Below are 72,089 nucleotides of genomic sequence, written 5' to 3' on the forward strand. Positions count from 1 at the left end.
GTTCAATAAAATTGATTACATTTTGTAGTACATCTCATAAATTGTGCAACACCTTCATTTTAAGTAGTAATTGTGGAGAATTAAATTTTATCCTAAATCTAAAAGTTTTAATTTATTACAGCTATATATTGGAATCAAATTTAAGGAAATTTTTACACCAAAAAATAAAGGACAGAATATCCAATTTACAAATTATTCGAATTTCACCGATTTCTATGGATAGACAAATTAACCACACACTGAATTATACAAGAAATTTTCGTACAGTACTAAAATGCAAACGGATGGCACATGAAATGAATTGGCGACTTTGTCGAATAAAAACGGCTTTCAAGACCCAATTAAAAAACTCATTTTCATTTCTTTTCTTCATACAACATAGCTAGATTGCGAATTAATATAAATATTTAAAACGGGTATAACAAACTGTTGCCAGATGTTTGAATGGAAACGATTCTATTCAAGCGAAAGATTCTTTTCAAATAAAAGGCGACAAATAAGCATAATTTATAAAGAAACATTCTACAAACCTAATACTAAAAAAACACAGAAATTTGAACCATATTTTTTTTAATGATTCAATTCACAATTAAACTAATACGATATTTTAACGAATTGAGAAAAGTAACAAATTTGAGCAAGAGTAAAAAAGATTAAAATGTTGGAATCGCGTAATTCAAAATATTAGATGTGCAAGTAGAAACTGCTTTATTTTGGTCAAATTCAACTTGAAAAATACTCATTACAAAAATTGATAATCGAAATGTTTGCCATTACTATGCATGTTCTTTGTTTCTATTACTTCAAAGAATTTTATAGCCATTCATTAGTTCAAGTTCTTGCGGATATTTAGTTCTTATATCACTTACAGTTATACTATTTAAACCGACATTGAGCATCTGCAATAGTTTTTTCTTCCAAGATTTTTCAACAGAAAGTGAAATATTTTAGGTATAAATAAAACAATAGGAAAGCAGAATAGGAATCGAATTTCGGGGCAAATTTTTAAGATAAGCCTTTGTTTTAAAACAATCTTAAATTTTTGCCTGTCGGAGTTGTGTGCTGATACCCCTGCAGTAAAATTGATCGATTTTAACTTTTTAAAACACGTTTTAAGAAATTTATTGTACTGAGAATAACTGGCGCATGTTATCAGAAATGCTTCAATGCCAATGTTTTAACAGTCTTTACGTATCTTATTTTTATCGAAATACATCTTTGGAAATTTAGTAATCGAGAATTGTATTCGCAAACTTTTTGGATAAGCATGGAATACCGATTAAAGAATTTGCTCTAAATTGAATCCGAATCTAAAACCTTTTATTTTCAACGTATTAAATGCTTCCATTATACTTAATAAAACAATGCTTAAAATGCCACATTTAAACATTCATATTTCCACTACATTTATGTACGGGTTTTTTTGGTCGGACATTTGAAAACCTTGTTGTCAGAGGAAATATCAAGTAACCTCAAAATGATGCCTTAAGCTAAACTTGAAATTTCAAAAACTGCGCATTTGCCGAAGAGATTTGTTTCTTCGATCCAGAAACCAGAATGGGTCGCCTCGAAATACCCTCCATTTGAGCTCTTCTCTACACACCCACGGATAAGATAACGCACCTCGGATTTGGCCGTATGTCTTGCATAGAATTTCGTGGATATTGCATAGAAATATCCACAAAATAGTTATGGCATATCAATATCTATGAAATATAATTTATATGTATTTTGGATGATTTTTTCTCGGCCGCCTAAAAATTTAACAAGAAAGAACTATATTCACAAGATCAGAAACCGAATTTTATTGATAAAAGTCATTGCGTTTACACATATGTGAAAATACAGACTGTCAGGCGGATTTCGCCCAAATTTTATGCATATCTAAACTTTAGATGCTTAACTTACGTACCAAATTTCGTTTACTTAATGAATTAAGTTTTATAGTTATAGAATTCATTTGTACTCGGTCACTCTTCCAAGGAAGGAATTTCCATCAAAACTGGATAGAAATCAACAAAATTGGTCATGTGTCCATATACCAAATTTCATCCATCTAGATCTAAACATTTGAGTGACCGTCTTCAAAGGCGAAAAGATGCGCGTAATGCCGATGTGTTTTCCGAACTCTGGAATTTCTGAAGTTTAGAAAATTGTCAGAGAATCGATTTCGAATTTGACGTTCACAGTAACCGGCATCCGAACTATTGAAATAGAATTAGAATTAATATGGAATTTGTTGAAAATAATTACAGAAAGCAAAAATGCTTATCTACTACCCGAATAACTAAACATTTGTTGGGCTTTTTTTATTTTTTATTACTCTTACAGTGATTCAATTCCTCTTGATGTCTCTTGGTTTGTCTAAGTAAGCGATAAATTTCCCAAAGTAACAACGGAAAGCATTTAAATATCCTTCAATTGCATGGAATACATCTTTGACTTCTAATCAAAGCGATATGAACAACGCTAAGGAGTTTTCTTAAACATACAGTAATGAGCTTTTGAATTTGGAAGCGTTGACGAAAATTACAAAGCCTGGAAGAAATTCATAATGCGATTATCAAAAACTGGGAAGTAAATGAAAGCTATTCTTCAGAAATAGAATAATTTTAAGGAGCTGAACTACTCTATTTTAACAGCATTCGGCAAAAAAATTCGATTAGATAAAAAAATTTATAAACCAGAATAATTGATGAAATGGGAGTTTCATGTGAACATCTAGTTTTCGATGAATGGATCTTATTCTTTGATCCTAGAATTAAACGCTTACGTTTTTTTTTTTTTTTTTTTTTTTTTTGAATTCAACAGGAATCGAATAAGCGTCTCCATCTGCTTAACTGAAAATTAATTCGACTGGTTTCAAGAAATGTACTTATCTGTATTTTCAATAAAGAAAACTTTGCGATCCCTTTGCAACTCTAGACTTTAATCCACAAATGAATTAGTTATTCCACGAAATATTTTGTAAGATTATAATTTTACACGATTGGCGAAATGTCAAGCACCCTAATTGAACTACACAATATATATTTGAGCATTAAATAAAATATATCAACGAAGTCGCCCATTTTTGAGTGATGCGATGCCTAATATTACCAGGTAGAAAGGAATAATATGTTACTACACACTTTAGATCGTTTAGTTATAGTTCATATATTTCAAGCATTAACAAAAACGGGGATAACTTTTTAACTCGCTTATTGACTTCTGAAATAACTTCAGATATGCAGATAAGAGACAAACCCCACTTACAAAGAGTCGGAGGTTTACGTAATAAATCTAAAATATTTTGACTAATTCGTATGACACTCACCAGTTACATTAAGAGATTGAAATTTCAAAACAGAAAGCGATTATTTTTATAATCACAGAACAATTCTTTCTTTACCAAGCCCAAAAAGTCTCTGCTCCAGTTAAATTTGAAAGTAAAATGAAATTTGTCCATAAAATACTAATAAATGGGACAGGAAAGGACTTTCTACTTCACTGCAACATTTTCATAATAAACTTGCGGCATAGAAAAGTTTATAGAATAATTTCGAAAAGTGCTTTATGGGGCTCTTATATGGGAAATGTTGGCAGTCGAAATTGCATTGTAACAGAAAAGCAGATAAATAAAAGCAAAAAACCAGTCAATCCCTAAAATATCATTCAGAAGCAGAATTCTATTTACAAACACGAAGGAAAACACACGCCCTCCTATTTGAAACACTCGCATTTCATTAGAAGAAATGAAGATTTGAATTAAAAATGATTGCAGATATATTAATTTCTTATAAACATGATTCCAGATAATACTTGCAATTAAAATAGAAAAACCATGCAATACTAAACAGATAGCAAAGACAAAAAATTCCAAATTACTTATTGTACAATAAAATGTGGAATGTGAAATTCATTATAAATTTTAAAGTTATAAACTTATGAAGTCATAAATGTTGATTTCATAATACTAACAAGATTTAAAATTTAATAGAGATTAGATTTTATTTTAAATACTTAATTAGCAATAGACTTTCAAGTGATTGCAAGAAATGATCATTGACTAATTGCGCATTATATGGTGCAACTATAATTAATTATAAATTAATAGATTTATAAAATTAAGACAGCCTGTAATAAAGAATTTATAGGAAAATTAGTAAAAAATTTATTAGAATCAGTTAGTTTTAGACACATCGCATCGAAATATTTGCATTTTTGAAAAAGAAACCAATTACAAAGTTTAATAAGATAAACTTAAAAAAACTCAGCATTTGCAATTCTTATTTTTACTTCACTAATTCGACTCTCAAGCACACTTATTAATTATAACAATGAAAATCGCATTGAAATTAAAACTTTGTTTACATATTATTACATTATTATATAGAATATAGAAATCAATTTACTTACATTCAATTTTTTCTTCTTATCAGAACGTTAGACTTATACAACAGATATGTATTTTTTTTTCAATAATATAAGCGCACTCAAAATTATTATTATAATTATGATTATGATTTTACTTAATAGCAAACGCAAACGTAAGGTATTAAGTGGGAAACGAGAATGTGACGAAACTTCATTTATATACTAGAATGTCACATGACTCAAAAAAATTCTGACGAAGAATTGAACAGTTAGAAACGAAAGTTACAGTTATTAGATGGTAGCTTAATAATAATTTTCCTGTAACTAAATGAGAAAATTTTTATTTCAGCTTGAGATGAATTGGAAAAACTTTCAAAAATTACTTCAAATCTTTTTTTAAGGCAGATTTATTTTCTCCTATGGATTTTTGACCATCCTAGACTGAATGCTAAGGTCTATACTTAGCGAAGTTGACAAATAAAGATGTTTCTCCTTCCATTTCAACAAGGTTCAAAATTATTGATGTTCAAAATTCCATTTTGACGAGTAAAAATTAACATTGAGAGAGCTGAAAAAAAATAAAAACAATGGAAGTTAATCGTAAAGTGTCATTATAATATTTTTAAAAGCTCTTCGTTATTCTGTACTTTTAAGATAGCCCCTTTAAATCTTAATATTCGCTCGATATTCTGTAATTGAAAGCAACGGATATAGAAACCCTACTCTTACTTTCAATAGAAAATGAGAATTATTGAGGAATTATGAATGTATAGTATATAACTTTTTAGATGATAAAGCTTCATCTTAAAATTCGTAGGATCATCGATCGGATTCACAATGCCATCGTGACAAATCTTGTTCACGTAGGTTCAGCGTCTTCAATTTGTGCTGGATTCAGTTTCGTTTAGTAAGATGCAAGGATTCTGTTCCTGCCTGTTGAACAATTTTTATGATTAAGAGGTCCGAACAAATCGGGTTTCTTAACTGGAGCGTAAATTCATATTTATTACATATATATTTTGCTAAGATTAAATAATTTCTTTTGTCTGACGAAACATTGAAATAACTATAATAAATGTAAAAGTATGAGAATAAAAAATTTGGGGAGATAACCCTTTTAACTCAGTTTTCCCTTATAATGACCCCTGGGAATTTATGCTCCATAGTATTATATTAATGCACACCAATATTCATTAGTAATAATTTAGGATTCCTTTATTCAAAATAATTCTATAAGCCAAAGGAAATTCTGAAAAGAATTTACTTTGGTGTATATAATTATTTATTTTTTTACTTAAATAAATGACTGAAAAATTTTAAATTCTTTACAAAAAAAGTCACATTATAAAAAAATAAAATAATTTCTTTTACACCCCATATTTTTTTAAAAAATTAAAAAAAAAAATGTGAACAAAAGATGAATAGCAAGAGCAATTTATGAAAGGATAAATTGCATTTTTTCAAGCTTTTTAAATAAATGATTGAAAAATTTAAAATTCTTTACAAAAATATCACATCATTTAAGAGTATAAAATACTTTTCTCTACACGTCAAAATTTTTTTTAAATGATGAAAAAAGTGCACGGAAGTAGAAATGCAAGAGCGAGGAGGTAATCTGCATAAACAACTTTGCATCTTGACATTATAAGTCTGTGCATGTTAAGAATATCGGACCGAATTCAGACTTTTAATTTATTATATTTCTTCAAGGTCATTAAATAAATTATTAAAATTTTTAAATTCTTTTAAAAATATCACATCATTTAATAAATAAGATACTTTGCTTAAGATTTTTAAAATAAATTAATTCATATGAAAAATGAGAACGAAAGCTTGACATAATAAGATAGCGCATGCCTAGAATGCCTGATAGAATTTAGACATTTAATAGAATTCTAACAATAGATAGAATTAGAATTTATACATTTGATTTCTATTGTATCTTATGGATAAATTAATAAATGATTGAAATCATTATGCGTCTTCTAAAAATATCAAAACATTAAAAGAAAATAAGACTTTGCTCAAAATGTAATAATTTTAAAATATTAAGATGAATTAAAAATATACTGAAAAACAAAGGAATTGCAAGAGCGAGGATCGAACTTTCGTAAAAAAATCAGCATCTTGATGTTTTAAGTCTGCACATACGCAGAATGTCAGAATTCAGAGTTTTATTTCCTTAATTTATTTTTTTCTTCAGGATATAAATAAATAAATGCTTGAATGCTTTAAAATTCATAATCAAATATTATGAAAAGAAAAAATATATATATTTTGTTCTACACTTTATTAATTTTTGAAAAAAATTCTTATAAATTGAAAAAAAAGTGAACAAAAGAAGAATTGGGAAAAGCAAAGATCACGCCTGCATAAACAACTGCATATCTTGACATAATAAGTTTGCGCATGCCCAGATTGTCTAATAGAATTCACACATATATTTCATTATGTTATTTTATTTTGTCAAGATATTTAAATAAATTATTGAAAACTTTAAAATACTTTACAAAAAGATCACAAAATGTAAAGGAAACAGACTGTGCACTGAAAAATTTAAAAATAAATAAATAAATAAAGTGAAAAAATAGTGAACGAAAAATGTACTCCATCGGCAAGGATCGAACTTGCTAGAAAAATTGGACATCTTTACCCTCTGACCATAAGATTGAATAAGAATCGTTCTTCAACTCAGTTTAAAAACTGATATATATTCTATAATAGTATGAATAACTGCATAAACTCAATGCGTATATTGGAACGAATATTTCTGCGCATGCCCAAATCATCTGAGTGAAAATATTTTTTTATTCGATTAATTCACTTTATTTCGTCAGGAATTTTATAAAATAATTACAAACATTGAAAGTTTTACAAAATATATCACTACATGGAATGAAAAAAAAAAATTCAATTTCTCTAAACATTACATAATGAAATGTGAAAATAAAATGAAAAAATTATGAACAAAAATGAACGGTAAAATCGGGGAATTTATCTGCACATATTAGAAGGAAGAAGGATTTTCTGACCCCAAAACCCGGTCTCAGTCCTTCAACGATGCAAATCAAGGCCACATATTTAGTCTTTCATGCTTATACTATATAATAGACTGAATCCCTACATAAAAGGAATGTGTATATTAGATCGAATAAGTCTGCGCAATTCACAAAATATCTGACAGAATTTAGTCCCGTATACGACAAATTTAGTATATTATTGCTGCATTTTTAAATAAATGATTGGGAACAATAAAAATTGCAAATAATATCATTACATGGAAGGATAAGAATTTCTCTCGAAACGTTACAATTAAGTATAAATGACAATTTGCGGACGAAAAACGAAAGGCAAGAGCGGGGATCGAACTTGCGTACACAAAGAGGCAGTGGGATTCCAACCACAAAACTGGACCCGAGTACCTCAACTACACAATTTAAAACTATCCATCTAGTCTTTTGTGTAAATTCTATAAGAGTTTGAATATATGTATAAAGCCAATGTATATATAGTAGCGAATTAACCTACGCATGCCCAAAATGCCTGAGAAAATTTAGTATTTTATTCTATTAATTTAATAAAATTAGTCGGGGTATATAAATAAATAATTGCAAACAATAAAAGTCTTGGAAAAAAATTTCAATTAAGAAAAAGCATTAAAAAAACCTTTGCTTTAAATGTTATATTAAATGAAAATAAAATTGAAATGAAAAAAGAAGGAAACGAAAAGACAGTTTCAAAATACGGGGACCGAGACTGCGTAAGTGGGATGCAAACGGACACTCTGAGTATTATGCTATACTGGATTTATGCAAAGAAGTGTTTCAAGCTCTCATATGTAGTCTTTTGTGTATATTCTATAACAGTATTTATAATTGCATAAACATAATGTATATATTAGAGCGAAAAAATCTGCGCATGTCCAGAATGTCTGGCAGAATTTAGACTTTTATTTCTTTAATTTGGGAGGATTTTTAAATAAATGATTGATTTTTTTTAATTCTTAAAAAATATTACAGCTTGAAAAGGAAAAAAAAATAATTACTTCTAATTTTAATAATTTAAAAAAAAATTAAATAAAATTTAAAAAAAGAAAAGGTCAGAGGCGCGGAGATCCAAGGTGCTATTCTTGTGGCCAACTCGATACTAAGACCATAAGGCAACATACGAGTCGCCCAATGCCGCAATTTAAATCCACATGTCTCATCTTTTCTGTATACTTTATAAGAGTGCGAATCCCTGCATGGAATCCACGTGTATCCAAATACGAATCCGTCTGCACATGCCCCGAATAACCGGACAAATGTGGACTTTCATTTTATTATTTTTTTTTTATTTTGATGGGATTTTTAACTAAAAGATTGAATCTTTTAATTTCTTGAAAAATGCCACAACTTGAAGGGAGAGAAAAATAATTTTCTCTAAATTGAATAATTAAAAAAATTACGATAAAACGAAAAAGAGGAAAGGAAAATGAATTCCAAGCAAAGATCGAACCTCCGCAAGCAGGTTGGCAGCTCGACACTCGATCTACAATTAACATACGTATCGTCCAAAGCTGCAGTTTAAAGCCATATGTCTTGTCTACATGTATTTCTTGTATACTCTATAACAATGCGAATCATTGCATGGAAGCTGTGTGCATATCAAAACGAATCAGTCTGCGCATGTCCAGAATCTCCTGCGGAATGACTCTGATTTCATTACTTACTTTTAATTTGGGTGGATTTAAATAAAAGACGTAAATTTTTTTTAAAAAAATATATACTTGACAGAATGTCTCAACTTGAAAAGAAAAGAAATATTTTACTCTAAACTGAATAATGTAAAATATTTCGATAAAATGAAAAGAAAGAAGAGAAAGGAAACCAAATTTTAAGGCGAGATCGAGCCTGTATAAAAGTACAATGTTTCTGCCACACAGACTTAACACACCGGACCTATCTAAGATTTAACATATTTAACCATTTCTAGTTTGAAAAATAATGGGAATCTGGTCAAATTGCACAATGCTAAGAACAGGGATGATTTTTGCGCATGTGCAAGATATTTAAATTTCTTTCACATTTATAGATTTTTAAAGTAAAATTTTATTTTTTATGTATTAAAATTTGAAAACTTCACATTAAATGTTAAACAGGCATTGCAATATATATAAATATATAATAAATATTATAAACAAAGAAATACATATAAAACTATTTTTCGGTAATGAGATACGATCTGAGGACCTGCAAAAAGCAGCTCCACACTCGATCGTTCATACCACCTGCTCACACAGACGAAACTCTCCGGAACAGTCTAAGATTCTTAACATATTTAACCATTTCTAGTTTGAAAAATAATTTAATCTGGTCAAAAAGCACAATGCTAAGAATAGGGATGATTTTTGCGCATGTGCAAGATCTTGGGACTAATATTTCTTTTAAATTTATAGATTTTTAAAGTAAAATTTTATTTTTGATGTATTAGAATTTGAAAACTTGACTTGAAACGTTAAACTCGCATGGCCAAAAATATTAAAAATAAATATTATAAAAAAAGAAATATATATATAAAACTATTATTCGGTAATGAGACTCGATCTGAGGACCTGCAAAAAGCGTCGCCACACCTCATACCACTCGGTCACACAGACTACACCCTATGATTCTTAACATATTTAACCATTTCTATTTCGAAAAATGATGGAATCTGATCAAAAAGCACAATGCTAAGAATAGGGATGGTTTCTGCGCATGTGCAAGATCTTGGAACTTAAAATTTCTTTTAAATTTATAGATTTTTAAAGTAAAATTTTATTTTTGATGTATTAGAATTTGAAAACTTGACTTGAAACGTTAAACTCGCATGGCCAAAAATATTAAAAATAAATATTATAAAAAAAGAAATATATATATAAAACTATTATTCGGTAATGAGACTCGATCTGAGGACCTGCAAAAAGCGTCGCCACACCTCATACCACTCGGTCACACAGACTACACCCTATGATTCTTAACATATTTAACCATTTCTATTTCGAAAAATGATGGAATCTGATCAAAAAGCACAATGCTAAGAATAGGGATGGTTTCTGCGCATGTGCAAGATCTTGGAACTTAAAATTTCTTTTAAATTTATAGATTTTTAAAGTAAAATTTTATTTTTGATGTATTAGAATTTGAAAACTTGACTTGAAACGTTAAACTCGCTTGGCCAAAAATATTAAAAATAAATATTATAAAAAAGAAATATATATATAAAACTATTATTCGGTAATGAGACTCGATCTGAGGACCTGCAAAAAGCGTCGCCACACCTCATACCACTCGGTCACACAGAATACACCCTATGATTCTTAACATATTTAACCATTTCTATTTCGAAAAATGATGGAATCTGATCAAAAAGCACAATGCTAAGAATAGGGATGGTTTCTGCGCATGTGCAAGATCTTGGAACTTAAAATTTCTTTTAAATTTATAGATTTTTAAAGTAAAATTTTATTTTTGATGTATTAGAATTTGAAAACTTGACTTGAAACGTTAAACTCGCATGGCCAAAAATATTAAAAATAAATATTATAAAAAAAGAAATATATATATAAAACTATTATTCGGTAATGAGACTCGATCTGAGGACCTGCAAAAAGCGTCGCCACACCTCATACCACTCGGTCACACAGACTACACTCTATGATTCTTAACATATTTAACCATTTCTATTTCGAAAAATGATGGAATCTGATCAAAAAGCACAATGCTAAGAATAGGGATGGTTTCTGCGCATGTGCAAGATCTTGGAACTTAAAATTTCTTTTAAATTTATAGATTTTTAAAGTAAAATTTTATTTTTGATGTATTAGAATTTGAAAACTTGACTTGAAACGTTAAACTCGCATGGCCAAAAATATTAAAAATAAATATTATAAAAAAAGAAATATATATATAAAACTATTATTCGGTAATGAGACTCGATCTGAGGACCTGCAAAAAGCGTCGCCACACCTCATACCACTCGGTCACACAGACTACACCCTATGATTCTTAACATATTTAACCATTTCTATTTCGAAAAATGATGGAATCTGATCAAAAAGCACAATGCTAAGAATAGGGATGGTTTCTGCGCATGTGCAAGATCTTGGAACTTAAAATTTCTTTTAAATTTATAGATTTTTAAAGTAAAATTTTATTTTTGATGTATTAGAATTTGATTACTTGACTTGAAACGTTAAACTCGCATGGCCAAAAATATTAAAAATAAATATTATAAAAAAAGAAATATATATATAAAACTATTATTCGGTAATGAGACTCGATCTGAGGACCTGCAAAAAGCGTCGCCACACCTCATACCACTCGGTCACACAGACTACACCCTATGATTCTTAACATATTTAACCATTTCTATTTCGAAAAATGATGGAATCTGATCAAAAAGCACAATGCTAAGAATAGGGATGGTTTCTGCGCATGTGCAAGATCTTGGAACTTAAAATTTCTTTTAAATTTATAGATTTTTAAAGTAAAATTTTATTTTTGATGTATTAGAATTTGAAAACTTCACACTAGATGTTAAACAGGCAAGGTCAAAAATATTAAAAATAAATATTATGAATAATATTTATATAAAACTATTATTCGGTAACGAGACTCGATCTGAGGACCTGCAAAAAGCGTCGCCAAAATCCATTTTTCATTCCCCCAGGCCACACAGTCTACACTGTGCGGGAAAGTCTAAGATTCTTAAAATATTTAACCATTTTTAGTTTGAAAAATAATGGGAATCTGGTCAAAAATCACAATGCTAAGAATGGGGATGATTTTTGAGCATATGCAAGATCTTTGAACTAAAAATTTCTTTTAACTGTATATATTTTCAAAGTAAAATTCTATTTTGATATATTAGAATTTGAAAAATTCCCATTAAATGTTAAACAGGCATGGCCAAAAACATTAAAAGTTAATATTATGAAAAAAATATATATATAAAACTATTATTCGGTAACGAGACTCGATGTGAGGACATGCAAAAACCGTCGTCACAACACATCGTTCATTCCACCAGGCCACACATAATACACGGCCAAGAACAGTCTAACATTCTTAACATATTTAACCATTTCGAGTTTGGAAAAATAATGGGAATCTGGTCAAAAATCACAATGCTAACAAGAGGGATGAATTTGCTCATATGCAAGAACTTGGATCTTAAAATTTCTTTTAAATTTATAGATTTCTAAAGTAAAATTTTATTTTTGATGTATTAGAATTTGAAAGCTTCACATTAAATGTTAAACAGTCATGGCGAAATATATAAAATAAATATTATAAAAAAAGAAATATATATAATATTATTAGTCGGTAACGAGACTTGATCTGAGGACCTGCAAAAAGCGTCGCCACACCCCATCGTTCATTCCACCAGTCCAGACAGACTGCACTGTCCGGAACAGTCTTAACATGTTTAAACATTTCTAGTTTGAAAAAAATGGAAATCTTGTCAAAAATCACAATGCTAAGAATAGGCATGATTTCTGCGCATTTGCAAGATTGGATCTTAAAATTTGTTTTATATTTATACATTTCTAACTAAAACTTTATTTTTGATGTATTAGAATTTGAAAATTTCAAATTGAATGTTAAACAGGCATGGCCAAAAATATTAAAAATAAATATTATAAAAAAAGAAATATATATAAAACTATTATTCGGTAACGAGACTCGATCTGAAGACCTGCAAAAAGTTTCGCCACACCCCTCATATCACCTGGTCAGTCAGACTACACTGTCCGGAACAGTATAAGATTCTTAACATATTTAACCATTTCTAGTTTGAAAACTAATGAAATCTGGTCTTAAAGCACAATGCTAAGAATATGAATGATTTTTGCGCATGTACAAGAAATTGATATTTAAATCTTCTATTTAATTTTTAGGTATTTTGAAGTAAAATTTTATTTTTGTTATATAAGAATTGGAAAAATTCATTGTAAATGTTGAGCTAGGATTGGGAATAATATTCAAAGTTAATAAAAAAAAGAGAAATAGAAAATTCTATATAACCATTCCTCTCTAACTTAACATCTGCAAAAATCATGAAAACAACCTTACACTGTATCCACCAGGAAATTATTTTTCTGCACCTAAAAGCTTTGCGTTATAACAATAAGAAATTCTTTTTCTGTGTAGGTCGTTAATAGAGCTTTCGTTATGGCAGATTCCTCTAATTGTAAAAATTGAATGCATATAAACGAAATGTGAGAAATGGTTGGTTGTTGTTGTGGTTGTTTATTGGCGCAAGTGAGAAATGGTTGGAACATATTTCGAATGAATAATGGAATTAAAATCCCTTATGCTCATATAATTAGCAGTTATCTGGTACGCACAAATTTCACATTATAACTGTTCTGTCATGATTTTAGCATAACTTCAGTCTTTATAAATGCTCTAAAAGTAAAGTTGTTAATAGTGACTTAAATTTGCCTAAATAGTTCGCGATAATTTCAATAATCTAAATATTTAAAGTATTTTAATATGTTCTTTTATTATTAACTGATCGCAATGATGATTTCTATTTTAACCTTGCTAATAAATAGTACATCCTAATGAAACAATCAATTCTTTTTTATTTACGATATAAAGATAAAATTATATTCTGTGATTTGCATCTTTTATAACTTAATACCATAATACACACTAATCATATTTATATAAACATACATCCAAAATTCTATTCAATTTGTGGGTGCTAGTAACCGAATGCCAGGGTTTTATAGCCAATTACGTTTTCATGGATAACAAGATGGATTCAGTAAAAAGATTATTCACTCCAAAGTTTAATATTTCTTAACTGTTATACGCCAATGTCTAGCAGCGCTTTCCGTGGGGTAACACATTCATTAGAGAATCCACGAGAAAGTTTCAGGGAGACTACTCTAGCTGGTTTTCAAAGCTTTTTTGAATGATTTGCCTCTATTCAAACAAATAAAAAGAAGCATATGTAAGGCTTTTCGCATTTGCAATACTTTGAATGCAACTGTGAAAAACATGTTTCCTTTCTTAGATCGGAATTTCAATGGTTTGAACATGGTATTAATACATATCTCTAGGTAGTTACTTTATGTCCAAAAATATTGGCTAGATTCAAAATTCACTCGTGTCTTTTTTATTTTTCTAAAAATGTCGTGGGTATTCAATCATACACAGAATATGCTTGATCATAATTTTAGTGAAAATTCCGGTAACCACTGTATTTTAAAGATTAGAAAGCACTGAAAAATAATGATATTTTCAACAACAACAAAAAACTAATCATGATTGAAATGATTTAAAAAAACCCCATGTATTTTTCTTCTTATACATGCAGAGTTTCACCAATTATACGAAATTTGCGAAATACGTGATAATATGCTAGCATAGCAACATTAAAATTTACTATACATTTTCTGAATATTAAAAGAAATATTAGTAGTGACAATGAATAATTTGCAAATGCACTTGTGCTGTGCGTGGTATATTTTTTTCCCATAATTTTCAAGATAAATACTGCGCTTATTACAAAATTCAAGTTAATTACCATCATGATTCACAACGGCATCACCACCGAAATAAATTGATTACTTTTCAGTTGCTCTTTAAGAGTCATAAAATATTGAAACTTCGAATTAAACTGAATTATACTTAGCTCCGAAATATACTAAACACCCTAACTGTGCTTATAACCATAAAAATAAATTCTATTAATTTAATTACAATTTTAAACACTAATAAAAGTCATGCAAACGAATGAGAATGATTCCATGGTAAGCAAAAAATGGATCAAAATCGATTTTGGCGATATTTAAGAATTGATAAAAACTGAGCAAATTAAATTTTCTAATAAGCAAAGTACATTACTGAAGAAAATATGAAGAAAAGCTAACACATTTTTCTATCAAAGACTTTTAATATCACAAAAAACTATTCTAGAGGGAGTAATAAAATATTTCAATTCATACAGCCATTTTAAATGCAGGTTCTATAATGAAATAAAGTTTAGATCTTATTTATAATTAACTGCATACTTTTTTTTTTTTCGCAGAGGAGCTATGGAAAAAAATAGTGTAATAGTGCGTCTCGTTCCACACCTCTGAATTCGAAAGACATTTTTGGAAATTGTTAGTCTGTGACAAAGATGGCTCAAAATCGCTTTGAACGAGGATGCAATGTAGCATATGATTTTTGAATCAAATTTGTAGATACTTATCAAATTTTCAGTAAATCTATTCAGAGGAAGTCTGCATTTTCTGGTTCTCGAATATAAGATATCGTGTTAAATGCAAAGGCAAGAAAGCTAAATGAATAAAATTCTGTCGACAGATTTAACATCTACAGTGCCGACACCTGTCAAATTTTGAGACAATGAGGGGTTGAACATCCATACGCAGGCCGGGATAGCCTGGTTGGTAGAGCGTCGGATTCGCGTCCCTTAGGTTGCCAGTTCGAGTCCCGCCGGCCGAAGATTCCCCGCGTTCTTGGTGGCTGACGCGCGTTAAATCTGTCGTGGTCACAAAGTCCTCCATGTCGAGAGTAATACCACTGGGGGTACTGGATCAGGGGTGATCATTCTCTGATTCAGGTCTAAATTACGATCTGTGAATGAAATGCGTGAATGAAGTTCGCCCCGTAAAAAGGGCTGTTACGCGTGGGTAGCCAAGTCGTTCTCTTGGCCCTAGATGGCGGTACTATAGAAACAAGAGGCGCTCCCCATCCCAGGCGTAAATCCGCTGTCTTCGAACAGCGGGCTTGCCTATGGCAAGTGCCATAAGAAACAACAACAACATCCATACGTACCTTCAGAGTTTCGACAACTCAAAAATGCAATAACTAAAATGTCAAATTTAACATGCGATTCCATAGCTATAGTTCTGTGGCAAATGTTTTCAGTTGGTTGGTAATAACTTGACTAGAACACAAATTCAATTTTGAGATACTCTCAACGATGCATGCTCGGGATTAATCACCGAAAATAAAAGAATCAGTCGATAGATTCAGTAAAATCACTATAGATTAATATTTCGTAATTATTGTGCGTCAATGCCAAGCAAAGCGTTATCTGGAATAACACCTCTATTAAATTGTCGTAGACTAAGTTTTAGGGAGTCTGCTCGCGTTGGTTTTCTAAACATTTTTGAATGAGTTACCTCGATCAAAAGAAATCAAGCATATTTAAGACTCTTTACATATTCACAGCTGCATTAAAAATATTGCATAACACGTTTATTTTTTTATAATCTGTCGGGGAAAACGCGTCTAAAATAGCAGCTCGATTTTATTAGAAAGTATGCTAGAAAGATTGAGAGACCATTCCTGTTGGTTTTGATAGTTACGTAAATGACAAGGAAAAGCAGAATTTTTATTGTAGAATAGACATTTATTCATTTAATGATCATTTTTAACTTAATGAAGTGCAGCCTATAAGTAACATCTCGCAGGGACTTTTGGGATTTATAATATTAGTGAAGTTTTAGAAATCAGTAAAAAATGCTGATGTTCACAAAACTAAAAAAGGTTAAAATATAAAAACTGAATACTAACAAATTATCAAACAAGATTTTATTTACAAAATTAAGTAATACAAAATACTGAAATAAGATTATAATATTTGAAATCGTTAAGTTAATATAACATTGAAAGTAAATACATATATGAATATGAAAATACTCAGATATTATGTACAAATATACAAGATAACAAGAATTAATAGCATTCATATTTAATGCATTTATTTGAAACAAAGATTATATACAAATATAAAAATATTAACAGAAAATACATGGAAAATACCAGGAGTTTGTTCAAATATAGAAAAAAAATAAGGTAAAGTAACCTTAATGATAAAGACAATGCAGTTTCTATGAATTATTATAACAATATTATGAATTTCAAAGAAAATACTCCAGCGATATTTTTAGCAATTCAAAGGAAACTATCTTGGAAGTTTTGAAATTTATTTGATTTTATAAGACTTTCTACAAATTTTAAATATTTGAAAATAATTAAGATCTCTATTTTTACATTCATGGTATATTTCAGGTTTGCAACACTGGAATCTTTATTTCTTGACGCTCAGAGACATCCTGGAATTTCCTAGATTGATAAAAATCCACTGATTTTTAAAAACTTAACTATCATTTGATTGTTTCGTTTAGAGGAATTTCAATATATTTTTTTTACGAGAGATGAAGTCTATCAGTAAGAGAAATCGACATCTACATCCATAATGATAAATGAATTATTAGTTAAAGACTAAAAATTGAAGTTAATCAAATACTAATTTAAGACATTAATAAAAATGTAGGTAACATTACTAAATTTAATAGTATTATTAGACAGAAAAGTTCTATTAAAGAAAATTTAAGCTTTTGTCATTTATTGCATCCATTCTAATCGGTCTAGCATATTATGACATTCTTCATTAACATTATTAAAAGTTAAGCAGCGGTATCCAGATTTCCGAAATATTTCATATACAAAAATGTTATCCACATTTCCAAACTGTAGTTTTTGGAAATTTTAAAGATTCTTTTAAAACATATTCATCACCATGTTGATCAGGCATGACGATCAAATGCTTTTTCTTAATCCGATGGATTCCTGATTGACTGGCTAGCACAGCCATCAGTCATCCTTTGTTGGAAAACCACCGAAAAAGAGCTTTCAAATTCCTTACATATTTTTTAATGCATTTCGAAGTTATCAAAATTTTACGGATAATTATAAAAAATGAGGCTTAGATTTCGCTTTTAAAAATATTATTCTCATCAATTTTTTATGGTAAACTAAACATTAAAGGATGTTATAATAATTGCTAAAGGATGCAACAAATGGAGGAGGCTTAATATATTTTGCTTAAATAATTATGAATATAGGTACTTAAGAAATAGCTGAAATTTAAATGTTAATGCCAGAAATGGAAATAATATTGCAGGTTATTGTTTGATGGTTATAATTTAATTTCTTTAGCTATGTGATTTTAGATTTAAATGTTCCAGAGCATCGAGGTAAGGAATAGCCATTTTATCGCAAAACTCAGTCACATGTACAATACTAATCACAGAATTAAAAATATTTGGTAATTCTAAAATATACAATTTAATTCAGACACAACATCAATGTAGGTTTTTTTTTTTTTTTTTTTTTTTTTTTGTCAGATATTGTGAAGCTTCCAAATGTCACCAATTTTTGTAACATGCCATTTTGTAATATGACTTATCATAGGAAATTTATTTCCAACGATAAATTCTATCTTATTCTTTCTTTAAATTCAACTTTTTCCCGAGATTCATTTAACACTGATTTATTAAACTTTTTTTCACAGCTATTAATATATCATAGTACAGCCGATATAATGACACAAAGCAATAAAAAGTAATGATTCATTTTTGGGGTCGTTCCCTTTTTTCTAACTCTTCTTTATATCTTTCAAACTTAATTAAAATTAAAACATTTCTTTATCCAACTTTCTCATATCCATTTATAAAATGTGCGCAGGAGAATCAATAATTTTCACCGTCATTTCAGCCAAAGATTATTTCAATTATTGTCAACATATTTTATTTTAGAGCCTTAATCATGAAGAATTCAGACTTAATGTTTGTGATACCAAGAAGAATTCATTATTAAAAACAAATAAATTTCTTGAAGTTTAAGAAACTTTGATTCTTAAAATATGGATGTCAATTTCTTTGAACTGAAATTCTTAACAATAAATAGGTAGACAAAACTGAAATTACTTATCTGACAATTATGCAAATCTAAGGAATGCTTTCTTATATAATTTATACATTCTTTACAAAGCGATACTATAGAAATTCATTTTTATGATACTCTACTATTTCATATTTAGTTTTACAAATCAGATCGTTTAGTTGAATGAAATTTAAAAAGTTTCCCCAATTCTATGAGAATGTTGAATGAATTATTTAATTCATAGAATATTAATATAACAGCAAAAATATACATTATACATTCACAAAATTTCAAAATTAAAGACTATTCTTTTATAGCAATTTTAAGTGATTAGAGTATGTTGGCAACAATATATGACTATGGATGAAGTAAATGTAAATATTAAAATTTCATTGAAAAGTATGACAGTTACTCCAGCACTAGATATTTCAAAAGGATAAATCTAAATTTTATAAATGCAAGCACAAAACTTACATAGAATACAATAATTTTTTTTTAGAAATTAAAATATTCTCATGGAATAAAACTAGAAATAATTCGAGTTTCAGTACTTTTGACATTTCGGTTAATTCTTAGCGATCACATATAAACTGAAAATATTAGAAATACCCAAAAGTAGATTATTTGGAGAATTTTAATAATTTAGAAGCAACGACGAAGGAAACATTTAATTACTGTTTTTCATGACTTTTTTTTTTTTGAAGAATTTTAGCAATATCGATTCTTTTCAATATGATCATTCAATTTTTAACAACTTCTGAATCTGATTAGCTAAACTCAGTCTCAGAGAGCGAGTCATGAGAAAGCTTGAAAATATGAGATTAAAGCTAAAAACCGAATAAAATATGTGCTCTTAAAATGCTGAAAAACCATATCGAAACAGACTTATTGAATTTGATTATACAAAATCCGTGAAATAGTCACCAACAGATTTCGTTTTCTTAACTTAATACAAAATTTTTGATCAACTGATTTTACAAGTAGATATTAATTTAACCGCTAAACATTAGTTGAAATTTGAGTCATAATTTTCTCCTCACCTGCAAAATTTCAGAAAGCAATGTAAAATAAGATTTTTTTTAAGATCAGTGCACACAGTTTTAAAGATATCTGAATTGCATTTCCCTCGGCTGCCAAGTCAAGTTTATAATTAGTAGTAAATCATCTTAATAGATTTTGCAAGAGATAATTTATAAGTTCCCAAGCTGTCAGCAAAAAATACCGTTCGATGTTGCTCCATTGATATCTTTTATACGTAAGAGCGATGAACTCCAGTCTTGATGTCGATATAAAATCATTTCTTAGCCATGTTGAGAAAGATCCATCTTACACTAAATTTCTTTGAGCAATATCTGAAAAGAAAGCATGAATTAATGCAATTTAAAAATGAATATAGTATTTATAATGAATGAAAAAACAATATAGCAAAAACAGTAATTTGTGGAAGTAAATTATACAAAAATTTATCAAAAAACAAATCAAAGGTTTCAGTACCAATACCCATGACTACATTAGATAATTTCTTTAGAATCCGTTTCCTAGTGCATCAAAATATGGAATTGAAACTCTTTTCTTAAAGATTTTAAATTATAGTAAAATTTATTTAATCACTAAATATTTCTATTAAGATTAATCTATTTCCGTGGCCTCAGCATGTATCAGATCAAAGCAAAAGTAAAATGCAGTGCAAGTGATAAGCGCGTTATGAATACACATTTTTTTTTTTGAGTGACAAATATTTTCATTTCCGGTTGATTTTTTTAGCACTATTTAATTTCAACTTACCATGTCGTTGTACTTCAGAATTTTTTTTTCCCATTACAAAGAATACATTTTCTACGTATCTTGGAAATCTGGCCTCGATCCTAGATGAGTCTGGAACTGAAAATAGTGTCTGAATTTAAGAAATCAGAAGTAAAGAGTGAATCGTTTTTCTCTCTGCAGCATAATAATCGGCAAATGTTGAAGAATCCATATAGCTATGGGTTCATTGACGTTATAGTTGACTTGAGTATAAATATAGAGACGTGCAATACACTTTTCATTGTTTGCAATATTTGAAGGAATGTTCAGGGCAAAAGCTTGAAACTGTCCAGTAGATAGCATTTATTACATAATTGTGTAAATATACGGAATATTTATTAGCTTCAATCCCACATAATTGAAACATGCTTATTTTTATATACCAGTAAGATTTACGGTACTGCATATTTCCAGTTATGTTCTCTCGATTCCAGTGATTGAATAAAATGCATCTATAAGCACGATTGTAAACCAGTCAAATTTCTCAGAACAAATCAATTTCAATTTTCATAAAATGTCACACGTTGCAAGAAGTTAAGAAGAAAGGTAATATCAAACACTGAAAGTGATAATATATTTGAAAATTGATATTGCTGCTTCTTCAACAATAAAAGTTCATTTTAAGTCTTAGTCGTAGGGAAATATCTGAAGAAAAATTTCTTCCAAAGTAAGAGTGTTTAAAATTTTTTGAACTGTTTATATTTCAATTCCTGTAATAGAAAGTTTGAAATGAAAGACTCAAGACTTTAACGTTTATTATAACTCGATTTGTTCCGTTTCCCTGAGTGTTACTTATAAATTGAATACTCTTGATACCTTATTTCCAAACAATTTTTTTCTCCTCCTGTTATTTCATCCAAATTCTATTCGATTTTCATTAACAGAACAGATCAAAACAATATAAATGAGTTGGAATTATGTAAGAGATTCAGAAGCTCAACATGATTTTTTTTTTTAATTTGTTCATGCAATTCATTTTCAGGAAGATTTTCAGTTATGAGAACACGATTTCTTTTCTATCTCTGATTTCATTCGCGAACATGTCTATGACAACTGCCACACGCAACAGATTTTTCTTTAGCATAGTTTGTTTAGATAGTTCAAAAGATCGACTATCACTTGAATATCTAGTAAATTCACGATTTACTAGCCACTTTTGAAGAGTCTTATAAATCAAAATAAATGGTATTTTATGATGAAATCCATTCCTTTTAGTTGCTGCTTTAGACTGCTTTTGAGTTTCATTTGCTTTGAAGTTTGTGAAGAATTCATAGCATGTTGATATTTTCTTTACTCATTTATCCACAATGGCTTGAGAATTTCACAATTGTACAGAATGCATCCATCAGTCATGGAGTGCACACATCAAAATATTCAATTCTGGAATCCTTGAAAAAAAAACCGGCTGTGACATTAGGAAATAAATTTTAAATTATTCATTCAGACAGTTTCGGGATATGATTTTTTTTTTGTTCTCTACGTTTAAACTCCTTGTGTGCCAACAAGTATACCACAAGGCTTACAGATGTAAGTCAGTACGCAATCAACAGTAAAGTAAATTTCAAATATAAGGTCGCAGGTACAAATGCAAAAATAGAAGAAAGAAAAATAGGGGAAAACAAGTAGATACACAAACAAAGCAAAATGAAACAAAATTGCTCACGTAGTAACAGAAACATACAGTAAATGATATAAAACAATTGAATAAGCATGATCAAATAAAATATACAAATACAAAAGTATATATGCAAATATATGTAGGCAAACACAATAAAGTAAAGTTTAAATCATACGTGGAAAAATACTATTGATATATGTACAAAAGGAAATGAAAGATGATTTACACTGTACAAAGGCAGATAAATGAGGAGGCCAAGCTATATTGTTCTTTCGAAGGCAGTTCTTGAGTTTTCGTCTTTCCGGAATAAACTTGGGGCATTCAAATATCAAATGCTTGACATCCTGGACTGCACCACTGTGGCACGAACACCTATCAGTCGGCGACAAATTGAATCGTTTTAAATATGCTTTAAAGTTTCCATTCCCAGTCAGAAACTGGATAAGCTTAAAATTCGACTCAAAGTAGTTGTTAGCCTTTAGGCGTCTATGTATGGATGGAATAAATTCCTTAGTGAGCTGCGCATTAGTCGATGCTTGATATAAAGTATTCCATTCAGATATAACTTTATCTTTAAAGACATTCTTTAAATAAGATTTCGGAATGCTCATAGGAATGGAATTAACTAGTTTCGTCGCTTCTTTGGCAAGCCAGTCGGCGCGTTCATTGCCATAGATTCCTGTATGACCTCTAACAAAAGAAAAGGAAACTTGCACACCTCTGCCTTGAAGATGACTCAGGTTGGATTGTGTTTTAACAATTATTTGGTTTAGGGAATCAATGTTATTTAAGGCGTGTTCGGGATATGATTCTAATGCATTTTTAAAATTTTCGATTTGATAAAATCCGAATAAAGTGCAATTTTGAAAAACTAAAAGGAAAAAAAAATTATCAAATAAAAGGATTTCGTTCTCGAAATATTTCCTTACTGTTGAAAATTAACCATTTTATGTAGATTAGTAGCTAAATAAATCCATCCGATTATATAATATAGGTTTTATTTGATTCAAAAATTTTATTACTAGCAATCGTTTAATATTTTCATTTCTAGTTCACATTTTCGTTACTTCTATAGGGATTGGTCATTTCCTTAAAGAAAACGAAATCATTTCCTTCTAGTTACAATCTTGATATTCGTTTTGCCATCGAACAGGAAAAACCTCAGTATGATTTTATTTCGGAATTATTTTAAATAATCTCAAACGCTAAGTCCTATACATCTACATATAAAAGAGATTCATCCTGGCTTTACCTTTATCCAATTACCATAGCTTTAAAAGTAATCTTTAAAAGTAATCAACATAGATCAGTCCATTAAAACGAATGAAATATTTGTTCATTTACTCGGAACGTGTCGCCATTCCAGTTCCGATGCACCATTTGGATACATATGACAAATTTACCCTTATATAAAAGTAATTCAATCTTACTGTGCAGAATTGCTCTCGATAAAATTCATATTTTTATTTATGGTACGTTAATAAATGGACGTTTCTTTTATGACTTATCGATATTCGACAGTGTGTCCAATGGCAAATTGGAATGTGACAATGCTTCCATATTGATAACTACTAGAAATTAAGAAATGTAGAAAGAACGAGATTAATATTTCGAGACTATAAAGAGATCGAGTCAAAAATTTACATTGCTTCCGATCATTTCGAGAAGTTTAATAAAATTTTAATAAAAACAATATTGAAATTTCAGATTCCAAAAAATTTAACTCGAGATAGATAACAGTTAATAGAACAAATTGATAACCGTTAGGTTAGAATCGTTTCTGGATTTAAAACAGCTGAAGAACAAAGGAAAGATAAGATTTGTTCCCAACAAAAAATCAATTTTCCAATATTATATTTCTAAAATAAGTGAATCTAATAAAAAAATGAGTATCGAAAAATAAGGATTCTACTCTCCTATTATAGAATTTTGAAATGAATGAAAATCAAGATGGTGATTTTAAATCTGACGTCGAGCAAAGCAATATTGGAAAGCTAAGATTCGGGTTCTGAAAACTATCCCTTGATTTGAATTTCTGGTTATTGAGCATACATGGTTATTAAAAAGAACAGATAAAAGCGTTCATCATTCAAAAAATAACCGATCACTGCTATTTCATATCCAATATGGATATTAAAAAGCATGGTTATTAAAACATACATGGATATTAAAAAGCATTCATCAATAGAAAATAACAGATCCCCGCCATCTGACATCCAATAATCATTAACAATTCCTGCCAATATATTTTATTGATTTTTAGAGCCCAAAATCATTAATTATTCTCTAATATCGAATCTAAATTCATTGTTTAAAACATTTTCATGAAAGTTTTTGATTTCATCAGATTTAATGTGAGCTCCCATTTAATTTCAAGTTTGTATTATCAAAATTGGAGAAAATCCAAACATGGTTTATTTTACGTTTGTGACATCCAATCCAAGATCAAAACTCATAATTAGAGAAGTTTATCCTCTTATCGACAGCAAGGTTTCCTTAACTGCTGTAAACTATCATTCTAGTCACTTATATGTTTACTCTTACTGAAGGATTTTTGGATTTCGTACTTAGCCATTCAACCGAAAGCTAATTCTCTTAGGGGGGGGGGGGGAGTGCGTGCTGCGCTTTGTCTTATTTCCGTTCAATGTACAATTCTTTGCCGATTCATTCGGTTTCCCATCTAGAATCTTGGTGACAGTTCGAGATTTACAGCAATCAAGCATTTCATTGTTAGATATCAGCACAATTTCTACAAAACTGCAATCATATTGTAAGAAAGAAAGTACTCGAAAAGGAGAAGACAGCATTTTGAGGTGGGAAACAACTATTATACAGAGCGACTTTATACTTTCATTCTATAGAGCAGAAATTTACCCAAAATATACGACTATTTTTACCCATTACTAAGATTTAACTTCAACTGCGGAAAGGATAAAGCAATGATTTATTAGACCCTAATGTGCTAAATGGCCTCGACATATGAAAGATATTGTCGATTTATATAAATACAAAAAAATTGATTTTTCATTGACATTTCAGTACCCGGAAATATTTTATAACCATGTTTTATATGCTGAACAAAAACGATCAATATTAAATTGAGGAAACGTTTTAAAATATAGAGAAAGATCATTCAAGGGTTTATTCTTTTAATGATTCAAAAAATTTGAAAAGGCTGCATTTCTTTAAGTTGCCGGGCTTTATATATCTATAAACGAGCATTCAAACACTGGAGATTTCCAAAAAAAAACATTTCTTCAATATTCTACAATTAGACAGAAAATTTACTAAAGTTCTATATAAATCCATGAAATTGTGAGATTTTAATCTATGATTGGTACAAAATGCTTGGGCCAAGCTACCTAAAGTATTAAAATAAGGACATTAAACGGATATTATCAAACTTTGTACTTACTGAATACAACTCTAAAATCCATGTAAAATCCTAACTAAGCTCGAGATTCTCCGAACTTCTCTAATATGAATAATTCTATTTTGTAAAATTGACAATTATATAACCGTTTCTGTTTATGCTTTATAATCTGATTTTTTTTATACAAACGTATTATTCCGAAAATATTGCGGGCATCTTTCATTTTCGGGATCATGGAATCATTGTTAAATGATTAACTTTTAATGAATTTATTTTTATTTTTACCCATACAGAAGAGATATCCGTTTGGAATATCTAGTTAAATCATAAATGAAGGAATGAAATAATCACCGAATTTCGAATTTGAACATCGAAGTATAAAATTAGAAAAAGTTCTGCGAGCTTATTTTTTATACGATCCAGATTTTCAGATCCTGTAAAAAAAAAAAAAAAGTAAATTCTTAGGGGATGTGCAGGGGTGAAAATTTATTTTTTTGGGCAAAGCAAAAAAAAATTATTTTAATGAAGTACAGCAAACATGCTTTGAGCTTATCGAAATTAGCCATAAAAACGCATTTCACGTAATTCTTCAGACGAAATTATTAAATTATGACATGTTATTTCTTGACATATTACCACACAAAAAGCTTCTGTACACTGACCCTAAACGCAACAAACGCCTCTACTCTCACAGCACAACTCACAATAATAACCCCTTTCTTACACTGCCCATATATTTTATACTACGAACTACCAGCTAATACAGTCCCATTCATTACCCACTCCGCCCACTACCTCCACAATTCCAACACCACACGCATTACCCACTCCGCCCACTACCTCCACAATTCCAACACCACACATTATCCACACCGCCCACTACCTCCACAATTCCAACGCCACACACTATCCACACCGCCCACTACCTCCACAATTCCAACGCCACACACTATCCACACCGCCCACTACCTCCACAATTCATACACCACACACTATCCACACCGCCCACTACCTCCACAATTCATACACCACACACTATCCACACCGCCCACTACCTCCACAATTCATACACCACACACTATCCACACCGCCCACTACCTCCACAATTCATACACCACACACATTACCCACACCGCCCACTACCTCCACAATTCCAACACCACACGCATTACCCACACCGCCGACTACCTCCCCAATTCCAACACCACACACATTACCCACACCGCCACTACCTCCACAATTCCAAACCACACACATTACACACACCGCCACGACACTTGCAATTCCAACAACCACATACATTCATTACCCACACCGCCACGACACTCGCAATTACAACACCACATACATTTATTATGCATCCACCACGAACCCCATAATTCCAATACTACACATCACCCATTCAACAACGAATACCACTGTTCTAACATCACATGTATTACACAATCAACTATGATACCCGGTTTCATTATCATACGTATTATCTATCAACTCCACTAAGACATCCATAGATCCACTACCATCAGCATTATCCATTCCACCACTACACACAGTTCCAACACAATACCTATATCCAAGTGACCCACACAGTTAAAACAGCATACATTACTTCTACTATAATGGACCATAATTTTAACAACGAACAAACCCATAGTCATTTCCAATCCAGTACAGTTTCCACTCTTTACTTACTATGAATACTAGAGACATTCGTTACAAAATCCTCTGCCATTATTCCTAGTCAATGAATTGTATAATTTTTAATTTACGCATTGAAATCCAGGACAGAAATTTTGCATACTGCAGCAACAATACAACTCAAGTGCAATGTACAACTCAAAAAATAAGGTAGCGTGAGTTTAGGGTGGGGGATAACCTACAGCCATGCTTTGATGTCTCTAACGGAATAAAATTGTATTTATAGAAAAATAGAATTGAGAGAACATTTGTACCCAATGCCATCACTACTAAACTGGTTTCTACGATACAATTCTATTTTTTCTAAAAAATTGTTCGTTTTGAGGACAGACTGATTCAACTGTATGTGAAACCGACAAAATGAAATTTTCAACTAATTATATGCATGTCCCAGAAATCCCAAATCATTCACTTCTAATGTAGTATACCTCAGAATTGATGTAAAGAACAATTTCAATATCTTAAATGACCGGTAATCAACCGACTTATCACAAATTTTCGAGCTTTTCATAAAAAATAGTTCTCAAATATTCCTTTGCATTCTTTTCCAATATCTTCCTCCCTTCATCTACCTGACAATTCTTTAAAGGCATGTATTGCCTAGCTAAAAACTCAAACCACAGAAAGTGAATTATTCTATCACTATGTTTTATCCTTAATGATATGCATCTTTCCTTATTTAAAGATGCAAATAAGATTTAGAAGAGATCAGAATCAACTCTTGGTTTTTTAGAAAAGGATAAATATTAAGTTTGATGAAACTTCTATCTGTTGCTATCTATTTAGACTTACTGTAAGATATTTTAATGAGATGTCTTACGCTAACGTCAAAGCCACATAACGGAATAAAAAAAATTAAGATTTTCCTATATTTATGTAAATTTTTGTCAACGATATCAGTAAATAGTTTGACATTCTAAAATCCAAAAAATTTCAGTATTAACGCTTCATTTATAACGAGCAAAGTACACCTAAGATCAGGATTCGCACAATAGATTTTTTTTTTTTTACATCAAAGGTCATCCAATAGTAAGACTTATTTTCCTGTCCTGCTTTAAATCATGAAGGTAATTTATCAGTTTCTTTTTTGTCCGTAGAGATGCTATCGAATCTAGGCAATTGAAACCTTTTCTTCCAAAATTATTGAAGTACGTTATTTGCTAAAAATTGCTCTAGCTAATTTCTACCAATGAAACGTTTAATCACAACATATATGGAATTATGCAAACGTGTATCTTAGTGGGAAACTGAATAAATCGACTAGGCTTCGACAAGTATAATTTAAATCAGAAAATACGGCAGAGTGCCGAACGAAGCGTTTCCAGAAGAATAAGCTTTAGAAATTTTATCCTCCCCAATACGAAATCCAAAAATCTGTCAGTCTTGACAGAAATTTATTTCCAAAATTCAGCAGAATTGAATAAAGTGATGGTTCACAGCACTAAATGAAATCTAAGAAAAGATTTGTCGATAAGACGATTTAGTTATTAGTGCTTAAAAATGCTCAGTGATGCCGAAAGATGAAAAATTCAGATTGAGAGAACTTATAGGACTTGACGCACTAAAATATTAATTTTTCGTCACTCTTGTAAGAAAGGTGAAGGCAATATTGTCTATATAAAATTTAATGTTAAAGAAAATCGCTAGGAAAATTAAATTTTCGTAGTCTTGTTTTATATTGCATTCAGGAACATCGAATGTTTTATATTGGAAAATTTTAACCCCAAATTACATTTAGTTCTTAGTTGATTTGTAGTTTAATTTCGATTATTCCAACATATGTAATTTTGATATTTTTCATACGACACCTTTTTTGACGAATTTGATTTAAACCATATCGTATTTATAGTCTATTCTTATCTTAAAACATAGGCTAATATTTTGAATTTCATTTCTTTTTTAAAAGCCTCGTTCTCTAAAATTTACTAAATTCTAGCAATCGCGTTTTTATGAGGATGCAGTATATTACATCTCATAGAAAACTGCGTTTAAACGATCTCCACATACCTGTGATATAAAAATAGGAAAAATAGTTATCTTACGTATTAATTAAAAACTATCACTTGATTAACCTTTTTTTATTATCTTAATTTAACATACTAATTAGATTTAACATACTAATTTTAAATTAATGCAATATAAACTAATTTAAGATAACAAAATAGGAAATTACAATATAAAAAGAGATCATTACATATTATATAAATTAAGCCATTAAATGGAAAAGAGTAAGGTTGAATATATGTAGAAGAATGGGATTTAAGAATTCCAAGGAAAAAACTTGCTTATTTGAGCCTAATATCTAAAAAAAATTCAAGCCCTTTTTACAAGTATCAAAATATGTCTACTGTTCGACAACGGTTTGGAAAACCCTCCTCGCTTTTGCGCATGCGTTAGGATTTGTTTAATTTGTCAAAATAGGGGTAAAAGGAAAGATGAAAGGAGGAGATGTTTACATTTAACAATGAAGACTCGCGGTTTTATGAGCCGTAAAAATTAGATAATTAGTAATACAGAAAGGAAAATTAATTAATGCACAGTAAAATATTTCAGAACTATTTTTTTTATTTAATGTAAGAGGCATAAACATTAAATTATGGAAAATAAATGAAAAATTTCTGTTCTTAAAATTTGATAATTCATCTTTACAAAATAATCTTTTATATTAAAATGCTGTTTTTTATGCGCTATTGAATTTTTTGACAATATTTTAAGACTAAAAACAATGGATAATAAAGATTTTTTTCTATTCAAAAAATTTGTTTTAATTTTAGGAATTGCTGTAAATATGGAGCCTCTTAAAAATATTATCTATAAAATGCTTGATATTTTATGTATTTTGATATTAAAAGAGTTATTAAAGATTTTTCTACTTAAGAATATTTTTAAATACATAACATGAAATTATTACTAAATTTTTCTTTGTACCCATCTTTAAAACTTTTTTGCCATTTGAACTAGCTATATCAATACGAAAATTTGAGTTAAAATAAAATGCGGTCAGAAACGACACAACATCCACACGTGAAAAAAATTGAAGTAAGTATCTAATGGGGTAAATCCAAGGTCAAAGGTGAATGCCGGAAATATGCTCATCGTTCTGCGCCTCACCCCTTCTAATGATATGGAAGCGTCGAAATGTAATCGTTTCAGAATCCGTTGACGAACAGCAATCTCGAATTTTTAATTAGTTTACTTCCATTACTGAAATGTTTAATTTCTGATTTATGAATATTGTCTAAAGTATATATTCTAAATTGATACCTAAAAATCCTTGCAATTTCATTAATGACGTTTTAAGAACTTACTTGTTTTTTTCACATGCGATTTTCTATTACATTCTTCAATTTTAGTGTCTTCCAGTTTTTAAATGCAAAATCTTCCGTAAATGGATAAACGGATTCTTTACGGTCTGAAAAGATTTAAAATACCAAATTACTTTGAGTTCAGTTTTAACTTTAGTAAAATTCAAAAGAGAAAATTATATGACACTAAAAAGAAATGGATTCGTAACGAAGGAATTAGTTTAATCTAAAGAGACCAAATCAAAGATGCAAAAAAGTAGGTCTTTGATTCGAGTATGAACACTATTTGAAAGAAAATTGATGAAGACATCCCTGTTAACCTAGGAATTCAAGTTAAGAATGCTAACTAAACTGAATACTAATACTTTAAATTTATTAAAGGTCAATCCAATAATTTGGACCTTTGAAATTTTATTTAACTAAAACCTTTAATATTAATGTATACTACAAACTTTTCAGTTATCCGAGTGAAATGATTCTTGGTTTAGAAGAAAAATTCGAAACACAATTGAACAAGTAAAACAAACAATATTATTAATTGCTGAGAAAAGAAAGAAAGGTTTATATTCACTATATTTGATGAGAGATATTTCCTAAGGTGCGTCCTTCCTACAAGAGATGCTCTAAAATGTCTTGCTTAAAATTCCCCATTTGAGAGCTATAAGTAAAACAATTTGCCGTGCACAGCATTTAATTTTTCCAGTCCCTACGTAACATGATAAAATTTACATATAGTATGCCAGCCTATAAACAAAGTTTACTAAAATAGTGCAAGATATTTAAGATAAAGACAATTTAAAAGACTGATGAAAGTTAATCATCAACAAATTATAATAGTAAATTTTTAATTGTCATTATCCACAGAAATTTAAAAAATAACTATGTACCGATTTTCACTGATACCTTGCATTATATTACAATTAACTGAAAACTAAAGAATTTACACTAATTATTCCTTACAAAATTAATTTTGACTTGTTTAGAATAGTTTTTATGTCAGAAATACACTTTTAGGGCAACATTTTATTTGAAAATCGATTTCTTGACATTAAAATTTCTAAGAAGAAAAAGTTAAAAATGGTTCGTAAATTTATTCCCTAAAAAGAACTTCCGACCATACGTGCATATGAAATTTTTCAAATAATACATTACCAAATATGGTACAGGATAAAACGTTGCTAAAGTATAATGGCTGGCAACTTAACTCGTAGCTGACATTTTTGGAACTTGTTTCAAGTGTTTATCAATCTAACAGATTTTTTTTTATGGCTGATACATTTATTAACCATTTAACTGTTTTATTTTCTTTACTATCTAATAAGATGACACCTTCTATTTTGGAAATATTTTCTTATTTTGATTCAAATGGAAATACATTGAATACTTGACTTATCTATGTATACGAAGTAATTTTAATATTGAATTATAATCGTTATGAATGGTTTATTTTTTGCTTACAACCTTCAAAATTTCATAAATCGATGCACGTATGGCACTCAGGCAAAGCAGTTAAACGGCTAATGTTTAATAACAGTAACACACAACACTAAAGAATACTCGTATGAATTCAGTCGTTTATTTATGGAAGTTTGTTAAAGCAAAATTACTTCCCCGTTTTATATCTTAAATATGGAACGGCACATTCACTACAGTATTCTTTGGATTAATACCGTTTCCGAAACAGTATCTGCAAGCTCCTACAACGATGGCATAAATACCTTGATTATGATGGTTTTGCCACTTTCTAGATGTCCGAAGTGGACAAAAAAAAAGTCTTATTCCACCAAAAACGGCAGTATCTTCCGTTAGAGAAGATTTCGTTTCATGGCAAATGCTTCCAAGACAAAAGATCAATAATATTTAAGATCCATTTATCGTCATGTCAAAATTTAATCAAGTCTGATCCGGGTATTAAGCCTTCTCGTGACATGGTAAAAACTGAGCCCCTGCAGCATTTCTTTTTCCCAGTTCAGTTACAGAATTCCTGTTTCTTCCCAAATTTATACAGACGTAATTGAATGGTTCTCCTGTGACATTTTAACTCTCCAGCAAATATTATAAGCTGGGCGCGATCTTTGAGCAGAGTGCTTCAATAATAATGGACGGTTTTTCAACCTTCAAGAATGCAATCTGATGACGTACATCATTTGAGTCAGTTTCGCATAGTCATTCACTCACGACTCTCCACACTGAAAGCATAATTTCCATGCAGCTACCAAAGTATTATTATCCAACTCATAATGAAACCTCAAAGCTAAAACATTCATTAATAATGAAATGTTCAGTTCAGAATTGTGCATACTACAGATCAGCTTTCAACATGTTTGACAAATCAAACAGTTCTGCATTGACTGACGGCTCAGGGGAATGTCAAGCTCTGACTTCAACTCGTTAATACCGATATCACCTATTTGAATTTCTTTTTCTCCCTAACGGCACGAGCACAATGCTACTTCTGTACACTAAATTTTATCCCCCTAGCTCACTTTGTTTAGTAGTTATCGTGTTAACTTATATTCAAACAGTCGGACAGACAGGCTAGCTCTGAATAGATTTTGCTCTACATTTGATAGAAATCTACATATTTGGTGTAAAACTTTATATCAAATTACATCAGTCTAGCTCAAATCAGATTTTAAGTTACTTTTATCATAGACGGACAGACAAACATTTTATAAAAATGTGTTTATGGAATCCAAGAAGGTTCGTCAAAATACCGAATTCAAAGTTTTTGATGATTATAATATTTTTTTTTTCTATACTTCGCTACAAGAGAGTAAAAATGCATGAATATAATCGGATTCACCTACATATAACATTCAAGGTTAAAATAGAATCAAACGCAATTCAGATTTCGTATATTCGTGGAGGGAAAGATGATTTATCATTCCTCCTATACGAGTTGAAATAAATAAAAGAAAAAAAATGACATTCTTTATGTTTTTAGTGATGATGTCTGGGTTTCGGGATAGAAACAAAGAATGCTGAAGAACTTATTTCATTTAAATGCGTTATATATTTTGGACTGGTGCATATTAAATTTATTATTTCAGATTATACGTCTGAAAATTGATAAGGTATGGAAATTTGAACTCTGGAATCAGCTGCTGGCGACATTATTTCATCAAGTCTGAAAGTTACGAGTTTCAATCTAAAATAATGTTTATTTACATCACAGACATATTTAAATTTGATTTAACATAGCAACAAACAAAATTAAACCAAACAATTGCCAGACAATATCATACACAAAGAATGCAATCTTAAAAGAAAAATTAAGATGAAAATTGTCAGTTGAAAAAGAGTAAACATGCTGAAATATGTTAACATGACTTCGTTGAATATTGCTAAAGTAACTAATCCTATATCCGAATTTCAATTGATTTCAAATTGTCAAGGTATTTTATTTAAATATTTCTCGTATCCTTAATTATTTTACTTATAATGAAGTGCCAAAAAAGTGCATCGAATAACAATTTTTGATATTTTTCTAATCAAAGTTGGTATACGTATATCACATAAACTTATTATCGGATTTAAAACATCTTAACTTTAATTAATGATGATCTTTTAGAACTGAATAACAATAAATTTCCAAAAAAAGATGTGGCATCTCATTAGGAGGATAGATGTTTTATAGGTTTGAGTATTCCGGGCCTTTTCCTCAAGAACGAGACATTTTCCTTAATAAAAGGATTCACAGCCAATGAGTATTGTTCCTGCTTTCAACTTTTCTCCGTAGGGATTTTCAGTCTACTTTTCCATGGATTTGATTACTAATGAGCCAGATTTTGGTTTGTAATGAAGAATAAATAATGCATTAAATCTTTTGAACTTAAGAAGTAATATATCATTGAATATTTTATTTTCGTATAGAAATTATATAAGAAAAGCGATGCAACTGCTTGTTATACATGGCAAGCAATTTTAAGGTAGAATTATCAATTAATTATGGATTAATGAAAAGTTTTAACATGCTAGGAAATGGATGATATTACTAGGTTCTTGGCTTCAAAACTGGAGGGTTATGATTATCACGCATGTTAAATGTAGAGAAAGTCAAAACACATTTACATTAATCAAGTAGAAAAATGAAATAACTATCAAAATTTTAGTATGGTTAAAAGTGAACTATCTCTAAAACCCTAGATAAATTTTTGTTGTTTGGAAAAACAGAGAACTACAGATATTATAAATCTCGCATTCAGATTCTATCAGTCTGTGACTCACACCTGCTATTTAATTACATATTCTCTCCCCTATTACAATTAAGAGGTAGCAAAGAAGTAAGCATCTTATTAGACAGTGGCTCGAATCTTAGACATGAATTATGGCAGATAAATATTTACATACCTCAGTTGCATCCTAAATAATATTGTGTACACGTGTGGATGCTGCACAGGTAGGAGTCATAATAAATAAATAGTAGATAGTTAAATATGCATTTCATAAAGTTTCTAAAATAAAAAAAAATCGTAATCTAAAATAAATAATTAAATTTGTTGATTAAGCTCAGAATGTGAAGTGAAATCTAGTCGTTTATTAAAAGAGAGAACTCATAACGTGCATTACTGTTGGTCAAAAAAGGTTCACATCTGCTATTGAGTAAAAAAGGCATTGTCTCACCTAAGCTAGACAAATGATGCAAAGAATAGTTTGAGACCTGTCAAAATATAATGCATGGAAAAGAATCATTATTTAGAGAATTGTTACTATTTTATGTACATGAAAAATTGAAAAGCATTCTTTAAAAAAAGTTAATGATTAAGTATATAAAATTCCTCTTTTTAAATGGATGATTTAACAACAATAAGAAAAAAAGGAGATGATTCGAAACATTTTGTAATATTTATGTAGTGAAGCCATAAACAAATGCTGAAATATTTTTAATTTCTGCTAGATTAATTCCAAAAATTAAAAGAAAAAAGAAAAAAAAAATCCGTTGTGTTATGTTTAAAATAAACAATATTCAATATTTAAAACAATTGTCCTTCGTATTCTATTCAAGTAGATGCTGAGTAATAAACATTTGGTATGAAAAAAATAATAGTAAAAAAGAGAAATGGTAAGTCTCCATGGGAAATCTTACTAACATTTTCCAATGCACCTGCTTAATTTTTCCTGAACTCTCTAGAAACTCGACTTCAAATACGATAATTCATCTGCGCGCGCATTCGTTTCTGCCGTTGGTTGAAACTCTGTTTTCCCTTTAGTTCGTAGTTGGATGTCTACGTTGAGGAAGAAAAATCTAGTATCAGTATTCTGCTCAGCAATTTTGATTCCATCCATGCTTTCCATCGATAATTTATCTTAAACTACGGAAATTCGGTAAGTTTTTTTGTTGCAATATTTTATTTTTGAATATGATTAACGTGTTCCGTCAAAGGAATATCGATATCCAATGAATATTTACTGAATAATGAATTTAGATTTTCTAACGACGTTACGACTTTCTGTAAGTTTGATTATATTATATAATAAATATCTGTCGGATAAGTTTACTTTTCTTTCTCTTGTATAAATTGTCTAAAGCGATTATATTTACTGTCTTCCTTTTTTTAAAAACTTCTTTCTAATTCGTTTGTCTCAATGAATGTGTTAATAATAAATTTTGGACTGCTGATTATGTTCTGCCGTAAATACCTTATTTTTATCTGATAATCTAGCATAAATGTGTTCATTTTCTCAGTTCGAACTATTTTCATGTTTTGTAATTTCTTACATTATATAAAACCGCGATTTCGAATTTTAATGATGTTAATAAAAATTTCTTTGGTCAGATTAATTTGACTCATGTTATCACTTTTTATTTAAATTGATTTGTTTTATGTTTGTAAAGATGGGATTTTCATTATAAATCCTGGCCTTAATTTTCTTGGATCAGAATTTTCGAAGCCACTTCTACATATAATGAAGATTTTCAATGATTCAAATCATTATAATAAAGTATTAATTAACGGTGAAGGATTGGCGATTCTTGTAGATGATTTTGACATCTTTTATTTTCATCCTTAATATCAATAATTTCGACAGCTTTTAATATATTTACATCGTAAACAGATGCTTATTTTGGGATAAAGTGAAGAATAGTGTGCCCCTGAGTTTGTCGCCAATATAGAAACCAATCGGAACGCTCTTGTAGCAACCCTAATGCTGTTTTGTTTACTACTATTTGCAATGGTTGAGTTGTACATGAACTATAAATATATTATAAAAAATGTTAAATTAAAAATACTAAAAAAATATCGATTAAAAATTTTAATTTTGTTCTTTATTATAATTAAAAGCTTATTAAAGAAAGTTAAAATTATTAAAAGTTATTTTCTTTTTTTTTAATGTGAATAAGAACAGAAAATATTTATTCTTTTGTAATTTTTAATTGTCAGTATACGCCTTAAAACATCGTCTGCATTCTCACTTTAAAAGACAGCTGCAATGGAATTCTTAGCACTTCTCGTAATTCGTTTGGTGTTCTAACGGTTGGTTCCCTATATATATATATATATATAATATAAATTTGACGAGTTGATAAAGTTGGGGAAAATGATGTTTGATTGAAATTTTGTATGGAGAATGTTCCGATTGCTTCTTTCTCCGTTATTTCTTTTCTTTTGGTTATGTACTGTTTCTGTTATTCACACAGTCTTTATGTTCAATGTGCTAGCTAAACTACTAGATTCCCGCTCCCGCTGCTAGCGAAGCCGTAGGATGTTTTTCTTTAAGTTAAAAAATTCTGCCCAGTGCCTTCTACAGATGCCGAAGGTACCCGGCAGTCTGGGGGAAAAAAACAATACTTATCAGTAAAATGTCCTAATTATATGGTGGGAAATGGTACTGGAACTGTTCCGCGGAAGTATATTTTTGTCCGCCATCTTTATTGGCGACTTGGCATTGTTGGCTCAGCAAGGGACACTAAAATTCACGTTTACCAATATTTTTATTGTGAAATTTAATTTCTGAACAGTTTTTCTTATAAAAAAATTTGAATTTTATTGCTACTCTCAATAATTTTTATATTCCCATAAAAGTATGCTTCAATATGCTATTGTCCCTGATCATAAATTTTCTTAGAATCTTCTTACAATCTTGAAACAATTAATTTTATTACAAAAAACAAATCACAATTTTATTACAATCTTAAAACCAAACCAAATTAAATTTTTTCCGCAATGTTGGTATTGAAATTTCTCAATTTATTTTGTAGTTCCCGTATGACTAAATCGGCAACAAGCCTATTTTAAGATTTTACACTTGTTTTAAGTGTGTATAATGCAAAGGAATTGAGAATTTCATGATGTTTATCAATCGAATTCCTGGTGTATAAAGATTGTATCAGAATACAGTTACATTTTTTTTGGTTCGGAAATTAAAATATATTATCAAAAAGGTGTGGATTTTTTTTTTTTTTTTGCTCTATAGTTTTTTTGAGCCAAAAAATCCATAGTTTGTCTTTTTATTTTTTAAAAAAATTGTTGATTTTAAATTTACATAGTTTCGCCTCATTGATGTTTCTTCAATATATTTTATGCAAAAATTCACATTGAAAAATATTCTGTAATACTTATTAAAAATTATTTCAAATGATTTTATATAACTTTTTCTTAGTTTTCTGTAAGATGATATTTTGTAATCGGATATTCCTAATGGACTCTAATACTGAAATTTTCTATGTGTATATTCTTGATGGAAATGTATCATTTTCATATTTTCAAGTATTTTCGGTTGATAGATAAATTTTGATTGTTGTGATGTTGATACCATGATATTTAAAGCAATGAATCAGTCTAGCATTAAAAATAAAAATGCGCTATTTATGAGTAAAACAAAAAGTAGAAAAATATCACTGTCATAAGCCTGTACAATATAAAGTAACATTAGTTTGAAATTTTAATAGAATATTGAAAACGAACTAATTTTAAATTTTGATGTTTATTGTTATATAAAATATAACATTAATTTCAATGCCTCACTTAGTTTGCTTATTATTTTGGCATTCGAATTTTTGATTTTTTTTTTTAGTGCACTAATAAAAACAGGTAAATGGGCATGTTCTTATTGAATATTGCATTTAACTTAACTGAATCTAAATTAAAATACATTTGTTTCAGATCGGATTAGAGAAAACCGTATTTGATGTCTATTGTAAGCCGTCTTTAATTATTACAAGCGGCCCATGGGTGAGTCAAAAGGCTTTACTGGCAATTTCATTTATTGATTGGAGAGATTTTGATAGTTTTAATTTGGACAGAAAGTATTTTATTAAAATGTGTGTATTATAAGATTTTTAATATAGCAATACTTAAAATGTTTTTGGTCTAAGGCATCAAGTGATTCGGTTTCGATTTCACCAAATGTTAAGCGATAAGTTAAGTTTATTTGGAATACATTTGACCTTTAAGTAGATGTAAAATTTAAACTCTTCTTGAAATATAGCTCTAAGCTGTAATAAATATATCACATTAATAAAAAGTAATATATCTTGAAATTCATAATCTTTTCTAGAAGAAATAATTTTTAATTTCTTCTAGAAGATATGAAAAACTATGTATTGAACTAAGAATTTCAATTGGCACTCCTATAAAATATTAATTTATACTTACCTACAATAGTTTTGCATATTTTTCTTAATCTCTTAAAGTAAATGTATAAACAAATTGTGTATTGAAAGCACAATTGATTTTCTGTGCTGAGTTTGCTGCTAATTTATAATAGTTAGAAACTGTAATGGCTTCAATAAAGAAAAATTTGATTTGTAATATTTATTAATGTTAATCGTGCTAATCGTTTATGGCTCATTCTCAAAATTTGAAATGAACCAGACAATCAGAAAAATCAAATCTTTACATTGCTTTACACTATACCGGAAATAAAATATTAATTAATTTCTTATTAATTACGGACATTTTTTCACATTTGTAGGAACAATGAAAATAATTAACTAGATATTAGTTTTTGATGAATATACTCGTCATGGGATAAGTATATTTTTAGTTATGGCGAGTTTTTTCAGTGGTTAATTAAATTATTATATAAATATCATATTTATATAATAATAGTCTAATCATTATATTTGTAACTAATTATTTATTATATTTTTATAATATATATACTTATGACAATTAAGATACTCATTTTCCGAAGAACTCGAAACAATTAACTGGTTAAATTATTTGAAACAGTTTGAAGTAATGACCATGATGTTATTTTAAATGAAAAGAATTTACTGCTGTATTTTTTTCAAAAATTCTTCTGGGTGATTTTCACTTGTAAGCGATTTTCAGTGGTTCATCTATTGAATTATTCGTATCGCATATGATTAATTCACTATTTCGCCCTATTATAATAAATGAGGACAAATGTACTTTCCTGCATTGAATAGTGTTCGGATAATTTTTAAAAATAAAAGAATTGAGGAATATTTAAAGTAAGTATTTTGTTAATGTTAAGCGTTTTGATTCAGTTTTTTGGTAAGTATTCTAGCATGCATCATAATTCTTTTTTTTTTAAACTTCTGCATTTTGAAGCTCCTTTTTCACAATGGCTTCTAATCTTGCCTCTTTCATTCATGGTACTTACTAGCAATACAATTACAGTTCATTCATTTGTATTCATAAAATAATTTTTTTTTAAATGTTTACTTTCCAACAATGGAGGATCTTGCTTGCTGTGTCTGATTACTAAAATTAGATATTAAATGCTATAAATCAGAAGTAGAGCTAGAAACAAAAACCTTTATGCTCTTATATTTATTCTTTCTGGTTTTGCAAATAAATATGCTCATATTCCTCATCTAATAAAAAGAACTCGGGAATCAAATCGATTAATACGGAATATTTGCCTTGCCACCAGTGCTTTATAAAGCTGTAACGCCAATTAAAAATATTCTTAATTTTTAAAATTATTACTTTTGGTAAGTTTAAAATGCTTAAATATTTAATTAGGCATTGAAACCTTTGACTTTCGATTTTATTTTACTCTCTAATTAAATAGCACATCCTATTTAGATCGTACATTTTTATAGGAAATGCAATAATAAAATGACATTTGGAGTTATTTCTAAGTGATTTTTGTATTTTAAAATACTTCACTTTCAATTAATTGTTGATTTAAAATAAGAAAATTAGTAATTCGATGCACGAGTCAAACGCGTCATTTAATGCGAAGGGGAAGGATATTAAGAAATCAAACTTCTTAATCTTTCCATAACTTTTTAAAATTTCTATATGCAGTCATCGTTTTACTGCATGTAAGGGAAAATATAAACAGTCACCAAAATGGCAAATTAAAGATTAATTAAAAATTTTCAAATTCATATTCTTTTTTATTTACTAATTAGAAAACATCAGAATTATTTGACTATCGACTTTTTTTGGCCATTTCAGCATTCATGTACCCAGAATTGAACTTTTTTGGACTTTTAGCAACGTAGTGTTTTCGACCTTTATTTATTAAATTTCTTCTTAAATAGCAAATTTAAATTTCTCACTCACAGTTTCAGACAATTATTTTATTGGCATTTTTGATATTTCTTGGAGTTTATTTCTTTAACTTTGAAAATAATTCTGCTACTTCAAAATTCAAAATGCCGCCTAATCATTGACTATTTAATTGTTTAGCAATTGAAATTAACTTCATTAAAATATTTTTAATAAACTTCAATCACGGCGGAATTCCGCACAAAGTTCTGGAGGGAGAAATCACATAGTTCGTGAATGCATCCTCGGCCAAAAGTAACAAAATCAGACATTTCTTTAATTCGTAACTGCGCATATTGCCAATGAAATGTTGCTGTATTTTAGATCACCACCATCATTCGCTACATTAATTTTTTAAATTTCTGATTAATGTAAATTTTAATTTTCCTTTTTTAAAAAAATATCAATTTGAAAAATCTATATTTTATTTGATTGTCTTTTTCTTTTAAAAGAATGAACGAACGATCGTTATGTTATATAATCAGTGTAAACAATCTGTTTAAAATATGATAATTTAAATGTGATTTTCTTCGCGCTTTTTTGCAAGAATTAAAAGCCAAAATGAAATTGCTTTCAGAATACAAAGGTTCTGTTTTAAATTAGATTTGCATGTTTTTATAATGAAATCGTATTTATAAATATGAATTTATGCATTCGTGAATGTTTTAATGTAATTACGTAACTGTGCATGTTCAATGTTGACGGAGTTCCACCCCTCTGATTCACGTCTCGATTCGACTTCTGACTCCGCCTCGTCACTGTCGTTCTTCGAGCCTTTCGAAGGATTCACTCGACACGACATGCCTAATGACCGGGAACAAATCCCACTGTGTTCGGCAAACCACAATTTGTGCTCCTGCATCTTCGCTTGTCAAATAAATGTGATGGATTTTTTTTTTTTATTGCGTACATCTACAGGGAATTGTGTGATATATTTTTTCACTACAGTCTTGGCCAAGAATGGTGAAATAGATATAATGAGAGGCGGTTTTATTTAAATTACTTAAACTTTAAAACAAAAAAAAAACTTCCTTTGCCGATAAATAGACACTTAATAAGCACAATTCAGAATCAGTGGTGGATTTAGGAAACATTTAGTGGCCCCGTGCAATAAACATAAGGTTCATCTCATAAAAATTAATATATTTAATTGCGGATTTCAGCAGTTTGACTAAATCGCTTTGTTAATATTTTCATTTCATTATTTTCACGGAAATATATATATATTTATTAATTTTTTCCGATCTCAGCAGCTGAAGTAATTTTTCCCGTTTTATATCTCAGTTAAATGTCAGTCTTTATTTCTTTGATACTTTTTTCAACCTGTTAACTGGGGAATAAAGATTTGTTCAACTCGTTTCACAATGGAGTCACTAGAACGTTAAAAATATTAAATCAAATTTCCAAGTCGAAAAATTTCGCTATGCTCATTGTAGTAGAAACTCGTGTATGGCGAAATTTTCCGTCAGAACCCAATTAACATATTAATATTTTAGAGATGTTATAAAGATGCCAGATATTTTATTGAAAAAAATATAGTATGGTTTATTTATTTCCAAAATGAATAATGCGGACCTAAATGCTGTCGGTTCATAATAATTTATTGGATCTACAAGCAAAATACCCCACAGCCACTAAATATTTATAAGCAAGTGGTTATGCTTAAATTTATTCAATTTTAATAATTACATATGCCGTACATTTCGCATTGTAGCCCTAATATTTTATAATTCACAGAATTTACACTTTACATGAATTTCTTTGGCAACTAGTGATCAATTTACTGATCTGCCTATGTCAAATGAGATTCTTTTGTATCGTATTCTCCCCTCCCCACCATAGTTTAAATCTGGCCTGCCTATACCTCCCTGTCACTCAACCAGCAATCCTCCATAGTTGTCTAGTCGTAAGTCCTTCGAAAGGCAGCCTCAATTCTAAAATTACTTAGGGCCTTATCAAATTTTAATCCGGGATATCTGTATTTCGTCTTAGCCAGTAGCATCAGCTACGCAGCTACCGAGTCGTAAAAGCGATTGAATGGGGCCTCATGTGTAAAACAGCTTTGAGTTTCAAGTTTGAATCCGGACAGTAACGAATCTTTCTATGCAGATTCCTAATCGTATATCCGCCACTGTTGCAAGAGTTAAAGAACTAAACCAGAACTTCATGAAATTGTGTGATCCTTGAGTATATGGTTTTATTTTAATATGTACATGCTAGAACTTTATTCTTTTGCAACGTGTAAGGAAATTATGGCGAGATTTTCATATAGAAAATTAGCGTTGAGAAAGAAAAAAATGTTTATTTTATGCGATTGATGTGATTTCAAGTATGCATTTCACACTTTAATACACATATCTTACCAGCTTATGAATTTGAATAATTTAATTGAACATTCATACCTATATATGATTTATTAATGTACAGTATGTCCTTGAATGGATAGATGCCAATAAGCATTAGTTTAATTTTGTTGCTAATAAACATTTCATGCTAATATCAATGTCATATTTGCCTGTTATTTATTAAATGCTGAGTCAAACTTTTAAAACTGGATACTTGCTCTAAATGGTCAATTATCTGCAGTTAATTCATATTTGACCCTGGAAATGCTGTTTAACTTGTTTATTTTCCACATTCTACAGAATGTTAAAATTCACCATCTGCCAAGACTGTAGTTTCTGTATTTTGTTTTAGTGCTTGAATCAGATTTTCAAACAGAAACAACACCAGAATTAATATGTCGCATGATAATGTTATGAAGCCAGCTGAAACAGGGAAGAACCTGAAGTGCAATGCGTACTTAAAATTTATCTCGTCTCCTCTGAAATGTTTTGATTTCTGTGCTGTTCCTGCTTCCGAATTGATTTTTTTCAGTGGTGAGAAAAGATATAAAAATGAGGAAACTGGAATAGTGGGGACTTTTGACTTGCATGAGAATTTCTATAGTTTTACAAAATCCCTTTAATATCTAAATTGTTTTTTCCCTTTTTTCTAATGCAAATTTTTTGCTTCAGTCATTTGGAAAAAAAATCGTTTTGGAGAACCTGGAGAAAAATAGTTTCTTCAGTCAACAAAGATAATATTTAATACTAATTAAAGCGATGAAAAAGTTGATGTTGTTCCATCTTCCTTAGTTATCGCAACGACCATCTGAAAAATTTCCAGGTTATGTGAAAACACGAGTGAAAAAATATTGAATGAAATTAATTCATTTCGTAATACTATTCATAATATGCAGTCAATCTGTCGGATGAGGATTAAAATGCATCAATTAAACTCTTGCTTTGAGTTATATGGATCATAAAAAATAAGAAATGACTAGTGCTCAGATATACTTATAAAACTGGGATTCTTTTTAATTTTATAATTATTTAATTTGAGAACACAATTATTTTCAATAATAAATTATGCTGTAATATAGTAAGTTTAAAAATTTTTTACGTTGATTGAATTTGCATTAAATTGGTAATAATAAGAAAAGCATTAAATTCGTAAAAATAAAAAAAAATCAATTATTTATTGAAATTTTACTTGCGCCATTTGAATAATACTTCAGATTAAGTCAGTCTATTAAAGACGTATGAACGGTGTTTTACTGAACTGAAATTTGGAGGTAGAAAGATATTTTTTTTCTGAAACTTAATTTAAGGTGGATTATTTGAGATTCATGCGTGTCATTCGATCTCCTTTCTCAAGTTTTTGTTTTTGGATAAATAAAGGAAAAAATAGGGGAACATTATTTATTCCGAATTAATAATGTTCCCATTTAATAATTCGGAAAGAATTTAATAAAAATTTTATTTCGTTTGAAAGTTTTCTTGAATTTGAATAAATTGAATTTGAATTACTTTTGTCCTATCTTTGAGGATAAGTGTAGAAATTAAATACTGAATTGAATGTATCTGCTTTATAAATAACAAGTGCTTACAGTGCAATGATGCTATAATATGAGAAAAAAAAAGATAATAAGTTGTACAGAATAAATATCGAATAAGTAAAATATGCCTCAACAAATCCTCTCTATTTTTGAAAGGGAATTATTAAACGAATAGATATAAAGCTTAAACTTTCGATGCAGATCTGCAATTTTTTTAAATATTTCATTCTAGATGGAATGATGTATGCAACATAGGTTAATATTATTGTGGTTCTAATGTTTTTGTCTTTTAGAAAAGTTTTAACAGAACGATTATGAAAACACTCGACACGAAATAAATGTATTTTTAGAAATCTTATGCCAGAATTATTAACCTTAACTCCCAACTTAATTTAAAACAGTGATTTGAATAATTTTTTTTTTCTGAATTATGTAAAGAACATGAAAATAATAATGGAATAAAATTAAATTTCGTAGAAAAAACTGTGGAGCACCAACTTGGATTAAAAAAAAAAAACTATCGGAAAAAGCAAGCAGTCATTTAAACAGTTTTTTTATTGATATATTTAAAAAATAATTTTAAAATAATCCAAAGTAATGAAAGGAATTTAAATCTTTCTTTTTTTATCTCGTAAACGAAAAAAAAAAAATTAACCTAAACGACTTTTTCAAAATCTGCTCAATGGCCAATATAAGAGTTGAAAATTGTGAAAGAATGCATATTGACTTGCAAACTGTGGAATGTGTTCAGTATGGCTATAAAGGTGAACTGCAGCTGTTTATTTAACTGCACTGCAGCTGCTAAGTAGAACTGAAGAGGTATGATCCTTATGTTATATTGAAATTTTATATTATACGATTTAGAAAGAATTTCACTAGTATATTTGATAGTTTTGTTTCCAAAACTCTTTTAAAAAATTGTATCAAAATTCTGGTTTAAAACAGTGGAATTTCCTATTTGTTTAAACTGCATATAAAAACTATCCATTTGACATTATAGCATAGCATAGCATAGCATAGCAAACAAGTCAAATTGCTGAGAGATGGGGTGAAATTGTTGGGAAAAAGTGATAAGCGTGACAAATTTTTTCAATCAAAATGTAAATGTTGAAATTTTTTCATCTTTGCGCATCTCTGTATATTTTATAGGTAACTATTTAATTGTGTGACTTAGCGTGTTTATCTGGAATTCAAAATTTAAACTTAAAACAAAATTGTATCTCGTTTCGATGACTTAAATCTGCAATGCACTTCTAAAATATAATTTCTACAGCTACATTGTTTTTGCTCCTGCTAATAATTGAAAACATATTCTTCGTTCGACTAAGCGAAACAGTTTGATATGTGATTGTAAAATGGTTTTTACTTTATATATATTAAAGCTGTTTTGGTTTTGTTTGATATTTTGGTGTCTTAAATTCAAAGATATTAACAAATATGTTTTTAACTTATCATTACATTAATATTGCTCAATGTTAGTTGAATTTTTCCAGCTTGAATAATGTAAATACATGCGAAATGAAAATTTAGAGCCATACATTTTTTTTCTGCTTTACCGAATTGTTGATATATAATAAGATCAAATAAAAAAAAATTGCATTGTTTTATTTCCAAAAAATTGATCTTATTGGATTAATCTAAGGCCAGCACTCCAACCATTATCTAGATTGAAATTTGAATATTGAATCATTTTGGACTTTTGAAAATCTTGTTAAAAACTTTTTATTTGGTGTTTGTGAAAAGGAGTTATGAGGCTGTGAGCTCTTTTTTTTTTTTTTTTTTTTTTTTTTGTTCCTTTGAAAGGTCAGATATTGACCGAATCGGTGAGTTTTGAATCTTTTGAGATTACAACTTCGTGATGTTACATGATAATCTTTCAATCACCTTTCGCTGTTAGAAATTTTCTTTCTAATGCAATTTAATTTTTTTGTATTAACTGTCGATTCTTATTTGCTGTCATCCTGAGCTCGGAAGTAGTTGTATTTATTCTGCACGATTACACGTCAGTTGGTCTTTAGACGAGAACTGGTCCTGGTCAATGCAGTGATCTAGATGATTCAGTTTTGAATATTTATCCATTCATTGTTTCCTGTTCACATTTTTGAAATTTGTAGAGATAAAAATAAAAGTATATACATTTGAAAGTATCGGGAAATGAATGCTCTTGAACAGGGAAAGATTTATTCTGCCAAAAAGAAAATCCAAAACTGGAAGCAAATGTGAAAATGGTGAGAATTGTGTATTTTTTATCAACCAAACAATTTAACTAAAATTGTCCATCCTTTAAAAAATACTTAGATTACATATGATTTATTGCTAAATTTGTAAAATTCTGTTGCAGAGTTAATTTCTTATCAAACTAATTTTAGAATATTTTTTATAGACCATAGTAGAATTTTCTGTCTTTCAAGAGTAATTTTTTTTTTTTCTGATTTTTGTGGCGACATTAATTTTACCTGCTCCCAACTTAAATATTATTCATCATTCGATGTTGCCATGCTGTGAAGTATATACAGCGCAGGTGTTACTTTATAAAGCACATATTGCATTTCAGTTTTTTTTTTAAATCCCTATGCTAGAGATCTTTATGAGCATATCTGCCTTTTCCACTCTGTTTTCAGATTAAGTTCCAATATTCTAATTTTAAATTTAATTTATAATAATAATTTAATGCATTTTGCTAGATGAATTTTAAAATAAAACGTTCAATTAGTTCAAAAATTTGAATATCTATATTTAAAAATATTTAAACTTGCCTTTAAAAAGTTGGAGATCAAATAAATATTACGAATGATTTGCCGCAAGTTCAGAAAAATATTAATATATGGTTGTGCAACTAAATGAACTGCAAAAAATAAAAGAACTGTGAAACATAAATCGAAACTCTAAATTTGAAATATTTTAAATGATTGATTAAATCGCAAATCCTGACATTCCATGAGACATCATATTCTGCTTTTAAGCAGTTTTAAATTACATTTTACTAATTGTCTGGTGTTATATTTATCTTCATTACTCAGATTTAGGACTGTTGCATGCTAGCACAAAAAAATAAATTTTGTATATCAAATGAGCATTGCTTTTTAATGTGTTAATCGTAAAAAAATACCTGGTAGACCTCTAAATTCAAAAGAGCATGTGAAAGACACTTACGTTCTCTTTGTAACTTTTATTGGGTAATTATGGTGATATTATATATATTATATAAGGTAACAAAAGTTTCTCGATGAATAAGAGATAAAAATATAAATATTATTAGTGTCAGATATATACAAAAACTAAATTTATTGATTTTCTGACATTTTCGTCTTGTCACTTTTTGTGTTTTATAACCTTTAATTCTCATTTTTTTTATTAATTGAAATTAAGCTATTAATATATAATTTTTTATTAAATACGTCTGAATTTCGTTCTTAAAATTCTTTTCCCAGCATTCCTTACTTTTTTTCATATGAATTTATGCAACTTTATATTTTTATTAAATTGGAAAAAATCTTGCAAAATCATACAGTTGAGGATGTTTGAATAAATAATTAGTTAGGAAAAAGCATTTCAAGGTATAATGATAAATATTTTATTTACTTATATTTCTTGAGAATTTTTTGACTCGGTCTCTGATTTTTCTAGCTTTACAATACTTAGTTTTTGCTGATGGAATAAAAAGAAAAATCGCCTGTATATCGCCGTAGAAAAACCGAATATTAATAGAACATTTTATAGGATATTTTCATAAGCTTTCGAAATGCCTATTATAGCCAATAGACAAATGTACAAACAGTTCTAGAACTAATAGAAAAGTAAATAGTTAGCTCGAAATCCCATGAAGATTGAATGCCCAGCAAATTCGAATATTTTCTGTTAATGATATCTCTAATAAATTATGAATTTAAGAACAAATTATGGTTAATTTTAATGCGAATACATTATTGAAGACACAATTCTAGTCTAAAATTTCATGAACTTCAAATACGATCCCGTTAATAAAATAATAAATGAATACTCGCATTATTATTTAATAAGGTATGTAAATAGTACTTTTGAAAATTTACCTGGAAAGAAACCTTAGAGGAAAAACTCCAAATTAAATGTTTCTAATTTTATCTGTAAACAAGCGAAAGTATTACGATGCAAAAATATTAATGAAGTGACAGAAGTCTTGAACTCTTTTATAAAAAATTAACTGACTTATAATCGAATATAGCAGAAAAGTTCAGTATAAAATTTCTATTCTTCTGATACATGGCAAAGAAGTTCCCGATTGGAAATTCGAATCCCAGCTAATGAAAATAAAATCTATATGCAGGATCATGTGTACTATTATTGATCAGGTGTTATTGGTCTAGGAGTCGTCCTTGTCGTCTGCCCACAGTAAGAATTACTGGATCCTTTTCCAAATAGAATTTGTGTTCTAAAACTGGATATTAAGATAATCTGTTGCTTTTTATATGTTATAAAAAAATCTCTCGCCTCATCAAGACAACTGCTGTAAAAGTTTAGTAATTCTCCGAAAAACTGTAACAATTTTCCCGAAATTCAAACATATTTGTAAAAGGAAATAAAAGCGCAAACATTATTTAAAATCACTAGTCATTCAAAGGATTATTTATCTGAATGACTGGCATTTCCTCAAGAACTTCGGTGTGGCATTTATTCATAAGTTTCCTCTAAAAATTCTGAATAACCCTACCAGAAAGTAAAGTCTGATTGCAATATGAAACTCCTGATAAAGTAAAAGTCTGATACTTGTAATAAATACTGTCTGCATCTGTATTTGCTTTAAAGTGTTATGGATTCTTTTTTACTTAATTCTTAAATGCATTATATTTTAATCGAACTAAGGAAGAGCAGTACATTTCGTGATTACCGACACATATTTTCTTTCGAACTTATTAGAAATATTTATTACATTTACGAACGATGAAATATATATTAATTTTTAGTGGATTGTACAAAATTCATTACTATTTATTTGCAAGACTGCTCCAAGGAACACTATCCATTTGCCAATGGATCTAAATATTAAAAAATTATAGTTTCCCTCATTTCCTAGTGCATAAATAAAATAATTCGATATTTAAAAAATGTTAACATATTTTTTCAAAAAAAATTATTAATATATAATCGAGGAATATATTTATATATCTGAATCTCTTCGTATCAATTTGGCTTACCTTTGAAGTAAATTGATAAAGTTGCCTTCTGTGAAATCGCTTTAATAACAATGTTTAAAAATAAATAGCAAATACTTATGGGTTACTCACGAAAATGCAGCTACTGCTAGACAACTTTAGCGATTTTTTTAAATTTAAAGAACAATTTTATGATTATGGTAATATTCTTGCTGGTGTATATGTTATTTATAAAATTTGATATAGTTCGCATTCTTCTCGCTTTATACATATATAACAAAATGACAGTTGGAGATTACAGAGTTGAAATGGATATTATTTATTTCAGATATTAACGGTTTTTGCGTGTTTAAATTAAAACATTGATTTATTCAAGAATAAGAATTATTCCTTAATTTGGATGCACAAATTTATTTAGAAACAAATTTTGTAACTTCTACGCTTCTTGTATTTTACAAAAATCGTACAATCTTATTGGGGATTATCCGTACTATTGATATTAAAGATTTATGCAACTAATATTGAATCAACTAAGCACTCAAATCTTCTAGGATATCGGTGGAAGTATTTGTAGTAATGAAATGATAAGCAAGATTTATTAATTCTTTGAATTTATCAATTTGCTTATCATAGAGAGGAAATAGATTCCGATTAACCGAAATATTAATAAAACCCTGTTACACCCGAAAAAGCAAATAGAGCATTTTAACAATATTTTGCACTAGTGTTCATTTTATAAATTTCATTTGTACTTGTATTCTTTTTTTAACGCATTTAGGATTTCCAGGGTTTTTTCAATTGTTTTTGCAGTGAACTTGAATATTTGATACTGAAAAGGATTTTTTTTCTATCGTGAGGTCAATTCAAAACGATGTGATAAGAAATCCACCTTTCTTTTATAATTTTTTTGTAGATTTTTGTCAAATTTTGAAGCCAGTTTTGTCAAGAATCATAGCAAAAAAATGCAATATATTCAATATCAGTTACTTAATACTCACGATTTCTAGAAGTTTTCCAATAGTTTGATAATTTCGAATGCTGATTTTTTTTTTTATCAAGGGTATGATTTAACTATATAAAAGTAACAAAATTGTCAAAATTCATAATCATCTAAAATTTTTCGATTATTTATATTTGGTGAAATTTGAAGCGCATTTAAAATTATTAACTTTTGGTTCAGTGTAAACTAATATAGTTATTCTGAAATTTCTTCTATAAGGTTTGAGTTTCATTTTGTGTAGAAAAGATAAATTCTAATATGAGATCTAAATTTCAAACGTCTGTAAGTATCTATTTGAAGCAATGTTTAAATTTAAAAACAAAAACAATTATCTCGTGAAATTGTGATAAAATGAAATCTATTAATACTCTTACAGCACATTAAAAAATTAGATTGCTATTTATCATAATAAAGTTACTAATTTCTATTTATCATTTTCAATGCAGTATTAATTATAATTCAATTAATTATAAATAATACTCTGAAAATATTAAGATTTAATACAGCCAAGAAGACGTTTGTCTTTTGAACGTGTTGTCCAGTTTGCTCATAAAGTGATAATTACGAAAGTTTTTATTCAATTTTTTTATAAAGTTAAAATATTTATAGTAAAATTTTTACTGATTAAAATTAGTAATTCTATGAAATTTTCCAGTTTAGATATAAATAATAGTTATTCATTTTTTTTATTAAATACTTTCTATCGAAATAAAATATTTATTATATTGTTTCAAATGGTAATTATGTAATGAAATTATATTTTTCTCTTAAAATTATTTGCTCCTTTATTATATATTGCACCAAATAGCTATTATTATATTAATCCATTAGTTGACAAATCCCCATTTGGGGGTTTTGAAAATAAAAACAGCTCAGTGCCAAAAATATATTTGGTACATTTGACATCTTAATTTTATTCTATATATACAGTATATGCCTGCATTGTATCTAGCAGAAAGTGTATGTTTTGTTTCGTTTTTTATTGCTTCTATGTTTATATGCAAATTAACAAAATTTAAGGAAAAATATTTTTTTTTCATTTTGGTAATTGTTAATGAAGTTAATCATGTTTTTATGCTATTTTTAAAGTTCCTTTTTTGTATTTTTTTAATGTTTCATGTTCTTTAAGTTTATGGAATTTTATGTTCGTTAATTAACACAGTGACTACCGTGCTGCATTTCTTACAATGCAATTTATATTGGACCACTGGTCACTAATGAACCCCACGGCAGTTAAAGTGTTAAATAATTTAATAATGTGTGCTGTTATAATGACTGAGACGCCAAAAAAAACGTTTGGAAAGGAAATTAAACTTTATTCTTTGCACCAATGTATTTAGCATTTCTGTGAAGTTTCTGAAGTATTATCTTGTTAAAATAGAAACCATTATAAAAACTTAAACTGTTAAATGAGCTTTATAAAGCATCAATTAGTTTAAATTTTTGTTATAATATGTGATAAATTGCTTATTTTTATCTTGTTTTTCAGAAAAACGCGACATTCGTGTTGTCAAATTTTCTATCCATTGGGAATTGGAAAAAAAAGCTTTGATAATCTTAATCAATATTCAGATTTTTTTATGAATTTTTGTGATCAAATTTATGTTCAATGTAATAATTAAATGTGATTCATGTTTGTTCCTGAAACTTATTCCTATTCATGTGCAAATGATAGAAGACATTCGAACATTTTCTTTTAGTACAATTAAACAGTATTCAGATAATAATTTACTAAAATAATATTCTATATCAAATACTGTTAATTTAGCATAACTTTCAAAAATTTTTTTAAAGATATATAATTTAGAGCAGATATTTAGGGATAAATATTTTTTTAAAGAATCAAAACAGCATATCTTTCAATGCATTTTCCAAATTTTAATTTCCTGTATATGATATATAAAGAACTTATTAAAATTTGCAACATCATAATGGTTTCTGTTTCTCAAATGTTTCATTGAAATGGAAATATTGTTTTGTTCTGTAATAATTTATAACCTGTAATTTCTGAGAAGTCATCCAGTCGTTATAAGAAAACATCCAGTACTGTAAAATACTGCACCAGGGTACCTTTCAAGGACTTAACGATCGATAAAAAATATCAGTTTGTTGTGGTTCCCGATTAAAAGTGAGCTGAAAGTGTACCACTGTCATTTGTCCTGATATATACATGGAAATTATTATGAACCATGATCATTTCCTGCCTAAATTTTCAATTCTTCGATAAGTAAGCTTATAAAAATATGCAAAAGAAAAAAAAAAAGAGTAGGGGCAAAAAAGCCTACGATGTCGAATTTTTCCAGCTCCAAGATCGCTATTTTCTATACTATTCCGGCTCCTTCCCCCAGTTGTTGCCTTTACAATAGGAGATACAGATTTATGTATCGGAAACTCGTTTTGGTCGCTGGACTATATAACCATTGTAAAACTGTATACCTTATAATCCAGAACAAGTAATTATGTGAATCTTGTTGATTGATTTGCAACTGTTTCTATGTGTGAAATCAGGAATTGCCGTCAGAGAACGAAAGAAAATAAAGCTGTATGTAGCGAACTCTTGTATTAAGAAAGTAGACCTAGAAAGACTCTGGCGAAGAAATAAAATCTTGTAAGAGACAAAACTCTTGCGAGAAGAAATGAAAAAAAAAAAAAAAAAAAACCCCTCTTGCGAGAAGAAATAAAGAAAAAAACACCTCTTGCGAGAAGAAATAAAAAAAAAAAAAAACGTCTTGCGAGAAGAAATAAAAAAAAAAACCTCTTGCGAGAAGAAATAAAAAAAAAAAAACCCCTCTTGCGAGAAGAAATAAAAAAAAAACCCCTCTTGCGAGAAGAAATAAAAAAAAAAACCTCTTGCTAGAAGAAATAAAAAAAAAAAACCTCTTGCGAGAAGAAATAAAAAAAACCCCTCTTGCGAGAAGAAATAAAAAAAAAAAATCTCTTGCGAGAAGAAATAAAAAAAAAAAACCTCTTTGCGAAAAGAACTAAAAAGAAACCTCTTGCGAAAAGAACTAAAAAAAACCTCTTACGAAAAGAAGTAAAAAAAAAAAAAACTCTTGCGAAAAGAACTAAAAAAAAAAAAACTCTTGCGAAAAGAACTAAAAAAAAAAAAACTCTTGCGAAAAGAACTAAAAAAAAAACTCTTGCGAAAAGAACTAAAAAAAAAACTCTTGCGAAAAGAACTAAAAAAAAAACTCTTGCGAAAAGTACTAAAAAAAAACCTTTTGCGAAAAGAACTTTAAAAAAACCTCTGGCGGGAGGAAAAAAAAAAAAAAAAAAAAAACCTCTGGCGAGAAGAAATATAAAAAAAACCTCTGGCGAGAAGAAATATAAAAAAAACCTCTGGCGAAAAGAAATAAAAAAAAAATCTCTGGCGAGAAGAAATAAAAAAAAACCCTCTGGCGAGAAGAAATAAAAAAAAAAAACCTCTGGCGAGAAGAAATAAAAAAAAAAACCTCTGGCGAGAAGAAATAAAAAAAAAAAAATCTCTGGCGAGAAGAAATAAAAAAAAAAAATCTCTGGCGAGAAGAAATAAAAAAAAAACCTCTTTGCGAAAAGAACTAAAAAGAAACCTCTTGCGAAAAGAACTAAAAAAAAAACCTCTTGCGAAAAGAACTAAAAAAAAAAAAACCTCTTACGAAAAGAACTAAAAAAAAAAAAACCTCTTACGAAAAGAACTAAAAAAAAAACTCTTGCGAAAAGAACTAAAAAAAAAACTCTTGCGAAAAGAACTAAAAAAAAAACTCTTGCGAAAAGAACTAAAAAAAAAAAACTCTTGCGAAAAGAACTAAAAAAAAAAAACTCTTGCGAAAAGAACTAAAAAAAAAAACTCTTGCGAAAAGTACTAAAAAAAAACTCTTGCGAAAAGTACTAAAAAAAAAACTCTTGCGAAAAGTACTAAAAAAAAAACCTCTTGCGAAAAGAACTTAAAAAAAACCTCTGGCGGGAAAAAAAAAAAAAAAAAAAAAAACCTCTGGCGAGAAGAAATAAAAAAAACCCTCTGGCGAGAAGAAATAAAAAAAAAATCTCTGGCGAGAAGAAATATAAAAAAAACCCTCTGGCGAGAAGAAATAAAAAAAAAAATCTCTGGCGAGAAGAAAAAAAAAAATCTCTGGCGAGAAGAAATAAAAAAAAACCTCTGGCGAGAAGAAATAAAAAAAAAAAAAAAAAAAAATCTTGCGAGAAGGAAAAAACCTCTTGCGAGAAGAAATATAAAAGGAGAAAAACTCATTTAGGAGATGTGGGAGAAAGAAAGAAAGAAAAAAAAAGGGAAAAACCTCTTGCAACAGACATTAAAAAAAAACTTGTAGCAGAAGTGGAAGAAAAAGGAGGCAGGAGAAGAAATAAATAGTTGTACGAAATGGGAAGCGTGGAAGAAGGAATAAGCTTTAATTTTTAAGGAACTAATTTTTACAGAGTTGATTTTCAGTTTGAGTTAAATGAAAAAGAATATACCGAAAATAATCTGAGAAGAAGTCGTTACTATACTTATCTTTTGAAAGAAAAGAGAAGTGTTGTACCCAACTGTCTTACGAATATAGCCTCTTCGACCATACGTTGAGCAGTGTACTGTGACAGGCACCACTGTACGCTTATGGACTCTGAACTGACTTTAAAACATCAAATGTTCTGTATTCAGTTTGTTTCTTGACCTGTTTGCCGCTAAACTGAAAGGAAACATTAGTCTCATTTTTATATTCCTTCCATTCGGCGCACAAGCCGCCTTGTAATAAAGCAATTATTCCTTTTGAATTTTTAGACTGAATGCGACTTTTTTCTGCTAATAATGTTGTGATTTTCAAAAAATGTGTTTTTGAAAAATCACCGCTGCTTCAAGTCATTTTTTATTTCTTGTGATCGAATTTCTGATTTATGCGTAAAATGAATTTCATGTTAATCATACCATATGTTCGGGAAGTTGCAATTTTAATTTGGTGTTAATTATACCATATGTTCAAGATGTTGCAATTTTAATTGATAATATTACGTTTGCAGAAGTTTATTGTTAATTGAATGTAAATGCATATTTTTAATACAGAATTCAGACATGACACATTTCTGCTGATTTCAGTGCTTTCAGTATTTAATTTTATTATTCTTGTAATGGATTGTTTTATTAACAATTCTAAAATATTGTAAATATCTCATGCGCCTTTTATTTAAATTCATTTTATTGTTCAACTATTAATACTTGCTTTACTTTTTGGTATTTATTTAATATTTAGTTCATTATTTAATATTCAGCTTTTTTCCCGATTCTGTGTCATGTCTGAGAAATTAAATATATTTTTTTTAAAAAGAAAATGTTCGTTAAATTCTTAATTTGAAAGATGAAATGCATTGGTGCAAACAGTGTTTATGCGTGTACGATAGCTTCGATAGGAGCTCAGCAATTTTACATAGTAAAACTTCTTCAAAAAAATTTTTTCTCAAGTTGATAAAAAGAGTGTTATTTTAACAAACTATTTCTATTGTTTTGACAAAGATTTTTCTTTGTTTTTAATTAATAATTTTAAAAAAAATGAGTTGCTAATATTGTAGCCATTGACTTAATTTTTTAACAGTTTACAGACAGTTAACCAAAGAATTGTTTAAAGTATTTTTTGATGAAATTCACAAACTCCGAATCTTGCTTATCAAGATTGATTAAAAATTACTAAATTTGATTTTAATAATTTGTGGAAAGAATAATTTGTGAGCAATCGGAATTATCAATATGTTAAAATATGTATAGAAATCCAGTTATTTCCTTTTTTTGGCGTCTCAGTTGGCAAGCAAACATTTTAATTTGTATCATTGTGAAAGTGTCATAAACGTCTTTGAAGTTATCATGCATGGGACTTGCCAAATTGTAAAATTCATTACTTTTCTATAAGAATTTGCAGAATTAATCAAATCAGAAATATCATTTTTCGGCTTTGATTATAATTTATCTTAAATTTAAATTTTTTATTGTGTGCTTCGTGCATATGCTAGGTTAGCTCCAGTTAAAACCGAAGCCCATGCAGGGCAAATTATCTAACAGAATTCATGATCTCTAGAAATTAGATTGAGATTATTTTCCTTTTAATAGTAAATGATAATAGTTTATGTGGAAGCAATTTAATGCAATATTTGCTAATATCAAAAATTTGATATTAACACTATATTGCGCAATAATTCTTAAATTTTATTTTCATTTAAATTATGAATATAATAAAATAATTTAATACATTTTTTTCATTTATAATAGGATAATTTGGTTTATAGTTCCATTATAAACCAAATTTAGAAAAAAAAGTAATGATTTAGAGTTCGTAATGATTTATTAAAGTTTAGCTTTTAAAAATTAATCTGGAAAATTAATATTCTATTTCTCTACTTCTATTTACATCGATTTAAAGAAATGTGGTTGAAAAAAAAAAGGCGCCATGTAGGGTTAAATTGTATTAACTTTTTGTATTAATCTAGTGATAATGTATGAAATATGCTGTATGTTATTCTATATTTCTTATCTGTATTAATATTGTTAAAGGGGAAAATGCAAATAAATATAAAAAAGAAAAAGAAAAGAAATGAAAAGAAAAAATTATAATATAAAAAAAGCAAAAAAATGAAAAAAAAAAATAATAAATGAAAAAAAAAGAAAAAAAAAGAAAATAATAATAAATGAAAAAAATAATTAAAAAAAATGAAAAAGAAAAATAATGAAAGAAAAAATGAAAAGAAAAAAAAAGAAAAGAAAAAAATAAAAAATGAAAAAAATGAAAAGAAAAAAAGAAAAAAGGAAAAGAAAAGGAGAAAAAAAAAAAAAAGATGAAAATGAAAGCAATAATTTCCCCTTCTAAAAATGCTTTTACTTGTAATCTGTGAATCTTTTGATATTTTCTTTTACCAATTTCTAATGTAGAAATTTTGTGTATAATGCATATATTTTACGTTGATGTTCTTTTTTTGGAAATTATGGTTTATGAGACTTGTAGCACATTGACTGTCTCAAAAATTGTAATTGAATGTAATATTAAATCACCTGTTGTATTAAGAATTACAATCAGTCTTAGTACGGACAAACCATGAATCTTACCAATCCTTAATGATCTATGTACTAAATATTGTTATTATAAACGGCTCATTTTAATGCCAATATATTAAGATTTTTTGTCTTTTTTCAAAGTAAAGGTGTTCCTGAGTTCAGGAGCCTTAATTGTATATTCATTAAATGTTCGGGAAAAAAAGTATTGTTTTAATTTAGCAATTTATTAAATCTGATTGGTGCAATTTAAATTATCTAAATGGAGCTTGAGAAAAAAATACATGTTGCAACTTTTTAATGTCTTATTCTATAAATGAATTATGATTATTTCTTACACTCAATATTATGTGTTTTTCTTTAAATAAATTTTAATATAAGTAAATCTTAAGATGAGTAAATAAAAATTTAAATATTTATTCTTTGATTTTTTCTTAAATTAAAATTATTTTATTAATTTAAATTTTACGTGTATTAATATCATCAATTTTGGAATGCTAGGCAATTTTACTTAACAAACCTTATTTTTATTTCTTAACTGTTAAGTAATTAAAAATTAACTTTTAAGACTTTTTGAGCAAACTGGAATTTTTGTAAGCAGTACTTATTAAATAATTATAAGTAAATCAAATCTATTCAGCATTGTGTTGTAAATTTTGACGAAATATTGCCTTCGATTTAATCTGCCGGAGAAAAGCGGCATTTAATTGTATTATATAATTTTCTTATAGCATATTTGCTTTGTATAGTTTTATCTTATCTTTCAAGTCAAATAGAAGGAGTGCCATAAATTATTGAAAATTTATCAGTTATAATTTTAAAAATATCTCTCCAAGAGAGCAGTAAAATTCTTCGAAGCTCTTTGATGAATCTACTTGCCAACAAAACATTTTAAACATTTGTAAGCATCAAATAATTTATTATAATGATTAATTCCTCAGGGGTTTTATGTGTTTCATTGGTTAGAAATTCAGTTCACTGCAAAACGTTAATATGGGTCTTAATTTTCTGAAACTATTAATGATCATAATTGAAATGCTTTTTTAAATTCAATTATACGAAAATTTCACTTAAAAATATCTCGATCCTTGAAAAATTGAAGGTTGTAAAATCATTTATGAAGAGTCCCTTCCTAGTATTTTCGAGTACTTCATGTATGTAATTAAATAGATCTTTCCTTACGAATACGGAAAATTATACAAAAACTTCCATTTATATTTTTGATAGAATGAATTAATTTAATGCAATAAATTGTAAATTTCATCAACCCTGTATTTTAAATGTCAATGGTTATCAGGATTTAGAAAAAAAGTCGAAGATTGATTAAAATATATTTTAAAATGTGTTTTTGAATATTAAATTTTTTCATGCAGTTATTTTTACAATCAATTAGTGATATGAATTTCGTAATCCAATTTCACAAAAGATCGTTTTATCATATGTGAATAGTCAAAGCTCAGTCGTTAGATTATCAAAACAGTTCTGTCTATTTTAGGCTTATGTCATAGCTTTCCTGTGTAACCCATGGATTAATTTCAAAACTGGATATTCGGTTAAGGATTTAATCAAATTTTTATTGCACATCATATTTATGACTAAAAGTGCTTTTTCTAATAAAAAAGTAAATCAATTAAATTTGTCTTTTTTGTCTTATTATTACTTGTATCTTTTATATTGTAAAGCAGATATCAAATGCAAGATTTTTGTTCTGATTTGAATGTTATTGAGATATATCGAAACGAAAATATTTGAAAAAAATCTAAGTTGTCGTTAATTTCTAAAATTAGAATTATAAATTGAATTGCTATTAAAGGATTAACAATTCATTGGCAAACGATTTTGTTTCAATTGGACATTATTGTACTAAATGCATGACAGATTCGCATTTAATTTCGAGGAAGAAACTATTAAATAAATAAAAACACAAACGTTATTTAGTTAATAACGTTAGTAATAATATTACTCCATAAAATAATTGTTGCTGCTTAAATCAGTTGCTTAGCATTTGAAACTCAATTATCATATGAATTAGTTAAATTAGATTGGAAAAAGCTTAAATTATGCAATTGCTGCCTAATTTTATGGTACAAAAATAAAGCTGTGGAAAAAATATATTTAAAATTCAGTACAATCAATGAGAAGTATATTTTTAGGATATTCTAGCGAAAAAATAATTAGTATCTAGATTTGTAGTTTTACTTATATGAAGTAGAGAAATTATTGTAATCACCAAAAATTGAAATTTTGTTCACCTTGAAATTTTGTTGAATCTCCATGTTTTAGACCTCTCCGAATTTGAAAAACAGATTTTCGGCATTATGCTTATTTCAGACAAAGAAACCTCAAACACTTTTAGCTAGACGGATGAAATTTAGTATGCGGTCTTCATGCCATATTTCTAGATTTCAATCAAATTTTAAGGAAAACTATTCAATGACAGTTTGTAAGTTCACTGGATGATTATAAATTATCCTGATAATTACAAAACGAAAAGATCTAGATAGATTAAATTCGGTACAGATTTTAACATATGTCAATTTTGAGTTTGACCCATCAAGGGATTGATCGTATGTCGATCTGTATGATCTTAAATATATCAAATTTGTCATGTGGGTTTTGGTATGCGTAGCTCTGTGTTAAATTTTTCTTTCAGTCCGTTGGGAAAAAACCCAAATTCGATTTTCATATACTTACTATCTATTAACTGTAAGCTAGGGATGAATTTTTAAAAACCTCTCCAAGGATCACACGATAGATTCAAACAAAAATGCTAAATTCCACGCCGAAGGTTAATCTGTAATACATTTTGTATACGAATGCCACAGAGGGCGTTCTCTGGAATAACACCTTTATTAATGAGTATGGGAGAAGCTTTTAAGAAGACCATTTCTGCTGGTTTTGCTTTCTAAATATAATTTATTATACGCAGTTTTGTTGGAAATTTCGAAGACAGCGTTTCGTTTTGGAAAGAGGTGCTCAATGTATTTATTTTATTACTTCTTTGAGATAATTCATGACTGTTTATATTATATTTTTTCCTGAAAATCAATGCTCAACAATTCAACATTATAGGTAAATTTAACAAATTATTCATATAAATTTTTAAACCAGGATTTTTGTGTTCTTTGAATAGTGAATTTTGAGGATTCAAAATGTATTTGAAATTGTAAACCGGTTCCTTGTTTCTAAAAACGCTTTCACACCATGAACTTTAGACTGGAATTGTTATCAATAAGATAAAGTGCATTTTCACAGTTTTTAAATATAGAGTAAAACCTTTTCGAATATTTGCTATAATCACATATATTAATAAAATTGATAATATAACAATTTCTCATGCATTACTTATGAAATCGCTTTATACTGATGAAATCACTTATTCGTTTATGCAACAAAATTGCAACGATAAGCAACTGCAATAAGGAGTATCGTTTGAAGGTGCGAATGTCAATTTTTAATCAAACTACATTGTCTCGAAGTTTTCTGTCATTAACACAACTGAACTGCAGTATCCCAGCTTTATATTACTTCAATTAATTAATTTATCTTCATAATATTTAAATGTGGCAGTACTTTTACATTTTTGAGCTAAAAAAAAAAAAACTGTTTGCCTTCACATAAAGAAAAAATAGTTGAAAAATTTCATTTTTCTCTAGCCTTAGTTTTCATATATTTTGAGTGTTAACAATACGTGAAATCCTCTTCCCCCATTACAATGCTTGAAATTGTTTCAGAAAATTCATTTTCATATATTTTAGAAATGGGTTGTATAACATTTTTTTCCACTTCAGAGTCGCCTATGTTATGTCAAAAATTTGAAAATAACGATTTCATTGAAAGATGAACAAATTAAAACTATTTCAAAAATATTGCTTGATAAGTAAATTTCTTGTTTCTAAATATTAAAATAATTTTCCAAAATCTGAGTTTTAACTTCATGCATTGATACTTTATTTTCAAGACCCAATTCTGTAGATGTAAATGAACAAAAGTAAAGAGTGCAGGAGTAACAAGTGAGGCAATTTATTCACTTTCTTAATTAAAAGTCATTAAAAATGAATGATACAGTAAATCATTTCTACAACATCAGATTCCAACCCTTAAATTTTTTATTGATGATTTTCAAAGACAAAGGCAATGCTCATAGGATGCAGAAATGCAATAGTACAAAACTGCGTTTTATCTAATTAAAGAGATATTTAAACAGTCTTTTTCTTTTTAAAAAAGGGGTAAACAATAAATTATTCTTAGTTTCTTTGTTTTCACAAGAAAATTTAGTCGAAATATGAAAGCAGTATACAAATATACTGCGAATTGTACCCAAAATCAATGAAGCTGTTAGCTGAAAATTTTCAAACGTAAATCTTTTTGTTTTGCCCTGCATTCTTTTCATTAAAGTATAAGAAATATTTCCAAAATAATCTGCTTCAATCTGTCCCTTATTCAAATATATACTTGCTGAAAATACAATTAAGTATATTTTTTTTCTACTAATAACCATAAAAATGGGAAATGACCGTGTTCATGAATAACTTCATATAAAGTTGGAATTCTTTTTTCGTTTTAGGGCTGGGGAAAAGAATAAAGAACAATATTAGGGAACTGCGTGGTATATATAATTTATATGCTTCATCAGATAAATAACTACATGCAAATGTACTTGAATTGATACATTTCCAGTACTTAAAAAAATTTTCATTTTATCTGATATTTAATATTTATATAAAACAATATTCGACTCACATGAATAAAAGGATTATTTCGTTATTAACCTTCTCCAAATACAATTTTCTAGTAGCGTTAATTTAGGATATAAATCTTTTTAAGAAAATTAATGACTGAGTGTTTTCATACTTCAGTTATATTATTAACTTAAGATAGGAAGCTTTTGAGAAATATAGTGAAATGAAAATAAAGATTCAGTTATCTTTAGTTTTCTCCAGTATCGATAATGAAATAATTTACTTCTGACATTATAAAATAATGTCATTGCAAAGATAGCCAACGCTGAAAGCTGAGGAATAATTGCACTATTTAAGAAATCATCTCCCTTTTATTTTCTGTGAGTAATTATTTAATTTTAGCATGTATATGGAATTTTCTCTTGTAAGTTAACTATTAAAATACACTAATCAGAAGAGATTTAAAATTTTCTGAAGAATCGTATAACTGGCATCGATTGGCAGTATGATTAAAATTTAGTCAAAAACAGCACAATCGGATTCTACCATTTTTTATAGGTCGTCATAATTCTGAAATCTCATCATAAATGAATTTTCGAAATAAACGTTTTTCCATCCGTTTGTTATAAATAATCTTGAGAAAAACGTTTCAAAATATCCTTTTAAAACGCGAATTTTTCTGAAATACAGTGAAATACTTCGCCTCTTTCTTCTTTTGAAAGATGCATATGGTGGAGAAAAATTGTAAATTTTAATATTTCCTATCCTTGTCTTTCTCAGGGCGTGCAACAGGAATGGATAATAAGATTTTTTTGATAAATTCAACAGAAGCGACAACATTGTAATGAAAGAAATAAAACTATATGACTTTATACTTCCGAAAAGCGCCTAGCGACCTCGTCATCTCATCTGTGTTTAATAAATTTTTTTGCTTTACCACACCGAGAGGACTCTGGATTGTTTTTGCCGAAAAATACCTTATATAAAATTCTCTTTCCTTATTATATTTATAAATATATTTTCTTTTCTCTCTTTCGAAATATTATCAACAATTATCTAACTGCTCTCCGTGGCGACATTTTCAAAATGTGCAACCACTTCATAAGTAATCTCAGTGTCTTATCAATATTCATATCATCTGTTATGTCCCGAGTTAGGAACTTCGGTTTCAAGAACCTCGTGGCCCATCCTTCAAATAGGCGATACAAAGGAATAGTATTCGCATACAATCTGCTGGTAAAAGTTAACTGGTTTGCAATCGATATAGACTTAAATTTACTTAAAATTTTTGAAGGATCGTTCAATGCACACTAGTTTCTATTTCTTGAAACTATTTTGTAATTCTACAATATTAGTTCAGTTTTAGCTTGTTGAATAACTGACGATCATTTGTCTGATGATATTAAACATTGATTTTATTTGCTTAGCAAGTATTCAACTGTATATACATAGCGACAATTGAAAATGTCTTTTAATTCTTGTTTTTATTATTCTCGAGTGCTGTATACCTTAAGGAAAGTAGACGAGTTTTCCTTCTTGTCTTTATTGATGTGAATGGAAACTCTTTACTTTTTTTTTTAAGTTACAAGCATGTATAGGCAGATATATTATCGTAAAAGCAATGTTTGATTTGTAGTGGACTCGGATAAAGCGACGAGAAACACGCCTTTCATCAAGCAAAATATTTATAAATGGATATACCATTTCATTCAAAGCTGCTCCGTTTTATTCGAAACAAAGCAATATTTGAAAAAAACATTTTAAAGTTTCAGTTATAAGATATAATTAACCTAAGTAAGATGCGTTTAAGCTAGTTTTTACTATTAAAACTATTATCCCTTGTAGCGTCGTGGCAAAGTTAATCGTGATTCGTGACTGAGAATTTTAATAGAGCTTGGACAAAAATGTGTCTTTCTGAATATATATTTGCAGCTAATCAGATTTAAATAAATAAAAACTTTGTAAAAATAATTCGAAGTCTTGAATATTGGATTTATTAAAAAATTTAAGCTAAGTAGGTATCATCAGAGAAAATGAAAGATTTGCAGGTTTCAAAAATTTATCCTTCACAAGACCTAATGAAGACTTTCAAAACTTTGCCAAAATTCCTTTTACTTACCTACGGTGAATATTTTCTGTTGATCAATGTTTACTGGCTGATCTTTCTCTGGTGAGAGGGCATCAAATATTACAAATCTCAAAAGAACAGCGCAATTTTAAAAAAACTATTGATTGGTCTTTCTTCTCTGGTGGGAATCAAACTGTAGATCCGTCTTCATTCTTACTCAAAAGAATGCATTCCAAAAAACCTCTGACTAACTTTGGGGGTAATCAATAACATCGATTAAACCAATTTACTCCATTGAAGCAGGAACAACGATTGAGTGTTTTAAAAACATACCCGTTTCTTCTCCTTTACATTATAGAAAGGAAGAATAAAAATTCCGTGTGAGACCAAACTGCTTTCATTTCTTATCATTTTTTTTCTATTTTGTCGAATTCCGTTTTGCTGCCAAAACTTGGGGAAAAAAATCAAAATTGTTTCAAAAATGTGAATGAATCTAAACGATTGAGAGCGAGCGGCGAGAAGATAATAGCTGACTACATCTAGTCTTTTTGAGGGAAATAAAGGGAATTCTTCCGTCTTTGAAAGGGAGGCCGTTAGTTTCGTAAAAGGACTGCAGTTTGAATTTTTTTAAAGTTTGCTTATTCTAGTTTTAAGGACAGGTTTCCTCATACCCTATTTACATCTTGTAACAAATTTCTTCCTCGTACCCTTTTAAATACTGAAATCTTGTTACAATAACTGGCGTAGTGAGAAAGTTTAAGCACTGGACGAAGTGTAAGAGAGTTCTCTACAATTTCAAATAGATAAACATTTTATTTTGGTAACCCATAAATCAGCTTTTGTTGGAGCTGAATTACAGTGCCATATGAGATTCAATATCATGTAATATTTTCCTTGAATTCAAAGCAAAGAACTTTATCAAGCACTAAAACAAGTTACAGTTATCTATTAAATACTTCCAAACGTATATTTTTTTGTAATAGTCTGTTGCGTAGAGGAGGGTAAATGGCATCTTGGGCGTAATCTTTTCTTTGTTCTTGTCTGCCTTCTCTTATTAGATTTCCTAGTCACTATGACCTGCCTACTGGTAAGATATCGACTTCGAGGGCGAAGAGTCCTTATCACGAAATCCTTTACACCATTAACGCCCTCCCCCACCCCTTGAAAAAAAAGAAGAAAAAAAAGAAATTTGTAGCGTTAGGTTTGTACTCTAGTTGATGCAGATCTTGGCGACATTTTTTGGGCTCATGTCTCAATTATTTTGTGTCTTTTCGCTTGCAGAAGCCAAAAAACTCCAAATATGCTGTTGTGGTAGTTTTCTGCCGGAGCCATATATTCCATGAGTATTAAATAGATAATTTTATTATTTAAGCAAAAGAAAATAAAGTATGCATGCAATTAATATAAGCAAATTTATAAAATCATTAACAGAGAATGAAAAAATGCCGTGTGCAGCGCTGCCCGGTGATATATGTCAGTTGCTTGCTTAGTGAACCTCTATGTGGAATAAGGCTAGCAGCATATTTTGAGATGTGACTCGGTTAGTCAACTCAACTCAACTTCATAGTGCAGTAAAAAGTGACACATTATTGCCTTACTTATTACGCTGCCTTAAATGGGTTCGCGTATAATCTATTTCTCAGTTTGACGAAAAAGAAATCTTCTATGTATATTTCTTTCGGGACGTAAGGATACGGGAAGTTAAATGTTTTCAAAAATCACTGAAATGAGCACAATCTGTAAATTTAGAGGAGATATCTGTATCCTATATAACCCTTCATTGTCGATTTCGAAATTCCCGTTATCGCTATTAACTCTGTCACTTCCATCTTAAAAAAGGAAGGGAAGTGAGCACGATGATTTTTTAAGAAAGCATCGATTTTGGAATTAAAGTTTCAGTTCAAGGTTTGAAGCCATCAGAAATGCGTTGTGTATGTGATCCTGATGTTCAGTATGCATGATCCGTGGCGTGAAGAGGAAGTTTAAAAAATAGTTCTAGCAAATTTGATATCTTTGTTATCTAATCACGATTCAGAATTTCGAAGTCCATTTCGAGATAGGCACTGTGACTCTTCAAAATGACGATCTTCATGCAGGTAATTCTTATTAAACAATATAAAAAATGCCACCGCTCAATCTCGTTGATTTACAAAATAAAGTAACAGAATGTGCCAAATGAATAAACTGCCGTATTAGCGGAAGTACATAAAAATGATTTCTTTCATTAGCAAAACCTAAGTTTATTGGATGGAATATTTCAAACCATGTAATATCATTAAGAAAGATATTCCGTTGGTAATAAGTATTATAATACATGAGTGGTAGCTTATCGTTGATGTCGTCCCAGCGTCACTGGCGCTAGCATGGAAAATTGTCTGGTACTTGCAAGTTTAACGCATGAGAAAAATGTCCATAAAAGAGTATTGCTCGTTTTACACTAACGTGAAAAACTTTGTTTGAATTCGGGATCATTTACAATTTTTACTCTTCAGTTCTTATCACCGACTGTATTTTACCATCAAGGAGTTTTAAAAGTCTGACAATGGGGATAGATGTAGTCATTAACCCTCCTCTCTACTGACTATTAGCATAGAATATATCGCTCAAATCCAATCCAGTGTACAGAATAAATATATTCATCACATTTATTTGGCAAGTGAAGATGTAAGAGCAGAAGCTGCGGTCTGCCGAACACTGCGAGATTCGTTTCTTGTCACAGGAATGTCGTGTCGCTGAATACCACGAAACGCATGAAGAACGACAAGTGACGAAGCTGAGTCAGAAGTCGAATCGACACGTTGATCGGAAGGGTGGAATCTGTCAGCATTGTACATGCACAGTTCGGTAAATGCGTTTAAAATTCACTTTTGCATATGTATAGTTAGAATATGATTTCTTTATAAATGCTTGAACTGGAATTGTTAAATTTTTGTAATTTTTTTTTCAGAGTAAGATTTTTTTCAATGTTGTAAAGTAGAATTTCTTACAATGAGGTTAACATATCGCGTTTAAAATGATTACAATTATAGGACAGAGGAAAATTTATCTACGTTGTAGTTTTTTTGTAAATAAATTTGATATACAACGTGATTTTTTTAAAGAGCATTCTTATAAAGACGGCCTTTTTACCGCATTTTAAGAAAGTATAAAATAAGCACGCTTAAATAAAAATAGGACTATTACGATAAACTTAAGAAGCCCTAAGGTTTTAAAAATGAACATTTATATTAAACATTTATAATAAATTTCTCAGATACAAATATTGGGGAATAATTCCAATGGTAAGTAAAATTGTAATTTATGGATTTAGAATTTTATTTTACATATATTTTTGTTCAAGCAATTGTTTTGTGAAATGATTCATAGTATTCAGAAGTGGCCCATGTACAGAATACAGCTTTTTTTAATTAAACATTTTAAAATTTTATAATTAATAAATAATTGTTTCAAATGAAAATATCCATAATTTTCTAAAAATATTATTTATTAAACAAAGATATTTTTGCAGTCCGGCCTGTTAAGCAGAATAGTTGATTTTCAGAAATATTATTTTGAGTATTTAGTTTTCATTTCAAAATTGAATTCCGAGTTATGCTTAATTGATGTTCATTTCATCGCATATTGACATCATTCGTTACTTAGAAATAAGATAACGTTTAAGGAATAGATAAAGAATGCCGATACTTAGCTCTTAAATGATACAATTGATCAAATTGTTGATTCATCGATTTTTATTATTAGGAGAGATAATTTTTCGGTACTGAAAATTTGTTACAAATTGTTATGTTTAATGTAAAAACTGTGTACTAAATTTCATTCACCTAGCTCATTGCAGTTTAGAAATCTGTATTTACATGCGTATGGATACAGCCCTACCGTTGACTAAAATTTGACACATCTATCCACAAATTATATTTTTTGGTGTATTTTTTTACTTTGTTAATAAAGATACCAAAATAATAAAATACTAATCATGTTTATATATCCTTACAAATTAAGCTTCTAAACCAATAGCCATTCTTTAACATTTTATATGAAATTCTTCGGCGATCCATGTGATATGGAAAGAAAACTTACTTGTACAATTAAACGTAATAAAATCATGAACACCAATCTCTTTTAACGTTAAAGGTATCAACATTTCTCCAATAAATTAGAACTGCTTTGGAAAATTTTGATTTGATCTCTCGCAGTAGATTTAGTAAAAATTGCTTACCGCGAGTATTATTTAAATTTTCATAATTTTAATATGTCACCGTTGCCATTTGCCTGAAAGGGAATGTTCAAAAATGTAGAACAGTTCAAATGTAGTTCAAATGTAAATGTTCAAAAATGTAGAATCTAGAATGTGATACCAATTTAACTTGGAAATTTGTTTTAGGATTTACAGTGAGATGATTTGTAACAAATCTCTAATGCCACGCTAAAATGTTGATATATCTAAATTTTTACCTATTTCTGATTTATTATCTTGATTTTTTTATAACTAATATAAATACAGATGTTATTATTTTTATTTATTTTTTTCTCTTCCAAAATGGCAATTCCGTTGCTGATGCTTCAAGTTACAAAGGGTATTTCACCTATTAGAGAATTCAGACTAACCCAAGAGCGCTCAATAAAAAGTGTGTCCAGTAAAATACACAGCTTTTTCATGGAAGACTTCGTGCAACCAAAGATATTTCTGAAATATTTATTGATATCGCATCAACTCTGGAACCTTTATCTACTGGATGATTGGAAGAACCTTTTTTTCAGCTGCAAATGGAATGGATATAGTTGGAAGGTAAATAAATTTTCATTTATTAATTGAAAATTATTTTCTTTAGCAATTACTGATGGTTTCTCTTACACAGTGGAATCTCCTATGACACATACCTGTATAATCTTGATCACATAAATCATTAAATAAATTTTGTCTTTATTTCATAAATCTCAAAAAAAATTCTGTATTAAGCGTAATATTAGCAATTACATAATTTTCGTTTTTTTTTTTTATGAAGCAAATTTATGTAGTTATATATTATGAACAATAAAACTGACAGTTTATCCCATAGCAATAGGCGCAAGTACAAATTCGAGGAATGTTTGAACTTGATAACTGAGTTATGCTTAACTGGTAATCATTTCACCACATACTGATATATTTTGTCATTTAGAAATCGAATGCCAGTTCAGAAAAAGGTAAAGAATGCATGAATATTTTCCCTAAATGCTCCATTTGATATGATTCTGATGTTCTCACATCACCCCTCGTTGTAGGAGTGCCCATTTTATTTTTGTTAGTTGTATAAAAATTATTTACAAATTATTTATAAACAAGCAATTTTAGTTTTACATATTGAGAACCGCAATTCTCGCATTGAATCAGTGTATTAATTTATTTATTAATTCATTTGATTTTGTTTATAATATTTATATTCATCTAAAGACTTAACGCAACGGGCCGCTCGACACATTCAATTTTCTAGGGAAAACGCTGAGGAAATGTGTGTGCTTAAATCTCTTAATATATAATGATTTGAACTCCGCACCTCCCCCCCCCCCAACTGAAAATCAGAATTCCATATAATCATAAAAAAAGTTTTTCATGGAAATATGATGTGTTGCTCACGATCTTTCTTAACTCTTATAAGTATCAGTATTTGTATAAATCTATGGCAAGACTGATAATTTCAAAACATTCAAGTCTTATAACTTAATAGTATGTATAAAATATCTCTTTATTCCGAATATTTATCTTAAAAATGACAATTTTTTTTTCCTACAAATAAAACAAAAAAATGAGCCCACCGTTCGAAACGAATCGGCATTGGGGACAGGAACAATAGGTGAAACCGATTTTACATATATTAAAATATCAGTTTTGGAATGCGTAACAATTTTTTTTCTTTTCCATTTATCGATATTTCAATAACTTTCCAAAAATCCTGCATGCTATTAAATTTTTGGTAGAAAAAAATGTACATTCTCTTACCGGTCAAAATTTACATTGCTTGTGTTTGCTACATACTTCCAAAATAGCAGTTCAATGCATCAGTGTGTATAGTTAAAGATATGCATCAAATTTTAAACTCTTTCCGTCAAAGGAGTGACTGCCAGTTTATTTTTAATCTACGAATTTAAGAATTCCCCCTCTGTCACATCACTGCTATGCCCTAGCTTTCAGCCAGTTCTGTACCTGTGTTAAAGTAATATGGAACCCTTAACACTCTTATATCAATTCTGAATGTCACTGTGCAAGATGTATTGTTTTCACATTCTTGCTAGATAATGATTATTATATAAGCCTTACAATAGAAAAAAACTTCCACTTAAATTTTTAGGATTTATAGAAAATTTGCAACTTTTTTTCAGATATCTAAGTACTAAAAGGGAACTTTATATCCACGTTCATATAATAATGTCGTTACTTTTGGAATTCAAAGGGTTAAATAAATTAGTATTTTTGTGAGCCAACACTATTTTGTCTTGAAGGAAATTAGGACACGTGTGTTATTGTATATGCTTCAAAGAACCCTATAATGAAAACAGTGGTAACAAAATCTGAACAGTAAACAGTAAAAAGAAGTGTAGTACTTGAAATGAATTCTTCAAAAGAGACGTTTTTGCTCAATTGCTAAAATTGAGTAATAATATATATAAGATGGAATTTTGTAGCCAAAACTTCATTTCACTTCTTTATATGTTAAAGTTAGAATTTTTACTTTCTTGTATACTGATATACAGAGAAAGTGTTGTAATATTCAAAAAATTCAAATTGAGAGAGTCTAACGAATCTCCACGTTTCAGATCCCCCCCCCCCGAGTTCAAAAAATACATTTTTAAAAACACTAAATTTTATAAAGATTTTATCAAGAGGATCATTGCTTTGACGCAGTTGAGAAAAAATTTGAATGCAGATTCTATTTATGTAGAGCCAAATTTTCATATCATATTTTTAACTGTTTTTAATTTCTTGTATAAAAAGCATATATAC

The 72,089-nt window shown here is 28.9% G+C and overlaps 1 long non-coding RNA gene across 1 annotated transcript; it reads right to left on the minus strand.

Moving 5' to 3' along the window:
* Positions 1-20,111: 20,111 nt before the first annotated feature.
* On the minus strand, positions 20,112-33,191 carry LOC129976185 (uncharacterized). Its single transcript, XR_008785099.1, has 3 exons — positions 32,589-33,191; positions 30,874-30,977; positions 20,112-20,425 (listed from the first exon to the last, which is right to left on the minus strand). It is a non-coding gene; the product is annotated as an uncharacterized LOC129976185 (long non-coding RNA).
* Positions 33,192-72,089: the final 38,898 nt, after the last annotated feature.

Source organism: Argiope bruennichi, chromosome 7, assembly GCF_947563725.1.
Source record: "Argiope bruennichi chromosome 7, qqArgBrue1.1, whole genome shotgun sequence".
Classification (NCBI taxonomy): Eukaryota; Metazoa; Arthropoda; class Arachnida; order Araneae; family Araneidae; genus Argiope; species Argiope bruennichi.